General features: G+C 40.9%; 10 protein-coding genes across 10 annotated transcripts; 7 read left to right on the top strand and 3 right to left on the bottom strand.

Moving 5' to 3' along the window:
• Positions 1-4,969: 4,969 nt before the first annotated feature.
• Positions 4,970-5,932, top strand: LOC117057723 (olfactory receptor 14A16-like). Its single transcript, XM_033168565.1, has one exon. The coding sequence runs from the start codon at positions 4,970-4,972 to the stop codon at positions 5,930-5,932; it is 963 nt and encodes a 320-aa protein (XP_033024456.1).
• A 3,083-nt stretch (positions 5,933-9,015) lies between these two features.
• Positions 9,016-10,882, top strand: LOC117057722 (olfactory receptor 14A16-like). Its single transcript, XM_033168563.1, has 2 exons — positions 9,016-9,055; positions 9,891-10,882. Exons 1-2 carry the CDS (start codon positions 9,016-9,018, stop codon positions 10,880-10,882), a joined length of 1,032 nt encoding a protein of 343 aa, XP_033024454.1.
• Positions 10,883-19,237: 8,355 nt separating this feature from the next.
• LOC117057721 (olfactory receptor 14A16-like) lies at positions 19,238-20,224 on the top strand. The gene has a single exon (XM_033168562.1). The coding sequence runs from the start codon at positions 19,238-19,240 to the stop codon at positions 20,222-20,224; it is 987 nt and encodes a 328-aa protein (XP_033024453.1).
• A 4,037-nt stretch (positions 20,225-24,261) lies between these two features.
• Positions 24,262-25,248, top strand: LOC117057720 (olfactory receptor 14A16-like). The gene has a single exon (XM_033168561.1). The coding sequence runs from the start codon at positions 24,262-24,264 to the stop codon at positions 25,246-25,248; it is 987 nt and encodes a 328-aa protein (XP_033024452.1).
• A 6,338-nt stretch (positions 25,249-31,586) lies between these two features.
• On the top strand, positions 31,587-32,573 carry LOC117057719 (olfactory receptor 14A16-like). The gene has a single exon (XM_033168560.1). The coding sequence runs from the start codon at positions 31,587-31,589 to the stop codon at positions 32,571-32,573; it is 987 nt and encodes a 328-aa protein (XP_033024451.1).
• A 14,583-nt stretch (positions 32,574-47,156) lies between these two features.
• Positions 47,157-48,167, top strand: LOC117057718 (olfactory receptor 14A16-like). The gene has a single exon (XM_033168559.1). The coding sequence runs from the start codon at positions 47,157-47,159 to the stop codon at positions 48,165-48,167; it is 1,011 nt and encodes a 336-aa protein (XP_033024450.1).
• Positions 48,168-54,122: 5,955 nt separating this feature from the next.
• Positions 54,123-55,109, top strand: LOC117057717 (olfactory receptor 14A16-like). Its single transcript, XM_033168558.1, has one exon. The coding sequence runs from the start codon at positions 54,123-54,125 to the stop codon at positions 55,107-55,109; it is 987 nt and encodes a 328-aa protein (XP_033024449.1).
• Positions 55,110-58,570: 3,461 nt separating this feature from the next.
• LOC117057716 (olfactory receptor 14A16-like) lies at positions 58,571-59,524 on the bottom strand. The gene has a single exon (XM_033168556.1). It carries the CDS (start codon positions 59,522-59,524, stop codon positions 58,571-58,573), a length of 954 nt encoding a protein of 317 aa, XP_033024447.1.
• Positions 59,525-63,640: 4,116 nt separating this feature from the next.
• On the bottom strand, positions 63,641-64,594 carry LOC117057715 (olfactory receptor 14A16-like). The gene has a single exon (XM_033168555.1). The coding sequence runs from the start codon at positions 64,592-64,594 to the stop codon at positions 63,641-63,643; it is 954 nt and encodes a 317-aa protein (XP_033024446.1).
• Positions 64,595-70,092: 5,498 nt separating this feature from the next.
• Positions 70,093-71,046, bottom strand: LOC117057714 (olfactory receptor 14A16-like). The gene has a single exon (XM_033168554.1). The coding sequence runs from the start codon at positions 71,044-71,046 to the stop codon at positions 70,093-70,095; it is 954 nt and encodes a 317-aa protein (XP_033024445.1).
• Between the last annotated feature and the right edge of the window lie 71 nt (positions 71,047-71,117).

The raw sequence follows: 71,117 nt of genomic DNA, 5'->3' as shown, positions 1-71,117 counted from the left end.
CATGTGGCCAGCATGACAAAGCTACTTCTGGCGAACCAGAGCAGCACACAGAAAGGCCGTTTACCTTCCCACTGGAGCAGTAACTATTTATCTACTTGCACTTGGTGCTTTCGAACTGCTAGGTTGGCAGGAGCTGGGACCTAGCAACGGGATTCAAAGCACTGACCTTCTGATCGGCAAGCCCTAGGCTCTGTGGTTTAAGCCACAGGACCAACCGCGTCCCATCTGATTGGGATTAGGATCCAGCTAAACATGGATAACCAATCTGATTCCTTGAAGGGAAATTAAATCTTAGAAGAGGTTGCAAGATAGTTGCTAGGGCAATGAAAAAAATGCCCGTTATAAGTGGAAATAATTTATCCTGCGAAGAGGTTTGAAGAAAAGTGCTGACTGGGGTTTTAAAGGTCAGTGTTGTAGAGTGTCTGCCTGAAACTACCTATTGTGCCTTACATGAATAAGCATGTTTAAAATGAAGTGTTGTGCCTTTGAAGGGCAACAATAAAGCTGTAACCCACATTGAGTGTAAGTAAACAGATGTCTCCTGTGTTATTACTGTGGAGAGTTGTATCTTTTAAACACTGAGAAAATTGGTCATGCTATCCAGTTCCCATCTTCAGAGAGAGAGAGACTGACACAGTGATCACTGACACAAAATATCAGAATCTAAAAAAAAGAAAAAAAAGAAAACAAAAACTTTGTCCTTTTAGGAACAAAATATAAGACTGAAGTTTCACACTGAAGAAGCAATTCCACACCGAGAATGGAGGGTAAGCTGCCAAGATCCGATAGAGGCCATCCCATTTATAATAGTATGTGAATACAGAACCTTTGCTAGGAGTTAGAACTTGTCATGCTCTGGGATGGCACATAATAAGCCAAACAAAAGACTCCTAATGAACAGGAAAGAGCATCCTGATCAGGTTTGCAGATGACACCAAATTGGGAGGGGTGGCTAATACCCCTGAGTACAGGATCACAATTCAAAATGACCTTAACAGATTAGACAACTGGGCCAAAGCAAACAAGATGAATTTTAACAGGGATAAATGTCAAGTACTACACTTGGGCAAAAAATTGAAAGGCACAAATACAGGATGGGTGACACCTGGCTTGAGAGCAGTACATGTGAAAAGGATCTAGGAGTCTTGGTAGACCATAAACTTGACATGAGTCAACAGTGTGATGCAGCAGCTAAAAAAGCCAATGCAATTCTGGGCTGCATCAATAGGAGTATAGCATCTAGATCAAGGGAAGTAATAGTACCACTGTATTCCGCTCTGGTCAGACCTCACATGGAATACTGTGTCCAGTTCTGGGCACCACAGTTCAAGAAGGATACTGACAAGCTGGAACGTGTCCAGAGGAGGGAAACCAAAATGGTCAAAGGCCTGGGAACGATGCCTTATGAGGAACGGCTTAGGGAGCTGGGTATGTTTAGCCTGGAAAAGAGAAGGTTAAGGGGTGATATGATAGCCATGTTCAAATATATCAAAGGATGTCATATAGAGGAGGGTGAAAGGTTGTTTTCTGCTGCTCCAGAGAAGCGGACACAGGGCAATGGATTCAAACTACAAGAAAGAAGATTCCACCTAAACATTAGGAAGAACTTCCTGACAGTAAGAGCTGTCCGACAGTGGAATTTGCTACCAAGGAGTGTGGTGGAGTCTCCTTCTTTGGAGGTCTTTAAGCGGAGGCTTGACAGCCATCTGTCAGGAATGCTTTGATGGTGTTTCCTGCTTTGAAGGGGGTTGGACTGGATGGCCCTTGTGGTCTCTTCCAACTCTATGATTCTATGATTCTAAGGTGAACAATGTATTTAAATGGAAAATACCATTAGACATAAGGAGCTCGTGTTTATGCACATGTAATGTGCCTTTAGGGTACTATTGCTTCTGCAGATTGCCATTTTGTATTGAATCTGCCTCCAAGGTGCACCACAAGACATGCTGGTGCCTTGTGGCAGTCAGTTGGTAGTTCACTACTCCTCAACTTGTGTGATTTATCAGCAGAGGATGTGGGGCCATAGGAGAGTCTTCACAAATTTCCTGCTCCCAGCAGAACAGCTTCTTCCAGCGTCCCCAGTTAATGGAAAAACTCCTCTCCCACACAGTTCAAAGTACCAAAGTGTTTATTGTCTCAATACACAAGAGAAACCTAAACATGTGGAATCTATGGTATTTCCTTAGAGTTTACACCTGGTTGAAATTTAGTGGTGGCTCTTGCATTGGCCGGAGCTTTTAGCACAGTGGAGATAAGCAGTGAGACTGACTGTGAGGTGGTATTTGTCAACTGATAGTTTTAAAATTGCCAGTCTCTACAAGTGCATGGACTGAACTGAGATAGGGCAAAATAATGCCCTTAAGATACTGGCCATCTCTACAGGTGGGTCAACACACAGAATGTCAAGTCCATATACTCATCTTACAGCTGAACTCATGGTAACTGATGGGGTCATATTTAAAGGAGACATTCGAGACCCCAATAGCTTCAGACTTGTGTAGTGGTGTGCATTCATTGACTAGGCTAGTCCCCTAAATATTCCCCTGGTGCGTCCTTCCCAAAGCCTAGGAAGGTTCTGCCTGGCTTAGGGACAGAGGTACGAGGCTCCAATAGGTCCAAGATCCATCCCACCATCTTCCCAAAGCCCATCCGGCTTTTGGAATGAGGTAGGAGGGCTCCAGCAGCTTGTCAGAGCCCTACCTGCTCCTTCACATTGCCACGTAAGCTTCTGCCCGGCTTAGGGATGGAGGCGTGATGCTCACATTCCCGACATCACAACGGTATCATATGGACACATAGGGCTCTTAACAAAAAAAGTAACTCCCAAATCATATCAAATACAGACCACAGATTGTCAAGTATTCAAACGCAACAGAAAGCATGTACTTCAGATATCATAAAGGGAGGAAAGAATGGCAGAAGTAGGAGGAGTGCAGTGTGTGTGTGTGGGGGGGGTACTGAGCTAGTCATATCTCACACAAGTATTTAAAATATTATATACTAAGTTGTTTTGAAACAGGATGGTTTATTTACACACCTTGATTATTTGTGTTAGACCCATAGGGCAAAGTCATAAAAAAATAAATAAATATGGGACTCCTGAGTCCAAGAATCCAGGAAAACAATTGCTAATTTGTTTGGGGCTCTTGAGATCAAACTCCCAGGAACAAACATATAATAATAGCAATAATTTTCCACCCAATAGTAAAAGCATCATTCTGCAAGAGTATACAAACATTTTCACTGTCTCAGAAGAAAAGGGGGGAGAGGTTTAGAAAGAAAATCTTCCATGAGTGGCTAGAAGAATACAGAACATTTTAAAGTGATGAAGAAATTGCATCTGGAAATCTATTTTCCATAAAGGAAAAGAGTAAGATGTTTATTTTTTTTATAACTTTAGTGATACCTGGATAGCTTTTGGAGAGCAAAATGCAGACAGCACTAATATATTCTGTTGTTTAGAATGGGAAATTGTGCTTGTTTAAGGTTTCTCCTGAAACCTAATATTGACTGCACATAGAAAAACCAGTGACCTGGTTTCCATGACAAGCTAATCCAAATTTTAGCTCAGTGAGAATGCATAAATGCGCAACCCCATGGAGAGAGGATTACAATTGCTTTGCTACTCCATGCTCCTTTGTACATCCATCGGAAGCTACACCAGGTTTTGATTTAGCACATAATCCAAACCAGGAGTAGTGGTTGGCTTCTCTCCTAACCAACCATGAGCTGCAACCAAGAACAAACCTTCACTGCAGCTCCTAGTCAGTGAGCAGAGAGCTTTAACACTTGGCTTGGCTTGGCTTGGCTTGGCTTAACATAGTGTGGCAGCAAAAAGAACTGGGAAGCAGCAAAGCAGCTGTAAGCTTCTCTACAATAGCTTACACATTTGTACATACATTTGTGCACAGTGTACATTAACGTTAGAGACGTACAACAAAGTTAAAAACATTTGAAACCTTTGTGATCTCAACTAGGAAGGTGTTTTAAAGCATACAGCCCAGAATATGTGCCTCCTGTGAAGTATGTGCTCTGTGTCTGAGCCATGTGGAACCACTACCAGTGACTTAGTCAAAGACCTCACTGATCTTATTGAATTTATTCTGATCATTTCCTGCATATTCTAAATTACTGCATATTCTAAATTACCTTAACTTATTCTTTTATTCATCTACTTTAATTATATACTCTTATGAAACTGCAGGTTATTATAGTAATCCTGCCAATGTCCTTATCTGTTTACAATTTGTTTGTAAATATTCAATAAACTATTTCCATTGTTTTATAAAAAGTTTGCTATCTTGATCTCTTATTTTCTGGTATATTTTGCCATTTCTGCATAGTCCACAACATTTTGTATCCAAAAATAGAAAATTCTTTCCAGTAGCACCTTAGAGACCAACTGAGTTTGTTCTTGGTATGAGCTTTCGTGTGCATGCACACTTCTTGAGATACGGTATCTGAAGAAGTGTGTATGCAGACGAAAGCTCATACCAAGAACAAACTCAGTTGGTCTCTAAGGTGCTACTGGAAAGAATTTTCTATTTTTGTTTTGACTATGGCAGACCAACACGGCTACCCACCTGTAACTTTTTGTATCCATTCTTTCACTGAGACTTCTTCTTTCCATTTTTGGGCAAATAATATTCTTGCTGCTGTAGTCACATGTATGAATAAAATTCTATACTGTATGGGTAGTTCTAGTTCTATAATTTCCAGAAGAAAAAAGAATACTTAGCAGTAACTTATTTTAAGATAATGGTGCGTTATCCATATGGAGTTGAAAGCTAAGTTCTCCTTGAGATAAAGATATATTATAACACTCTTTTGCTCACTTCTTTCTTTCAAATCTATATCCCACATAACCACATCCAAAGCAGTATTTAATAACAAATATTTCTTATCAGAAGATGACTTAAACATATGCTTACCTTCCTGTTTTCTTCCAGAAGCAGAAATCATTTTAGTAATGAATGCAAAGATAGGCAATGAATCCTCTGTCTCTGAATTTCTACTCCTGGAGTTTTCAGCTGTACGGGAATTACAGATTCTACACTTCTCTCTGTTCCTGGTATTGTACATGGCAATTCTATTTGGGAATCTTCTCATCATCTCTTCCATAGTTTTTGACCACCACCTTCACACTCCCATGTACTTCTTTTTGATGAACTTGGCTATCCAGGACATAGGGGCTGTTTCAGTCACCATCCCAAAATCCATGGCGAATTCTTTCATGAATATCAGACACATATCTTATGCTGGATGCGTTGCTCAAGTTCTTTCATTCTTTTTCTTTTTATCATCTGATGTCGCCCTTCTTACAGTCATGGCATACGATCGCTATGTTGCCATTTGCAATCCATTACAATATGAAATGGTGATGAACAGGGCAGCATGCAAACAAATGGTTGCTGGCGTGTGGTTCTCTGGCCTTCTCAATGCAGCCATGCACACTAGTGCAACTTTTGCAACCCCTTTCTGCTCAAACATTGTCAATCAGTTCTTCTGTGAAGTCCCACAGTTACTTACACTTGCCTGTTCCAACTCATACCAAACAGAAATTGGAGCTCTAGTGGTGAGTTTAACGATTGCGTCTGGATGTTTTGTCTTCATCGTTGTCACTTATGTACACATCTTTACTGTGGTTCTGAAAGTTCCTTCTGTTCAGGGAAGGAAAAAGGCCTTCTCCACTTGCATACCTCACCTTGTTGTCTTCTCCATATTTTGTTTCACATCATTTTTTGCTTACCTTAGGCTTCCCCCCAAAACTCCATCTAATGGGGACTTTGCAATAACTGTGATGTATACCATTGTCCCACCCATGTTCAATCCAATAATTTACAGCATGAGAAATAAGGAGATTAAAAATGCTGTATCAAAGCTCTTGCGTTTGAAGCATGCTTCTATGATATCTTTTCCAGACTTATCCTGAAAAGTTTACATTTTTCTCTGTAGGTCTAAGCATACGGAACTGTGTAGATACCAATGACCAGTTACAGCTTCTGGATACATTTAGATATGCAGACTCAAATTCTGCCATGTGTCACAAGGACATCTTGTGCTCCTCCACCTTAGATGTACCATTAATAATTTTGCAGCTCTGATCACAAGGCCTGTTAAACATACATTTAGAGGGGGACTGTCATTTAGTGCGTATCTAACCCTTTCTCTTGTGCCACTGCTTACATCAGGCAATCAGCTTTTTTGTGCATTGCCATTTCTTTTTATTTAAAGCTAAAGAGTGGGTTTTCCTGGTGAAAGGAGCAAGGAAAGGAGAAGAAAACCACTCACATCCTTGGTTTCTAACTATGGGAAAAGCAAAAGTGTGGACGAGTCCTTGTTTAGGGACTTTAGATGAGATGAACCTGTTCTGATTGGATTTAGCGATTAGCTTTAGAGGGCAAGCCAATTTGCTTCCCTGAAGCTTAGGAAAAAAAACCCTTCAAGGGGCTGTGAGATTGTTGCTAGGCGGTGAAACAAATGTCCTTTTTTAGGTGAAAATAGTCTATCCTGAGACTAGTTTTAAACAAGTGTTGACTCTGGTTTAAAAGTTCTTTGTAAAGAGTTTTCACCTGAAACTATTGTGACCCAAATAAGTAACGTTTCTAAAATGAATTGTGCTTTAAGAGAGTGAATATTAAGCTGGAATCCTCATTGAATGTAAATATATAATATTCTATCTTTGTTCCAGAAGTGCCTCCTCATTACTTTGAACCTTTGGTGGGAGATAATTGGACACAGGGCATCCTTCACATAAGTAGAATAACTGGCTGTTCTACTTAATAAAATTTAAAACAGATGTCTCCAGTGTTGTTACTAGGGAGCGTTGCATCTTTTAAAAACCCAGGAAATTGGTTATGTTACACAACTCCCATCTTTAGTGAGGGAATGTGACACAGCGGAGACTGACACAATTTCTCAAAATCTTAAAAAGCAAAACAAATTCACAACCTTTTGAAAAATATAAGACTGGAATTTCACACAGGGGAAGTAATTCCGCACAGGGAATTAGGGGTCAGCTTCATAGAACTGATAAGAGTTCATCCCATTTGTTAAAGTGTATGTGATTACAGAACCATTGCTTGGAGAAAAAACTTGTGATGCCCTGGAATTCATTAAAAGATGACATGCAACATGCCAAACAAAAGACCTTCACATTGAGCAGGTGTACCCTTATGTCTTTTGAGGAATGGGCAAAGTGAACGATGTATATAAAATCTAAATAATATAGCCAAAAAGACCAGTTTCACATGTTCCTTGTTACTTTCCTTTGGTCCTCAGAAAACCTTGAAGTTCTCAAATGTAGGCAATTTTTATGAATAAATGAAAGGAAGTTCATGTTCTGTAGAAAAAGTATCCTAACATCGTCTAAAGATTTGAACACAATATTCTGATTATGAATTGCACATAGTTGCCTCCAGAGAAGGCATAGGAACTGCTTTGATATAGGTTTTTTGTTAATTTATTTATTAGATTGTCAGTCACTATATTTTGCCCAGGGCAACCCAAGTCAACACTGATACACATTAAATCCCAAATATATATGGAAACTCTGGAGACAAGTGGTATGTGCTACAAGGCCTCTCATCCACCCCCAAAAGCAATCGTGCACAAATAGAAAAAGAGGTCCTGTCCCTTGTATTTGAATGTCAAAAAAATCCACACATTTATATATGGGAGACCAGTGTTAGCTGAAGCAGATCACAAATCCCTTTTTCTGCATTACAAATGGTGGCTTCAAGGATACCCTTCCAACTCCACTCCCCCCCCCCAGTTATTTCCTTAGGGTTGTTATTATTATTATTATTATTATTATTATTATTATTATTATTATTATTATTATTTTACTATTTTATGGGTTTAAATACCACCCTCCATCACAAGCTCTCATGGCAGTTCACAAAATAAACACAAGGTTGAAATTTAGAGCATGGACCAAAACACAGGAAGGGGGGAAATGGAACTTGGAACACTGAGCCAGTCATACCTCACACAACTCTCTGCATGCTCTGAAACTGGGGGTGGAGAGCAGGTGGGGGTGTGACTGGTGCATGTCCCAGGGGCGTGGCACGTCGCCCACAGGGGCGTGGCACATGTCCCGGGTGCCTGGCACCCTGCATGATGGGGGGGTGCGCGACACATGTCAGGGGGGCGGCCGTTATGGTACTCCCCTCCCCAATGATGCAGGGGGTGGTTTGCCCCCCCGCCCCCTTTCCTCCACCAGTGACTTTCTTTATCATGAAAATAAATAAAAACGTTATTTAAAAAATAATGAATGAATGAAACGAGTCTGAGAAAGTCCATTTGAAACAAGAAGATTCCAGACAGACCTATGTAGCATTATTATTATTTTAAACATTATATAGTGTGCTGTTTAGAAATGGGAAGGTTTTTTTGTTTTTGTTTTTGTTTTTTTGCATACCTTAATTAGACTACTGGGAAATACTACTTTTATCTCCTGAGTCCAAGCTTCCAGAGACACAATGGCTAATTTGTGTTGGGCTCTTGAAACCAAACTCTGAGGAGTGCATATAAACACACACACACATTATAATTTTCCACTCCAGGTTAAAAGCTTCATTCTGGAAGAGTATACAGATATGTACACTGTTACAGAAGAAAAGGAAGGGGCGATTTCTTAAAATACAGATGAAAATGAAGTGATGAAGAAATTGCCTCTGGAAATCTACTTTCCTCTAAAGAAAAGAGTAAGATATTTATAACCTTTGTGATACCTGGATAGTTTTCGGAGGACTAAACGCAGACAATACTTCTACAGTGTATTGTGTAGAATGGGGAAACCTCACATATAATACCCAATGAGCTGCTTTCCATGACATGCAAAACCAAATTTGATCTTAGGAAGACTGCACAAATGTTGAACCACATGGAGAGAAGAGTACAGTAGCTTTACTCCTCCATGATCCTTTTTACAGTCATCTCAAGCTTCAAAAAGTTTTGTTTTAGCATGTCCTCCAAAACAGGACTAGTGGTTACGCTCTCTCCTCACCAATCATGAACTTCAATCAAGAACAAACCTTTATTGCAGCTCCAAGTGAGTGAGGAGAGAACTGAAACACCTTGTCTTGGCTTAGCATAATGTAGCAGCAAAAAGATCTGTGGAGGAGCAAAGAAGCTGTAAGCCTATACATTTTACATGCACAACAATGTGGTTTGTGCACAGCATGCATTAACGTTAAAAAACATATAACAAAGATAACAACAGTTGAAACCTGTGTGATCTTAGGAAGGAGTTAAAAACCATTAGGCCCAGAATACAGCAAAGTGTGTGAGTCACGTGGAACTATTCAGTGACTCCTGCAAAAGACTCACTGAGTGAACAGGGATATTAGGAATAAAGCTTTTAACACATCAATGACCCATATTGTTATGGACATTGAAATTTAATAGAAGAAACTTGATTTTGAATTTGCATCATATAGGCAGCAAGTTTTACCCCTATATTTAAGAGTTACTTCAGTTTTGATACTGAATTACAATATCAAAATCTGTTTTGTAAATATGGGGGGATTCTCTCAAAGTGCATCTGCCCTCTGCATATTTCCACGTACTGAGCAAGTACTGTAGGGCAAGGATGGCAGTAAGACTCCCGTGTTCCTCCTCTAGCAGTGGCAACATTCGACTTAAAGAGCTTGTGAACAGCACCATCTACTAGTTTTGAAACAGTGGTAGTTTATTTTAAAATAGTGATATATTATCTACATGGAGTTGAAAGCTAAGTTCTCATTTGCATAAAGATTTATTGTTTCTCCTTTTTCGTTCAATTCTTTATTTGACCTTCAACATCCAACAAAACCTCTTCCAAAGTAGTAAATATTTGTTAGCACAAGAGGACTTAAACCAATGTATATCTTCTTGTTTTCTTCCAGTGACAGGAAGAATTTTAGTAATGAATGAGAGAATAAGTAATGAATCCTCTGTCTCTGAATTTCTGCTCCTGGAGTTCTCAGACATACGAGAACTGCAGATTCTACACTTCTCCCTGTTCCTGGTATTGTACCTGGCAACTCTATTTGGGAATCTTCTCATCATATCTGCAGTAACTTTCGACCACCACCTTCACACTCCCATGTACTTCTTTGTGATGAACTTGGCCATCCAGGACCTAGGGGCTGTTTCAGTCACCATCCCAAAATCCATTGTGAATTCTCTCATGAATACTAGACACATTTCTTACACTGGATGCGTTGCTCAAGTTCTTTTATTTGTTTTCTTCTTATCATCTGATATTTCCCTTCTTACAGTCATGGCATATGATCGCTATGTTGCCATTTGCAATCCATTACAATATGAAATGGTGATGAACAGGGCAGCCTGCAAACAAATGGTTGCTGGTGTGTGGGTCGCTGGCCTTCTGTATGCAGTCATGCACACAAGTGCAACTTTTGCAACCCCTTTCTGCTCAAACATTGTCAACCAGTTTTTCTGTGAGATCCCACAGTTACTTACACTTGCCTGCTCAAACTTCTACCTAATGGAAATTGGAGCTATAGTGGTGAGTATAATACTTGTGTCTGGATGTTTTGTCTTCATTGCTGTCACTTATGTGCACATCTTTACTGCAGTTCTGAAAATCCCTTCTGTTCAGGGAAGGAAAAAGGCCTTCTCCACTTGTATACCCCACCTTGTTGTCTTCTCCGTATTTTGTTTCACAGTATGTTTTGCTTACCTCAGGCCTCCCTCTAAAACTGCATCTGGCCTGGACTTTGCATTAACTGTGATGTATGCTCTTGTTCCACCCATGTTCAATCCAATAATCTATAGCATGAGAAATAAGGAGATTAAAAATGCTTTATCGAGGCTTTTGGGTTTGTGGCAATCTTCTCTGGATGTATCTTCCAGGCTTGTTCTAAAAAGGTAGAATTAAATTGAGTTTCTGGAATAGAGCATCATTTCAAGTTAAATCTTCCTGATGAATTCAGATATGCAGATTCAACATCTGCCCTGTGTCACAGGGTCATCTTGCATTCCTTCGCTTGTCAGATCACATGGCATGTTAATAATCCATTTACGTATGTATGTTGAAGTTTATACCCAATTGTTCTCTTGCATGGTTCTCAAAGTGGCCTACAATAGGCTGAACACATCTCAGCAGCCCTTAATCCTGTGGTTTATGGATAGTAACAGGTCATGTTTCCTGTCTGCTCTGTCACTCTGCAGCATGCAAAGAGCAACTTTAACAGACTATTCAGGTTTTCAAGGGAGTGATAGCACCTTGATGAAAAGGTGGGGGGGGGGAGGCGAATTCACATATTTATTGGAATGTCACATGCACACATATCTGAATTACCGGTAACATCTCAGCAAAAAGTATGTGCATCTTGGAGGCAGTCAGAAGCACAAACACTGCTCTGCAATTGGGAAGTTTAAGAATGCAGGACAAATACTGGTAATACAACCTCTTTGCAAAAATAAGTTGCCATGTAAAGGTAGCTCAGGAGAAAATACAAAACAGAGACACCTCTGTAGCGGACAATGCAGATTTTTTTACATCACTACTGAAATAAGAACAGAACAGGCACCAGAGGTATTCCCTTTCCCTTAGAAACAAATGGAAGTGTGATGGAATAACAGCATAGATAAATGTGATTGCAATGGACAGATCTTGAGTCAGCAGCAGTCAGAGTTTGTTAGAACACCAACCAATCTGGAAGAACTGCTCAGTCAAAAATACAGAACTTTACAGACAAACAGAGTGGCATTGTATGTCAGCTAGATAGGAACTGTTTTTTATTTTTCATTTTAGACAGCAACCTGAAGAGAAAAGGACATATTCTGACTGTGATTAGGAACTACTGTAGCTAAACATGGATAACCAATTTGATTCCTTGAAGGGGAATCTAAAATCTTAGATGGGGTTGTAAGATAGTTGCTAGTTCATTATAAGTGGAAATAATATATCCTGCAAAGAGGTTGGAAGAAAAGTGCTGACTGGGGTTTTAAAGCTCAGTGTAAAGAGTGTCTGCCTGAAACTACATATTGTGGCTTACATGAATAAGCATGTATAAAATGAAGTGTTGTGTATTTGAAACGTAACCATAAAGCTGGAACCCACATTTAGTGTAAGGAAACAGATGTCTTCAGTGTTGTTAATAAGGAGAGTTGTATCTTTTAAACACTGAGAAAATTGTCATGCTATCTAGTTTCTATCTTCAATGAGAGAGTATGACACAGTGGTCACTGACACAAAGTATCAGAATCTTAAAAAACAAAACAAAAGTCTAGTCCTTTCAGAAACAAAATATAAGACCAGAGTTTCATACTGGAGAAGTAATTCCACACCAAGAATTGAGCGTCAGCTGCAAAGATCCGATAGAGGCCATCAAATTTATGATAGTATGTGAATACAGAACCTTTGCTAGGAGTAAAAACTTGTCATGCTCTGTCAGTTATTGAAAGATGGCACACAATAAGCCAAACAAAAGACTTCATATTGAACAGAGTTATCCTTATTTCTTTTAAAGAAAAGGCAAGCTGAACATTGTATTTAAATGGAAAATACCATTAGACATAAAGAGCTCATGTTTATGCACATGTAATGCACCTTTAGGGTACTATTACTTCTGCAGATTGCCATTTCGTATTAAATCTGCCTCCAAGGTGCACCACAAGACATGCTGGTGCCTCGTGGCAGTCAGTGAGTAGTTTACTACTCCTCATGTAGTGTAATGTATCAGCAAAGGATGTGAAGCCACAGCTGTCTTCACAAATTTTATACTCCCAGCAGAACAGATTCTTCCAGAGTCCAAAGTTAATGGAAAAACTCCTCTCCCACACAGTTCAAAGTACCAAAGTGTTTATTGTCTGCAAACACAAGAGAAACCTAAACACTACTTTATGTACAGTTCTTCTGGACTTTGAAGTAAAGATACATATATATAGAGATCTGCTAACACTTTTGCCATGCTAGCTAACACTGCTTTGTAAAACCTACAACCTCTTCCTCTTCCTCTCACATATTCAGACCCTGACATGCAAGCAGGACAGCAACTGTACATGCACAGCAAAAACATAATGAAAGCAAAGCCCTAGAGATTATTATCCCTTTGTCTAGGTGTAGACATATTTCCTGAACCAATGGCTCAGTAAGTCATGTTAAAAGGGAGATATTAAAAGCACAACTTCAGGCAATACCAGTGAGACGGAAACATGGAAGGTGCCTAAAGAAGCCAGGGTGGCTATCTAAAGAACTTTTAATTGAGTTAAGATTTAAAAGGGATATGTACAAAAAATGGAAAAAGGGGGAAACCACCAGAGAGGAATTCAAACAAATAGCCAGTACGTGTAGAGACAAAGTCAGAAAAGCTCAAGCACAAAATGAACTCAGGCTTGCTAGAGAGGTTAAAAGCAACAAAAAGGGCTTTTATGGGTACGTCCGTAGCAAAAGGAATAACAAGGAAACAGTGGGGTCACTTAGAGGAGAAGATGGTGAAATGCGAACAGGGGACAGAGAAAGGGCAGAACTCCTCAATGCCTTCTTTGCCTCGGTCTTCTCCAAGAAAGAAAACAATGTCCGACCTGAAGAATATGCAGCAGATGATTTAGCAGGGGAAACACAGCTCAGAATAAGTAAGGAGGCAGTAAAGGAATACTTGGCTAATTTAGATGTATTCAAGTCTCCAGGACCAGATGAACTACATCCAAGAGTATTAAAAGAACTGGCAGAGGTGATTTCAGAACCACTGGCAGTAATCTTTGAGAATTCCTGGAGAACAGGCGAAGTGCCAGCAGACTGGAGGAGGGCAAATGTTGTCCCTATTTTCAAATAGGGGAAAAGAGAGGACCCAAACAATTACCACCCAGTCAGCCTGACATCAATACCAGGAAAGATTCTAGAGCAGATCATTAAGCAAACGGTCTGTGAGCACCTAGAAAGGAACGCTGTGATAACTAAAAGTCAGCATGGGTTTCTGAAAAATAAGTCATGTCAGACTAACCTGATCTCATTTTTTGACAGAATTACAAGCCTGGTATATGAAGGGAATGCTGTGGATATAGCCTATCTTGATTTCAGCAAGGCCTTTGACAAGGTGCCGCATGATGTTCTTGTAAAGAAGCTGGTAAAATGTGGGCTAGACAATGCTACCATTCAGTGGATTTGTAACTGGCTGACTGACCGAACCCAAGGGGTGCTCATCAATGGCTCCTCTTCATCCTGGAGAGATGTGACTAGCGGGGTGCCACAGGGTTCTGTCTTGGGCCCAGTCTTATTCAACATCTTCATCAATGACTTGGATGATGGGCTTGAGGGCATCCTGATCAAGTTTGCAGATGACACCAAATTGGGAGGGGTGGCTAATACCCCAGAGGACAGGATCACACTTCAAAATGACCTTAACAGATTAGACAACTGGGCCAGAGCAAACAAGATGAATTTTAACAGGGAGAAACGCAAAGTACTACACTTGGGCAAAAAAAAAAATGAAAGACACAAATACAGGATGGGTGTCACCTGGCTTGAGAGCAGTACATGTGAAAAGGATCTAGGAGTCTTGGTAGACCACAAACTTGACATGAGTCAACAGTGTGATGCAGCAGCTGAAAAAGCCAATGCAATTCTGGGCTGCATCAATAGGAGTATAGCATCTAGATCAAGGGAAGTAATAGTACCACTATATTCTGCTCTGGTCAGACCTCACCTGGAATACTGTGTCCAGTTCTGGGCACCACAGTTCAAGAAGGATACTGACAAGCTGGAACGTGTCCAGAAGAGGGCAACCAAAATGGTCAAAGGCCTGGAAACGATGCCTTATGAGGAACGGCTTAGGGAGCTGGGTATGTTTAGCCTGGAAAAGAGAAGGTTAAGGGGTGATATGATAGCCATGTTCAAATATATAAAAGGATGTCATATAGAGGAGGGTGAAAGGTTGTTTTCTGCTGCTCCAGAGAAGCGGACACGGGGCAATGGATTCAAACTACAAGAGGGAAGATTCCACCTAAACGTTAGGAAGAACTTCCTGACAGTGAGAGCTGTTTGGCAGTGGAATTTGCTACCAAGGAGTGTGGTGGAGTCTCCTTCTTTGGAAGTCTTTAAGCAGAGGCTTGACAGCCATCTGTCAGGAATGCTTTGATGGTGTTTCCTGCTTGGCAGGGGGTTGGACTGGATGGCCCTTGTGGTCTCTTCCAACTCTAGGATTCTATGATTCTATGATCATACACTTGACCTCATTGGTTTTGCTATGGTAACAAAGTGCACCTGGCACCCTTATCTCAGAACATCCAGACATGGGGGATGTACGCCTTAAGTAATGAACCCAAGCATTCTGTAATTAACCTATTGTTCATATTACACCAACAAGACAATGCATCACATTTTTAAAGGAATTGATGGCACTAAGATACAGTATATATGAAATCCTTACTTGGGGTAGTACTATCACAGAATGTATTGAATGACTACAGCAAGTTTTAGAAAATGTTCAAATACAAAAAGAGGTGCTGAATGCACAACAATTCACACCTTTCTATATGTGAGACCAATATTAGCAGAACAGATCACAAACCCTTAGTCACCATTGCAAGCAAGGGCCTCAAGAATACTCCAGGTATCCCTCCCCCCCCCCCCCGGTAAAATCTATTGTATTTTGTTAGAGTTTACATCTGGTTGAAATTTAGTGGTGGCTAATGCATTGGCCAGAGCTTTTAGCACAGTGGAGATAAGCAGTGAGACTGACTGTGAGGTGGTATTTGTCAAATGATAGTTTAAAAATGGCCAGTCTCTACAAATGCGTGGACTGAACTCAGATAGGGCAAAATAATATTCTTCTGATGGTTATATGGGCCATCTCTACAGGCGGGTCAGCCCACAGAATGTCAAGTCCACACACACATCCTACAGTTAAACTCATGGTAACTGATGGCATAGTATTTAAAGGAGACATTCTAGTCCCAAATAGCTTCAGACTAGTGCAGTGGTGTGCAGTCATTGGACTAAGGGGACTAGGCTAGTCCCCTAAATGTTCCCTTGGTGCCTCCTTCCCAAAGCCCAGGAAGCTTCTGTCCAGCTTAGGGATTGAGATGCTATGCTCACATGCCCGACATCAGGATGTCAGAACATGACATGCCCCCCCCCCGCACATGTGGTTTAAAAGCTAGTGCCTCTGGCCCAACTGGTCGCCTATAGAAATTTGACCACGAGCCACTGGACTAGCAAACTGGAAGAAAGCAAAATAATTGTAAAGCATTTGCTAGAAAAAGCCTTAGGCTCAAAACAGATCTCTATTCTGCATTACAAAATGACTGGGCCACATAACTAGAAAAACGAAGGTCCCATGCTAAGACCTTGTTTAATAGAAAACTCAGGACTAGACAACATTGTTCAGAAAACCTTAACTCTGACTTTACACAAGGTGTTCAGTCTCAGATACAAAAGAGATGGAGACAAAAATGTATGATGGCACAGGGTTATGAGCACAGATCCCACTACAACCAAAGGTGAGGGTCAAAAGGCATGGTGGTATCATATGGACACATAGGGCTCTTAACAAAAAGGTAACTCCCAGATAATATCAAATACAGACCTCAGATTGTCAAGAATTAAAATGTATCTACTTCATATATAATAAAATGGAGGAAATAATGGCAGAAGTGGGAGGAACACAGCAGGGGTGAGGGATACTGAGCTGGTCATATATCATACAAGAATTTTAAATATTATATAGTAAGTTGTTTTGAAATAGGATGGTTTATTTACATATCTTCATTATTTGTGTTAGACCCAGGGGGCAATAAAAATAAAAATAAAAAACCACCATGGTTGTTTTGTGTGGGACTCCTGAGTCCAAGCATCCAGGAAAACAATTGCTAATTTGTTTGGGGCTCCTGAGACCTAACTCACAAGAACATAAATAATAGTAATAATTTCCCAGCCCATGGTAAAATAATCATTCTGCAAGTGTATACATACATTCTCACTGTCTCAGAAGAAAAGGACGGAGAGATTTAAAAAGAAAAGGTCCCATTAGTGGCTGGAAGAATACAGAACATCTTAAAGTGATGAAGAAATTGCATCTGGAAATCTATTTTTTATAAAGGAAAAGAGTAAGATGTTTATATTTTTATAACTTTAGTGATACCTGGGTAGTTTTCAGAGAGTTAAATGCAGACAATACTACTATCATCTATTGTAGAATGTGAAATCCTGCCTGTTATGTGGTCTCTCCTGAAATGTATATAGGCTGCACATAGAATACCCAATGATGTGGTTTCCATTGCAAGCTAAGCCAAATCTTAACTTAGTGAGACTGCACAAATGTTTTACCTCCTGTACAGAAGATTAAAGTAGCTTTGCTCCTACATGCACCTTCTTACTATCATCTTAACCTACACCAGGTTTTGACTTAGCACATCATCCAAACCAGGACTAGTGAACAGGCTCTCCTCACCAACCATGAGCTACAACCAAGAACAAACCTTCATTGCGGCTCTTAGTGAGTGAGGTGACAGCTTTTGCACTTTGTTTGGTGTAGCATTCTGTGGCAGCAAAAAGATCTGGGAAGAAGTAAAGAAGCTGTAAGCTTCTCTCTAAGAGCCTATACATTTGCACATTTATAAGACTGTGGTCTGTGCACAGTGTTGATTAAAGTTAAAAACATACAACAAATATTAAAACCGTTGAAACCTCTGTGATCCCAACAAGGAAGGAATTGCAAAGCATTGGGCCCAGAGCACTGCTGAATGCATTTCTACTGGTGAGTATGAGCTATTTGTCTGAGCCAGGTGGAACCACTACCAGTAAATCAGTAAAAGACCTCACTGATCAAACAGGGATGTTGGGAATCAAGTTGTTAAGAACCCATGTTGTGATGGGCATTGCACTGGAAATGAACACCAAAAATAATAATGTGAATTTTGAGTCTCCATTATATGGGCACCTAATGATCCTCCTATATTTAAGTATTACTGTAATTCTTTTATTCATCTACTTTAATTATATATTCTTATGAAACTTCAGGTTAAGACAATAATACTGTTTACAATCTGTTCATACATATTCAGTAATCCATTTCCAATCTTTTATAAAAAAAGTTTGTTATCTTGAATTCTTATTTTCCTGGTATGTTTTGCCTGGTATGTTTTGCCACTGTATAGTTCATAACTTTTTGTATCCATTCTTCTTTCATTGGTGCTTCTTCTTTCCATCTTTTGGGGAAATAACATTCTTGCCACTGTAGTCACATACATGAATAAATTTGTATACTGTTTGGCTACTTCTAACGCTGTAATTTCCAGAAGAAAAGGTACTACTTAGAAGTAGTTTATTTTTATCTATACAGAGTTGAAAGCTAAGTTCTCCTTGAGATGAAGATATATTATTACACTCTTTTGCTCACTTCTATCTTTTAAATCTATATCCCACAAAAACCACATCCAAAGCAGCAGTTAATAACAAATATTTCTTATCAGAAGATGACTTAAACCTATGCTTATCTTCCTGTTTTCTTCTAGAAGCAGAAATCATTTTAGTAATGAAGGCAAAGATAGGCAATGAATCCTCTGTCTCTGAATTTCTACTCCTGGAGTTGTCAGCTATTTGGGAACTACAGATTCTACACTTCTCTCTGTTTTTGGTATTGTACATGGCAATTGTATTTGGGAATCTTCTCATCATCTTTTCCATAGTTTTTGACCACCACCTTCACACTCCTATGTACTTCTTTCTGATGAACTTGGCCATACAGGACCTAGGGGATGTTTCTGTCACCATCCCCAAATAAATATTTTTATAACATTAGTTATACCTGGATAGCTTTCGGAGAGCAAAATGCAGACAATGCTACTATAGTATATTGTGCAGAATGGGAAATCGTACTTGTTTTAGGTGTTTCCTGAAACATGACATAGATTGCACATAGAAAAACCAGTGACCTGGTTTCCATGACAAGCTAAGCCAAATTTCTTGCTGCTGTAATCACATACATGAATAAATTTCTATATTGTTTGGGTAGTTCTGCCCCTATAATTACCAGAAGAAAAGGGACTACCTAGCATTACTTTATCTTATGATAATGGTGCATTATCAATATGGAGTTGAAAGCTAAGTTCTCCTTTAGATGAATATTTATTATTACACAATTTTGCTCACTTCTTTAAATCTATATCCCACAAAAACTACATCCAAAGCACTATTGGATAACAAGTGTTTTTTTATCAGAAGAGGACTTAAACCTATGCTTATATTCCTGTTTTCTTCTAGAAGCAGAAATCATTTTTAGTAATGAATGCAAAGATTGGCAATGAATCCTCTGTCTCTGAATTTCTGCTCCTGGAGTTTTCAGCTGTACGGGAACTGCAGATTCTACACTTCTCTCTGTTCCTGGTATTGTACATGGCAATTGTATTTGGGAATCTTCTCATCATCTCCGCAGTAGCTTTTGACCATCACCTTCACACTCCCATGTACTTCTTTCTGATGAACTTGGCCATACAGGACATAGGGGCTGTTTCTGTCATCATCCCCAAATCCATGGCCAATTCATTGATGAATATCAGACACATAGCTTATGCTGGATGCATTTCTCAAGTGCTTACATTTGTTTTCTTCATATCATCTGATATTGCCCTGCTTACAGTCATGGCATATGATCGCTATGTTGCCATTTGCAATCCATTACAATATGAAATGGTGATGAACAGGGCAGCATGCAAACAAATGGTTGCTGGCGTGTGGTTCTCTGGCCTTCTCAGTGCAGCCATGCACACAAGTGCAACTTTTGCAACCCCTTTCTGCTCAAACATTGTCAATCAGTTTTTCTGTGAGGTCCCACAGTTACTTACACTTGCCTGTTCTAACTTATACCAAACAGAAATTGGAGCTATAGTGGTGAGTATAACTCTTGTGTCTGGATGTTTTTCCTTCATCGTCGTCACTTATGTACACATCTTTACTGTGGTTTTGAGATTTCCTTCTGTTCAGGGAAGGAAAAAGGCCTTCTCCACTTGCATACCTCACCTTGTTGTCTTCTCTGTATTTTCTTTCACATCATGTTTTGCTTACCTTAGGCCTCCCTCAAAAACTCCATCGAAGGAGGACTTTGCAATAACTGTGATGTATACCATTGTACCACCCATGTTCAATCCAGTAATTTACAGCATGAGAAATAAGGAGATTAAAAATGCTGTATCAAAGCTCTTGGGTGTGAAACACTCTTCCATGAATATCTTTTCCAGACTTATCCTGAAAAGGTTACATTTCTCTCTGTAGGTATAAACACGGGGGACTGTGGAGATATCATGACCAGTTACAGCTTCTAGATAAAGTTTGATACGCAGACTCAAAATCTGTCAGGTGTCACAAGGACATCTTGTGTTCCTCCAGCTTAGATGTACCACTAACAATTTTGCATCTCTGATCACACGGCCTGTTAATCATACATTTAGAGAGGGACTGTCTGTCATTTAGTGGATGTCTAACCGTTTCTCTTGTCCCACTGCTTTCATCAGGCAATCAGCTTTTCTGTGGATTGTCATTTCTTTCTATTTACACCTAAAGACTGTGTTTTCCTAGGGAGAGGAGCAGGGAAAGAGGATAACCTCTCAAATCCTTGGTTTCTAGCCATGGGAGAAGCAAAAGTCTGGATGAGTCCTTGTTTCGGAACCTGTGGTGAGAAGGACCTGTTCTGATTAGATTTAGGGATTAGCTTTAGAAGGCAAGCCAATTTGCTTCCCTGAAGCTAAGGGGGAAAAAACTCTAGAAGGGACTGTGAGATTCTTGCTAGGCAGTGACACAAATATCCATTTTAGGTGGCAATAGTCTATCCCGGGAGTAGTTTTTAAAAAGAGAGTTTACTGGGATTTAAAAGTTTTTTGTAAATTGTTTTTGCCTGAAGCTATCATTTCCCACACAAGTAACATTTCTAAAATGAAGTGTTGTGCCTTAAGAGAGTGACTATTAAGCGAAAATCCTCAATGAATGTAAATATATAAAAGTCTATCTTTGTTCCAAGGTTACATTGAACCTTCGGTGCGTGGTTAGGCATTGGTGGGGGAGGGGGATTTTGGGGAGGGGAGGTCTGGCCATCGCCTGCCCCTCCAATTCAAGGGTATTCTGTTAAAGGAATTTGGGTGCCTGGGGTTCTTGTCCGAAACCCTGATAGGGTAGGGCCATATCAGGACCCGGGGGCACCGGGGGTGAGTCCAGTCAATATGCATTGATGGAGCTCCCTCTGCTGGTTGTTTACCCTTCCAGGGCAGACAGGAGCCTGAATAGTTAATACCAATGCCTTAGCCAATTACCAGTCACACTTCTGGGACTTTTTTCAATAAAGTTGTGGCCAAAATATGCCCATCAACATTCAAATATAATTCTGAGTCACTTTGTCTTTATTTCAATGGGGGAGGTGTTTTGGGGCCCGAAGCACAATGTATAGAACAAGTTCCAATAAGTGCTAGAAGTGTAAAGAGAAAGAAGGTATGTTTTATCACATATGGTGGAATTGTAAAGTAATCAAAAACTACTGGGAAATGATTTATAATTTAATGAAAAAGATGTTTAAGACAACTTTTTTTAAAAAACAACAACAACCAGAAGCTTTTCTACTAGGTATTACAGGACAGCACATGCCAAAAGAGCGGAAGAAGCTATTCATGTATGCTACAACAGCAGCTAGGATTTTACTAGCCCCCAAATGGAAAGATGACAAGATATCAAAGAAAGAAGAATGGCAAGCAAAACTTATGGAATATAATGAAATGGCAAAACTTACGGGAAGACTTGGAGACAATGATAATAGAGACTTTTAAAAAGTTTGGGAACCGTTTATGATGCAAAGAAATATTGTAAAAAAATGGATTCACTAGCAGGGTTTGAGTGAATACCGTACTTACAATTAAGAAAACAAGTGCAAAAGCTAAGGAGCAATAATTTGGAAAACAAAAAAGTGTAAGATATAATTTGAATAGATATGGTATAAAAATGACGAGAATAACAAAGTAAGCAGAAGTAGCAAATACTTAAAGAACCAGAAGGGGAAGTTGAGGGAAGTCAGGGGGTGGGCGGTAGGGGGAGATTTGGATTCATTTTTTGTTCTTGTTTATGATGATCGTGTTGAATATAGAATTGTAAAACCTAATAAAATTTATTTTAAAAAAATAAAAAATTGCCAGTCTCTACAAGTGCATGGACTGAACTGAGATAGGGCAAAATAATGCTCTTCAGATATGGGCCATCTCTACAGGTGAGTCAGCACACAGAATTCCATGTCCATACACTCAACCTACAGTTGAACCTATGGTAACTGATGGGGTAAGCATTTTAGGAGACATTCTAACCCAAATAGCTTCAGACTATTGCAGTGGTGAGCAGTCATTGGACTAAGGGTACTAGGCTAGTCCCCTAAATGTTCCCCTGGTGCCACCTTCCCAAAGCCCAGGAAGCTTCTGCCCAGCTTAGGGATTGAGGTGCTATGCTCACATGCCTGACATCAGGACATCACAACGTCACACACATGACATCGACCCCTCCCACCATGGCCCTAGCTGTTCCCCTTATGAGAAATTTCACTGCATGCCATTGGACTAGCAGGCTGGAAGAAAGCAAAATTAATATTGTTAGGAATTTGCTTTAAAAAGCCTTAGGCTCAAAACATATCTTTATTTCACATTACAAAATGACTGGGCCACTTCACTAGATAAATGAAGACCCCCTGCTGAGCTCTTGTTTAATAGAAAACTCAGGACCAGACTACAATGTGCAGAACACCTTAACTCTGACTTTACGCAAGGTGTTCAGTCTCAGATAGAAAAGAGACTGAGACAAAAATGTGTGATGGCACAGGGATAGTAGTAGTAGTAGTAATAATAATAATAATAATAATAATAATAATAATAATAATAATATATTATTTATGCCCCACCTCTCTGGGCGGCTTCCAACTGAATATTAAAAACAATACAGCATCAAACATTAAAAACATCCCTAAACAGGGCCACCTTCAGTTGTCTTTTAAAAGTGAAATAGTTGCTTATTGCCTTGACATCTGCTGTGAGGGCGTTCCACAGGGCAGGCGCCACTACCTAGAAGGCCCTCTGCCTGGTTCCCTGTAACCTAACTTCTTGCAGCAATGGAACTGCCAAAAGGCCCTCAGCACTGGACCTCAGTGTCCGGGCTGGATGATGGGGATGAAGACCCTCCTTCAGGTATACGGGACCGAGGCCGTTTTGGGCTTTGAAGGTCAGCACTAACACTTTGAATTGTGTTTGGAAATGTACTGGGAGCCAATGAAGATTTTTCAGGACCGGTGTTACTGTATATGGTCTTGGCGGCCACTACTAGTCACCCGTCTTGGTGCCACATTCTGGATTAACTGCAGTTTCCGAGTCACCTTCAAAGGTAGCACCACGTAGAGTGCATTACATATCTTCATTATTTGTGTTTGACGCATGGGGAAAATCTTAAAAAAACACCATGGTTGTTTCGTGTGGGACTCCTGAGTCGAAGCATCCAGGAAAACAATTGCTAATTTGTTTGGGGATCTTGAGACCAAACTCCCAAGAACATAAATATAATAATAGTAATAATTTGCCAACCCCATGGTAAAATCATCATTCTGCAAGTATATAAAAACATTTTCACTGTCTCAGAAGAAAAGGAGGGAGAGTTTTTTTAAAAAAAAGGAAAAGGAAAAGGAAAAAAGATCCATGAGTGGTTAGAAGAGTACAGAACATCTTAAAGTGATGAAGAAATTGCATTTGGATATCTATTTTTTTATTAAAGGAAAAGAGTAAGATATTTATATTTTTATAACATTAGTTATACCTGGATAGCTTTCGGAGAGCAAAATGCAGAAAATACTACTATAGTATATTGTGTAGAATGGGAAATCGTGCTTGTTTTAGGTTTTTCCTGAAACCTGACATGGACTGCACAAAGAAAAACCAGTAACCTGGTTTCCATGACAAGCTAAGCCAAATTTCTTGCTGCTGTAATCACATACATGAATAAATTTCTATATTGTTTGGGTAGTTCTGCCCCTATAATTACCAGAAGAAAAAGGAATACTTAGTAGTAGCTTACCTTATGATAATGGTGCATTATCAATATGGATTTTACAGATAAGTTCTCCTTTAGATGAATATTTATTATTAAACTATTTTGTTCACTTTATCATTTAAATCTATATCCCACAAAAACTACATCCAAGGCAGTATTGGATAACAAGTATTTATTTATTTTTATCAGAAGAGGACTTAAACCTATGCTTATATTCCTGTTTTCTTCTAGAAGCAGAAAACATTTTAGTAATGAATGCAAAGATAGGCAATGAATCCTCTGTATCTGAATTTCTACTCCTGGAGTTTTCAACTGTACGGGAACTGCAGATTCTACACTTCTCTCTGTTCCTGGTATTGTACCTGGCAATTGTATTTGGGAATCTTCTCATCATCTCCGCAGTAGCTTTTGACCATCACCTTCACACTCCCATGTACTTCTTTCTGATGAACTTGGCCATACAGGACATAGGGGCTGTTTCTGTCATCATCCCCAAATCCATGGCCAATTCATTCATGAATATCAGACACATAGCTTATGCTGGATGCATTTCTCAAGTGCTTTCATTTGTTTTCTTCTTATCATCTGATATTGCCCTGCTTACAGTCATGGCATATGATCGCTATGTTGCCATTTGCAATCCATTACAATATGAAATGGTGATGAACAGGGCAGCATGCAAACAAATGGTTTCTGGTGTGTGGGTCTCTGGCCTTCTCAATGCAGCCATGCACACTGGTACAACTTTTGCAACCCCTTTCTGCTCAAACATTGTCAATCAGTTTTTCTGTGAGATCCCGCAGTTACTTACACTTGCCTGTTCTAACTTATACCAAACAGAAATTGGAGCTATAGTGGTGAGTATAACGCTTGCATCTGGGTGTTTTCTCTTCATCGTCGTCACTTATGTACACATCTTTACTGTGGTTCTGAGAGTTCCTTCTGTTCAGGGAAGGAAAAAGGCCTTCTCCACTTGCATACCTCACCTTGTTGTCTTCTCTGTATTTTGTTTCACATCATGTTTTGCTTACCTTAGGCCTCCCTCAAAAACTCCATCGAATGGGGACTTTGCAATAACTGTGATGTATACCATTGTACCACCCATGTTCAATCCAATAATTTACAGCATGAGAAACAAGGAGATTAATAATGCTTTATCAAAGCTCTTGGGTGTGAAACACTCTTCTATGAATATCTTTTCCAGACTTATCCTGAAAAGGTTACATTTCTCTCTGTAGGTATAAACACGGGGGACTGTGGAGATATCATGACCAGTTACAGCTTCTAGATAAAGTTTGATAAGCAGACTCAAAATCTGTCAGGTATCACAAGGACATCTTGTGTTCCTCCAGCTTAGATGTACCATTAACAATTTTGCATCTCTTATCACACGGCCTGTTAATCATACATTTAAAGAGGGACTGTCTGTCATTTAGCGCTTTCTCTTGTGCTACTGCTTTCATCAGGCAATCAGCTTTTCTGTGGATTGTCCTTTCTTTCTATTTAAAGCTAAAGATTGGGTTTTCCTAGGGAAAAAGAAAACCACTCAAATCCTTGGTTTCTAGCCATGTTAGAAGCAAAAGTCTGGATGAGTCCTTGTTTCGGAACCTGTGGTGAGAAGGACCTGTTCTGATTAGATTTAGGGATTAGCTTTAGAAAGCAAGCCAATTTGCTTCCCTGAAGCTAAGGAAAAAAACTCTAGAAGGGACTGTGAGATTCTTGCTAGGCAGTGACACAAATATCAATTTTAGGTGGAAATAGTCTATCCCGAGAGTAGTTTTTGAAAAGAGAGTTTACTGGGATTTAAAAGTTTTTTGTAAATAGTTTTTGCCTGAAGCTATCATTTCCCACACAAGTAACATTTCTAAAATGAAGTGTTGTGCCTTAAGAGAGTGACTATTAAGCGAAAATCCTCAATGAATGTAAATATATAAAAGTCTATCTTTGTTCCAGAAGTGCCTCCTCATTACTTCAAACCTTCGGTGGGAGGGAAGTGGACACAGGGCATCCTTCGCATAAGAAGAACACCTGGCTGTTTTTTGTTTTTTGTTTTTTTACTGACAAAGAGTTAAAACAGATGTCTCCAGTGTTGTTACTAGGGAAAGGTGTATCTTTTAAAAACCCAGGTACTTGGTCATGTTACCCAACCCTCATCTTTCATGATGGAGTCTGAAACAGTGGCCACTGACACAATTTCTCAAAATCTTTTTTTTTTATATATATAAAAAAAAACCAGCCTACGTCCTTTAGAAAATATAAGACTGGAGTTTCACACAGGGGGAGTAATTGCACACAGGGAAATGGGGGTCAGCTTCCCAGAACTGATAGCGTTCACCCTATTTGTGATAGTGTATGGGATGTATATAAAATCTAAATAATTTAGCCAAAATGCCCAGTGACACTTGTTCCTTGCAAATTTCCTTTGGATCTTACAAAAAGTCTGGAAGTACTCAAATGTATGAAATAAATAAATAAATGAATAAATAAATAAAAATAACTTCATGCTCTGTAGACATGGTATGCTATCATAGTCTAAAGATTTGAACACAATATTCTGATTATGAACTGCCCATAGTTGCCTCCAGAGAAGGCATAGAACTATTTCTATGAAGGGATATTTTGTTTAAAAAAATAGTTAAAATTTTAATTTATTTATTAGATTATCAGTCATTATATTTTGCCCAGGGCAATCCAAGTCAACTTTAATAGACATTAAATCCCAGATAGAAATGGAAACTCTGGAGACAAGAGACTAACCCCAAAAGCAACCATGCACAAATAGAAAAAGAAGTGCTCTCCCTTGTATTTGACTGTAAAAAAAAATCCACAAATTTATATATGGGAGACCAATGTTAGCAGAAGCAGATGAGAAACCCCTTGTCTGCATTGCAAATGGCAGTTTCAAGGATACCCTTCCAACTATTTTCCCCCCAGGTGGAACACTATGGTATTTCCTTAGAGTTATTATTATTATTATTTTACTATTTATTATAGTTAAATATAATTCATTCATCATTGCATTCATCACAAGCTCTCATGCAGTTCACAAGATAAACACCTGGGTGAAATTTATTGGTGGCTCTTGCATTGACAAGAACATTTAGCATAGTTGTGAGAAATTGTTGAGAGGCTGTCTGAGAGATGGCATATGTCAAGTCAATTGACTATTGAAAAACTTACCAGTGTATGGGCTAAATTAAGGGTAAAGATTATACCCTTCGGGTAGTCATACAGGCAACCTCTTCAGGCATGTTAGCACACAGAATGCCAAGTTCATACAATCATTATACAGCAGAGCTCATGGTAATTAATGAAGTTGTACTAAAGGAGACACTCTTGCAGTACCCAAAACACTGAAGGCACAAATGCTTATGAAATACAGAGCATAGGGAAATTCAAGAAAGGAGCCAGAGAAATTTTACGCTGGCCTCAAGTGAATGAGGGTATAGATAAAAAGGTTAGAGGCTACCCTATAAGTCAGATATATCATGCAGGATGACATTAACAATCTATGGATATTGAACAAGCAACAGTAGGATTTGGGTCCAAGCTGGGAATAGATTTGTTTACATGCTGTGGATGTGACTACTTGATAGTCAGAGATTCTTACTCAAATTTGCTATGATATACATTTACTGATTCACACTTCTGTGCATGAAATGGTTAATCTGAGCCCTGAGATCAAGTTGGAGTTAGCAGACTCCCAGCTGCTATTGCCCCTTCCCTCTTCTTTCTCTATGTGCTGTTTCCTGGAATAGGCTAAAGCTGCAGCATAGCTCTCAGCTGTAAAAGAAACCAAGAGACCTAAATCTCTCCAAAAAGAGATTTTACATCTTTGCTAACCAAAACATTGCATGTTCCTTTTTGCAAGGAAATGAAGCTCTTTTCTTTTCAAGTCATTTGGAACACTTATACTTCTATAATTTTTGTACTGCCAATGGATAGAGACTTGCTTGTTGTAAGGTTTCAAACTTTGTGAGTAAATATCTTCACATATTTGTCAAGCTAAGTGTCTATGATTTATTTTAGCTGAAGTATTTTCACAGGGAATGAAACCAAGTTTTAATGTGCTTGGAGAAATAAGCATTGTGCTAACTCAACCAAAAGTATCTTGGTTACACTTGAGGAGAACAATTGAGAGTTGAATGAATGAATGAATGAATGAATATACTTTATTCGGTCACAGACCAGCATAAAACAGGATATTTGCATTTATAAAAACAATATAGAAAATATATGTTTAAATGGGTACTCATTACATGATGAGGGCATACTCAACATATCCAGCCCAACTTAAACCATATCCTTAAAATCATTAAAATCATTAAAATCATTGATTAAGCGTAGATATAACTAATAAAATTTAGACTCGGTTATCGGTTCTATGAGATAGGCTACTAAAGTATTGATCCAACAGTATTTTAGGTCTCTATTTTAGGTCTCAATTGAGAGTTGGCTTTTCACAGGTACTTAAGAAGTATAGTATGATTCCCCCCCCCCAATGTTACTTGTAGTCTCAGAAGGTTCTAGTCTAGCGGGCTGGCAGAAAGTGCAGTGAAAATTATAATGTATTTGCTGGGGGGAAAGGTCTTGGACTCAAAACAGATCCTTATTTGGCATTACAAAATTACAAAGCCATATCGTTAGAACAGAGAAGCTCCCCTGATAAGCTCTTGTTTCATAGAAAACTCAGGACCAGGCTACCATGTGTGTTAACACCTTAACTCTGATTTAACACAAGGTGTCCAGTCCCAGATACATCAGCTACTGAGGCAAAAGTGACACAGGGTTATGAGCGTAGATTCCTCTGCAACCAAAAGTGAAGGTTGAATGCATGATGGTGTCTCATGGACACATAGGGATGTTGTTAATGAAGAACTAGCTCTCAAACCGTGTAAAATACAGACCTCAGATGAACAATGCAATAAACAGCATCATCTCCAGATATCCTAAATGGATGGTGGGTAGAGAGAAATTATGTGGGGAACAGTGAGCTAATTATACCTCACACAACTATCAGAAATGAGTCTGAGAAGGTCCAGCTGAAACCAGAAGGTTCCAGAAAGATTTATATGGCATCAACACCATCATTTTTAAGAGTACCACATAGTATGTTCTTTAGAAACAGCAATGTAAACAAAGATAAGTGTCCGCAGTTTATTCTAGTTTAAGTATTTTCATGAACAATGTTTGCTTAAAGGTGGAAGTTTACATACTTTGATGGATTTGTGTTGGACTCCTGGGACCAAGGGTTAGCAAACACCGCTGCTGCTTTTTGTGGGACCCCTGAGTCCAAGCAACAAAGGAACACAATTAATTTGTTTGAGGCTCTTGAGACCAAACTCCCAGGAACGTAACTATAATAATAGTAATAAAATTCCACCCCATGGTAAAAGCTTCATTCTGCAAGAGTATAGAAAGATTTGAACTTTCACAGAAGAAAATGAGTAGGTGATTATTATTATTTTGAAAAAAGTTCCATGAGTGGCTACAAGAATACAGAACATGTTAAAGTGATGAAGAAATTGCATCTGGAAAACTATTTTCTATAAAGGAAAAGAGTAAGATGCTTATTTTTTTATAACTTTAGTGATACCTGGGTAGTTTTCAGAGGGTTAAATGCAGACAATACTACTATCTTGTATTGTGTAGAAAGCGAAATCCTGCTTGTTATGTTGTGTCTTCTGAAACCTATATAGTCTGCACATAGAAAACCCAATGACCTGGTTTCCATAACAAGCTAAGCCAAATCTTAACTCAGTGAGACTGCACAAGTGTTCAACCTCCTGGAAAGAAGATTACAGTAGCTTTGCTCCTCCATGCACCTTTTTACTGTCATCTTGAGCTATACCAGGATTTGACTGAGCACATCATCCAAACCAGGACTAGTGGTTAGTCTCTCTCCTCACCAGCAATGATCTACAACCAAGAAAAAAAATCTTCACTGCAGCTCCTATTGAGTGAGGAGAGAGCTTTAGCACTTTGCTTGTTTTGGCTTGGCTTATCATAGTGTGGCAGTAAAAAGATCTGGGGAGCAGCAAAGCAGCTGTACGCTTCTCTCCAAGAGGCTATACATTTGTTCATTCATAAGTCAGTGGTCTGTGCACAGTCTACATTAAGGTTAAAAGCATACAACAAAGACTAAAACAGTTTAAACCTATGGGATCTCAACTAGGAAGGAGTTAGAAAGCATTGGGCTCAGAATACTGAATACATGCCTCCTGGAAAGTATGAACTATGTTTCTGAGTCATGTGGAACAACTACCAGTGACTCAGTCAAAGACCTCAGTGATCAAACAAAGATATTAAGAATCAAGCTGTTAAGGTATCCTGAACACAAGTTGTGATAGGCATTGCACTGGAAATTAACACACACAAAATTGAATTTGAATCTGCATTATATGGGCCTAATATGGGCACCTGATCATCCTCCTATATTTAACTGTTACTGGAATTCAGTATCACAATTGAAGTAACTATCAAAATACATTTTGTAAATATGTAGATGATAGTGAGAGGCATCTGCCCTCTGCATACAGGGCTGCCATATGTCTGGACATTACCTGAATTTCAAAGGCGGAACTGTTGTCTGAAGAGAATTTCCGAAAGGCAGCACTTTGTCTTGGATCTTAGACAAGTCAATTGAAAAACTGTGGGTTTTTGGCTGAACAATTTTGGAAGTGTCCAGGTTTTTACTTTTTGAAATATGGCAACCCTAAGAAATTATGGCAAGTATTGTGGTAGGACTCTGGTGTTACACCTCTAGCAGTTGAATCATTTATTTTCAAGAGATTGAGGGCAGCACCATCTTCCAGTTTTGAAACAAGAGTATTTAATTTTGAAATAATGGTGTATTATCTATAAAGAATTGAAAACTAAGTCCTCCTTTGGTAAAGATTTATTATTACTTTTTTTTGTTCACGTCCTCTTGCCTTCTATATCTCACAAAAGCTTTTCCAAAGTATTAAATATTTCTTATCAGAAGACAATTTTTTTATTTTTTTTTAAAAAAATAATATTTATTAAGAATTTTCCTATTAAATCCAAATTACCATACAGGATTTAAAAATTTCCAAACTCCCCTTTCTCTCACTAAGGGGAGCATACAAAACAAACCCCCCCTCTCACTGGGATGATCAACAATTCTTTTCCAGTTTAACCACTTATTTTACACATATCATTTTAATCTTTGCGGACTTCCCCGGTCCCCCCCCCCCGTTGAATCTGGTTTCCACGACAAGCTAAGCCAGATTTCTTGCCACTGTAGTCGCATACATGAATAAATTTCTATATTGTTTGGGTACTTCTACCCCTATAATTACCAGAAGAAAAAGGACTACATAGCAGTAGTTTATTTGAAGATATTGGTGCCTTATCTATGTGGAATTGAAATCTAAGTTCTCCTTCAGATGAAAATTTATTATTACACTACTTTGTTCACTTCTTCCTTTTAAATCTGCATCTCACAAAAAACACAACCAAAGCAGTATTGGATAACAAATATAAGTTATCAGAAGAGGACTTAAACCTATGCTTGTCTTCCTGTTTTCCTCTAGAAGCAGAAATCATTTAAGTAATGAATGGAAAGATAGGTAATGAATCCTGTGTCTCTGAATTTCTACTCCTGGAGTTTTCCGCTATTCGGGAACTGCAGATTCTGCACTTCACTCTGTTCCTGATATTGTACATGGCAATTGTATTTGGGAATCTTCTCATCATCTCTGCCGTAGCTTTGGACTACCGCCTTCACACTCCCATGTACTTCTTTCTGATGAACTTGGCCATACAGGACCTAGGGGCTGTTTCAGTCACCATCCCCAAATCCATGGCCAATTCTCTCATGAATAACAGACACATATCTTATGCTGGATGTGTTGCTCAAGTTCTTTCATTTTTCTTTTTTGTATCATCTGATACTGCCCTTCTTACAGTCATGGCATACGATCGCTATGTTGCCATTTGCAATCCATTACAATATGAAATGGTGATGAACAGGGCAGCCTGCAAACAAATGGTTGCTGGTGTGTGGGTTGCTGGAATTCTTAATGCAGTCATGCACACTAGTGCAACATTTGCAACCCCTTTCTGCTCCAATATTGTCAATCAGTTTTTCTGTGAGATCCCACAGCTACTTACACTTTCCTGCTCTAATCTATACCAAACAGAAATTGGAGCTATAGTGGTAAGTACAACATTTGTGTTTGGATGTTTTGTCTTCATTGTTGTCACTTATGTACACATCTTTACTGTGGTTCTCAAAGTTCCTTCTGTTCAGGGAAGGAAAAAGGCCTTCTCCACTTGCATACCTCACCTGGTTGTCTTCTTCTTATATTGTTTCACAGGATGTTTTGCTTACCTTAGGCCTCAATCTAAAACTCCATCTGACCTGGACTTTGCAATAACTGTGATGTATACCATTGTACCACCCTTGTTCAATCCAATAATTTACAGCATGAGGAATAAGGAGATTAAAAATGCTGTATCAAAACTCTTGGGTGTGAAACACGCTTCTATGAATATTTTTTCCATGCTTTTCCTGAAAAGGTTACATTTCTCTCTGTAGGTCAAAGCATGGGGAACGGTGGAGATATCATGACCAGTTAAAACTTCTAGATACATTTTGATAGTAAAGGTAAAGGTATCCCTGACTGTTAGGACCAGTCGCGAATGACTCAATTTGAAAGCTAAAGTGGGTTTTCCTGAGGAAATGAGCAGGAAAAGGAGAAAACAACCACTCACATGCTTAGTTTCTGACTATGGAAGAAATAAAAGTGTGGATGAGCCTTTGTTTAGGAACTTCAGAAGAGAAGGACCTGTTCTGATTGTATTTAGGGATTAGCTTTAGAGGGCCAGCCAATTTGCTTCCCTGAGGCTAAGGGAAAAAACTCTAGAAAAGGCTGTGAGATTCTTGCTAGGCAGTGACACAAATATCCATTTTAGGTGGAAATAGTCTATCCTGAAACTTGTTTTAACTAAGTGCTAACTGGGGCTTAAAGGTTCTCTGTAAAGAGTTTTTGCCTGAAACTATTGTGCCCCACATAAGTAACATTTCTAAAAAAAAGCATTGTACCATAAGGTAGTGACTACTACACTGGAATCCTAATTGTATACTGTATATAAAATTCTATCTTTGTTCCAGAAATGTCTCCTCATTACTTTGACTCTTTGGTGACAGATAAGTGGACAAAGAGCATACTTCCCATAAGTAAAACACCTGGCTGGCATTTTTTTGTTTTTTGTTTACCAAGAAAGAGTTAAAAGAGCTGTCTCCAGTGTTGTTACTAGGGAGAGTTGTATCTTTTAAAAACCCAGGCAGTTGGTCATGTTTCCCACCTCCCATCTTTTGTAAGGGAATCTGACACAGTGGCCACTGACACAATTTCTCAAAATCTTAAAAAACAAAAAACAAACACCACATCATTTTAGATAATATAACACTGGAGTTTCACACAGGGAAAGTAATTCCACACAGGGAGTTGGGGGGTCAGTTTCCCAGAACTGATAGTATTCATCCTATTTGTGATAGTGAATGGGAATACAGCACTATTGCTTAGAGAGAAAAAACTTAGTCATGTTCTGGAATTCATTAAAAGATGACACAGAATATGCCAAGCAAAAGTCTTTCACATTTAACAGAGGTACCCTTATGTCTTTTGAGGAATGGGCAAAGTGAATGATGGATATACAATCTAAATAATATAGCCAAAAAGACAAGTGACAAATGTTCATTGAAAAGTTCCTTTGGACCTGACAAGGCTGGAAGTGCTCAATTGTATGGAATCTTTGTGAATAAATGAAAAGAAATTCATGTTCTGTAGACATGGTATGCTAACCTAGTCTAAAGATTTGAACACAATATTCTGATTATGAATTGCACATAGTTGCCTCCAGAGAAGGCATAGAACTGCTTTAATGAAGGGATATTTTTTTAAAAAATAAAATGTTAAATTGTTAATTTATTTATTAGATTATCAGTCACTGTATTTTGCCCAAAGCAACAGAAGTCTACTTTAATAGACCTTAAATTCCACATAGATATGGAAACTCTGGAGACAAGTGGTATGTGCTACAAGGCCTCTCGCCAACCCCAAAAGCAACCATGCACAAATAGAAAAAGAGGTGCTGGCCCTTGTATTAGAAAATTATAAAATATTTGCTGAAAAAAGGCTTTGGACTCAAAACAGATCCTTGTTTGGCATTACAAAGTTACAGGGCCACATCCATAGAGCAGGGAAGCTCCCCTGATGACCTCTTGTTTCACAGAAAACTCAGGACCAGGCTACCATGTGTGTTAACATCTTAACTATGATTTAACACAAGGTGTCCAGTCCCAGATACATAAGATACTGAGACAAAAGTGATATTATGGAACAGGTTTATGAATGCAGGTTCCTCTGCAACCAGAGGTGAGGGTTGAATGCATGATGGTATCTCAGGGACACATAGGGATGTTATTAATGAAGGACTATTTCTCAGGCCATATAAAATAGAGACCTCAGATGAACATATATTAAAATGCAATAAACAGCATCTGTTCTGCCAAGGGGCAGGGTTCTCCTTTTTTTGAATCTGGATCCAATAAAACACACAGATGGAAGAAGAACACACAAAAAAAGTATGCTTTAATTTTCTAGATACAATCAGACAAACGTAGCGTACCTGACCAACGCCCAAACACAAATCTCCTCCTCTTCTGCCGCCCGGGGCTTCAAGAGAGCAGCGGGAGAGATCCCTCACACCAGAAACCCCACAGCACCCAAGACCTAGTCTGTGGCGAAGCCCCGATCTGTCCCCTCCATTCCCTTGCTCATATAGCCGACTTAAGTTTGATTGTTTTCACCTGGCCATCAGGCACCATTCCCGAATGGTCAGGGAATCAGGCACCTGAGTGTGGCTTGGCCAAGGTCATTGGCAGCTGAAGGTGTTCTCGACTAATTGCATCCTCCTCACAAGCAACCTTACTTTGCTAATTAGAGGAGGAAAAGGGAATAGGACATGTAACCTGACTCCTCGTGATTACAAAGATCTTCCGCGAGTTTCCACTACACTCCACCCCTTAACATATCCTATTTCCTTTTCATCCTCGGTGTCATTTGATTGAGTATAGCCCACATAGGTTGCACCTTTGCATACAGCTGCTTAATTTTAACAAACAAAAAACAAGTGAAGATCATGGAAATACATATAATCACCAAAACAATGATAACCGGATGCAAGGCCAGGTTCAAAATATTGGTCATGGTGGGACTCCATCCGGAGAATATGTCCCACCAATGATGCACAGTGAGATCCCCAACATCTCGCATCACTCGCACTAACTCTGCTCCCTCATGTTTAATTTTTAACATCATTCCTTTAATCAAATTTACAAAGAAAAAACTATACTCATGACTATCTATATGATCCCCCCTCAATCTGCCCTCTCTGGAATCTTTCCACCTAGTGATATCCTGCCAACTCCCCTGCGTTATCCATCGTTGGCCATTAAAATATTGGAAAGTGACATTCCATGTGATGGACCATGACAGCGTAAAATTATCATACGTCCATGGGATGGAGAAGTACAGTCGTTTGCCAGACATCATCCATGTCCCCTGTCCAGTCACATTCATACATCTGCCATGGATGCCGGGGAGCCATCGCCTTTGAGACAGAGCTGGTTGTTCACACAGCAGCAGCGTAGTCGTGTTCAACTCAGGAGGATTCGATTGATCATAGATGTGCGCACAGAGGCAGACTATTACCCACCACCACCAATTCATGGTGTCCTAGAAGCATATAATAAGAAAATTATTATGGCGTATTACAAAGAAATAGGAGAGTCATTATTCTCGCCGCTTCAGCTTGGCTGCATCTAAACATATGGGTGCAGTAGCATTTGCCAAAAGCACCCAGTAGGTAGCCCCAGGTCCCTTACTAACAATCTCTCCAGGTCTGTTTGGCTGATCGGGGTATACCACCCATACCTTCTGTCCAGAGGTGAGAGTGGTATCTGTAGATCCAAACTCTCCTCTCCTCCTGACAGTAGATGGAGGTGGACCTGGTGCTTCCTGAATATCGGGTACACTGATACGCTCGCAAATGAGTTGCGCTATTCGTTGTCCTGTTAGCAGAGATGCATCTTGAGTGCTGACATTATGGAGGAGCACCTTTACTTCTCCTTGGTAGTCGGCGTCCACCACCCCTCCTAAAACCTGCAAGCCTTTTAAGGCTAGGCTGGATCGAGGTGCGATGCGCCCATAGGTTCCATGGGGAACGGTGACCCCAATCCCCAAGGGTACTAGTACCTGCCCTCCGGCTGGTACCACCACATCCTTAGGGGTTATGAGGTCAGCCCCAGCACTATCGGGCGTCGCTCGGAGGGGTGGCTGGCCATAAGGTTGGAGTTTCCAGACCTTTAGGTACTCCACTGGTGCTGGCGCTGGCAAACTTATCATTCGTTGCAATGGTGTTTGGCCAGCGCATAGTGGACGGCTATTTAGTTCAAATTCCGCCTGATCTAGAACTTTACCCCACCCCTTCAGGGTATGGGTGGGGGTCAACTGTTTAAGCTTTTGCTTTAGTAACCCATTTAGCCGTTCTACCAACCCAGAAGCCTGTGGGTGGTGAGGAATATGATATATCCACTGGATATTCCATTCATTTGCCCAATCTTTTACCTCTCCCCCTGCAAAATGACTCCCATTGTCACTCTGTACCTGAAGGGGCGCTCCATACCTCCGTATTAACATCTCCAACCCCTTTATGGTGTTCTGCTGGTTCGCTCGTGCGCAGGGGTAAGTCAAAAGATACCCTGAAAAGGTGTCTACCATGGTTAATGCATACTGCCAACGTCCACATTTGGGTAAGGGTCCTATATAATCAATCTGCCATATTTGCCCAGGACCACTTCCCCGATGTAATTTTCCCATGGGTGTCTTAGACAGAGGCATCTGTCTCACCTGGGAGCACACTTGACAATTAGCAACCACTGTGGCAGCGGCACTCACTGAACATGGAATGCCTCTCTTGATGGCCCATTCTTTGGTGGCTTTGGCCCCCAGATGCCCTGCCTTGACATGCGCCCAGCGTGCTAATACCAATAACTCTTCGTCTTCGTCTTCTGGAGTAGCTGTCCGTACTCTTGCTAACCGATCAGCAGCCTGATTGTACAGGGCAACAGGTGTCCCTGTTGTATGTCCATCTACATGTCCAATGTGCATTTGTACTTTTGAGAGCATTTGATCCAGTTTTATCCAGAGGTCCTGCCCCCACAATGGTCGGTTGTGGATGCAAAAGCCATCCTGTTTCCACTTTGGAAACCATACAGTCAGCCCTTTAAACACAGCCCAAGAATCAGTATAGATATATACAACATCCCCTCCTTGCTCAATTGCATGTTCCATGACCATTAATACAGCCATTAACTCAGCATATTGGCTGGACTTCCCTTTTCCTCCTCTGGTCAGAGTAATTTGTTTTCGAGGATTTAAAGCGGCGGCACGCCAGACTCGCTCATTTCCCTGGTAACGGGCGGAGCCATCGGTGAACCAGACTTCGTCATGAGTAACCTGCTCATACGGGGGAGCTTCCTGTGCTGGGGGATCTTTAAGTTCTAAGCTAGGAATTTCTTGGATTTCTTCCCCTGTAGGAGTCACAGCCAACACTTGCTCCTGCAGTGCGCTCACCCCATGAGAACCAGGTCTAGCTCTTTCTGCAATATACCACTTCCACTTTATAAGGGAAGATTGTTGAGCTCTCCCTACCCTGGGACTGGTAGAATCATCATTCACCCAAGCCATGATAGGAATGGCTGGTCGTAATACAACAGGGTCGGATCCAGTTAGCCTAGCAGTTTCAACCAAGGCCCAATAGCATGCTAAAAGCTGCTTTTCAAAAGGGGTGTACTGAACCGTGGGCAATTTACGAGACCAAAATCCTAGGGGGACGCGCTTCCCCTGCAGGCTTTTCTGCCACAAGCTCCAGACTGCAACTTCCTTATTTGCAGAGACTTGTAACTCAAATGGTTGCCCTTTAAGGTAAGGACCTAAAGGCATAGCAGCTGCCACGGCCGCTTTGGCATCAGACAGAGCTTTCTCCTGCAGCTCCCTCCATTCAAACTGAGCCTTCTTTCGTGTCACGTTATACACGGGTCTTAGTATCTGGGCTAGATGTGGTATATGCTGTCTCCAGTACCCCATCAGTCCTACCAGCCGCTGGGCTTCGGTTTTGGACGTAGGAGCCTGGAGGGTAGCGATTACATTCAGAACTTTTTCAGGGATATGCCTCACTGGTCCAGCCCACACCACCCCTAGGAATTGTACCTGCTGAGCAGGGCCCTGAATTTTCTTGGGGTTGATCTCCCACCCTCGGGACCGCATATGGTCAATCACTGTTATTAACCCTTGCTGCACATCTTCTTCCGTGGGTCCCGACATAAAGACATCATCAATGTAGTGGGCTAAAAACAGGGCTAGGCTCAGTGTAATCTGCTGCAGGTCCCTAGCCACTAGCCCATGACATAAGGTGGGACTATGCAGATACCCTTGCGGTAAGACTTGGAAAGTATACTGTCTTCCCTCCCATGTAAAAGCAAACTGATCTTGCGATTCTGCATCAATTGGGATAGAGAAGAAGGCATTTGCTAAGTCAATTACCGCATGCCACACCCCAGCGTTCTTCTCAATATGTTCTAACAAAGTTACCATATCAGGTACAGCTACGGCCAGGGGCGGGGCATGTTTGTTCAGTTGACGATAATCTACCGTCATCCTCCATGTACCGTCAGGCTTTTTCACTGGCCACACGGGGGCGTTAAAGGGAGATGCAGCCGGCCTTAATATCCCCACCTCAAGGAGCCCTTGGATTGTACGAGATATTTCTTCATGGCCACCTGGAAGCCGATATTGTTTAACATTTACAGGCTTGGCAGGTGGTGGTATCTTGAGTGGGGTCCACTTGGCCCTACCTACTGTGATTGCTCTGACCCCAAAAACGTATCTTCCTAGCGGGGTATAAAACTCCCGACCTTGCAACAGGTCTATCCCAATGATGTACTCTGGTACATGGGATATGTAGACTCTTGCCCAAAAGGGGAGCGAATCCCCCAAAGCCACACGCAGTCTTACTCGGGTGGTGAGTTCTTCCCCATCCCCATACGCGTTAATATATACAATCTCTCCCTTATGTTTTGCTGGATTACCATATATCAGAGTGACCTCAGCTCCAGTATCCATGAGAGCTAACACTCGCTGCACATTTGCTTTGGACCAATGAATGGTTAAGGGAATGTGTGGGCGCGGGTCCCCAGGGATAGCCGTCTTTATTGGCCTCACCGCTGGAGCCCTGCCACACCCCTATCCAGTAGGTTGGGGTATTTCCCACCTATGTTCTGACAAAGAGGGGTACAGTGACTCCGGGGGTGGGGCAGTCGGCGTAACCGTGCCCCGGACCCGGGGGCCAGTCCCCTCCTTTTTAATTTTCCCTGCACATTTTTGCTTCCACAAGTTGTACATTTCTGCAGTGGGAATGCCATCTATATCTTCCTTGCGAACCCCTGCTTCCAATAATTCCAAAAACATCTGCTTCCTCGTCACCTTAGGGGTGGAGGATGTTTTATCTGTCCTGGTGAAGGACTTCTTATCAGTCCCTGACTTTCCCTTCTCCTGTGCTATTCGGGCGCGGGGTTTAGCGACATTTTCTCTCTCTGCCTCCCCTAATTGTCCTATCAAGAGAGCAACTTCACCAACAGGTCTCCCTTGGGCGGGGCCCAGCAGCGCTAACAATGGGCCACGCATATGTGAAGGTGCGCCCTTTAACAGCCGCGCCCTCATGCCGGCAGTGAGACGCTGACTCTCTGGTCCCTGGAACCCTTGCTGATAGATCCCAGCCTGCAAAGCCATGCCACGCAGCTGTTCTATGGCTTCCTCAATGGTTTGCCAGGGGCCTGGCTGTTCTTCCCAATCCATTGGGGCGGGGTATCTGGCGTATACAGCCTCTACACACCACTGAAATAGGGAACCTGTTGCACCCAAATTAGGCATGCGCAAAAACTGATTAACCAATGTATCACGAGATAGGGTCCCCAATTTTACCAACTCCTCCCCCGTCAAGTAAAGACTGGTAGTTCCCTGGTCCCACAACCTAACCAGCCATTGGCTCAACCCCTCCCCGGGTTTTTGCCTGTTTGTCTTTGCCATTTCCGCCAACTCCTGCTGAGTGTAATCCCGTACTATCCGGGTGGCCTGGGCCGCTTGTGGGTTACCTGGCGGTCCCTTACTCTTGTTGGTCACTAGAGGACGTGCCTCAGCAACCCATTCCTCTTCATTCCCCTCATCTTCTCCCTCTGTCCATTCTGACTCCTCATCACTAGAATCCCAAATGTCCCCACTCCATGTCTTGGGGTCCCATTCCCGGGAAGCAATGAGGGCTCTAACCTTCCGAGGGTTAGGGATACACTTCTTTCTTACCCGCTTTGGGTGTTTCATTTTAGCGAAGCGAATAGCCATAGTGGCAGCCCGCTCCTTAGCCAGTTCTTCCCTCCCCCGAGCGCTTTCTAGCACCTCCTTAAGAATTGCCTGCTGGTCCTTTAAAGCAGCGATGTCCTCTAATTGCTGCTGTACCTTCCTCTGAGAGGCTTCTAATTGCTCCCAAACACTCCGGAGCGCAGTGAGTAGGACCCATCCAAGCCCCCCCACTGTCTTCTGCCCCGCACCTTTCTCTATCCCCATTAGCTGCAAACACTTAGACACAGCCATAGGGGTAGCACCTCCAAACCCAGCCATCTCAGCATCCCATGACACTGGTGGGGTCAACTGGTTCAAAATTTGAGCCACTGGTGCCCAAGCACTAGTGCTGGGCCAACCAGGGATATGGCTCTGGCCATCCTCCTGCCTAGGGCTTTTCTTCTTCCACCAGGGCATTGTCTTCGAATCCTGCTCACAGCGCCAAATGTTCTGCCAAGGGGCAGGGTTCTCCTTTTTTTGAATCTGGATCCAATAAAACACACAGATGGAAGAAGAACACACAAAAAAAGTATGCTTTAATCTTCTAGATACAATCAGACAAACGTAGCGTACCTGACCAACGCCCAAACACAAATCTCCTCCTCTTCTGCCGCCCGGGGCTTCAAGAGAGCAGCGGGAGAGATCCCTCACACCAGAAACCCCACAGCACCCAAGACCTAGTCTGTGGCGAAGCCCCGATCTGTCCCCTCCATTCCCTTGCTTATATAGCCGACTTAAGTTTGATTGTTTTCACCTGGCCATCAGGCACCATTCCCGAATGGTCAGGGAATCAGGCACCTGAGTGTGGCTTGGCCAAGGTCATTGGCAGCTGAAGGTGTTCTCGACTAATTGCATCCTCCTCACAAGCAACCTTACTTTGCTAATTAGAGGAGGAAAAGGGAATAGGACATGTAACCTGACTCCTCGTGATTACAAAGATCTTCCGCGAGTTTCCACTACAGCATCTCCTCCAGATATCCTAAATGGGAGAACACAGTGGGTAAGGGGAAATTACATGGGGAACACTGAGCTAGTTATACCTCACACAACTATTAGAAATGAGTCTGAGAAGGTCCAGTTGAAACAGGAAGGTTTCAGAAAGACTTATATGGAATTGACAATATCATTTTTAATAGTATTACACAGTATGTTTTTTAGAAACAGGAATGTAAACAAATCTAAGTGTTGGGGGTTTATTCTAGCTTAAGTATTTTTATACGTTTACATACTTTGTATGATTCATTTTGGACTCCCGGGACAAAGGCTTAATGAACACTGCTGCTGATTTTTGTGGGACTCCTGAGTCCAAGGAACACAATTGCTGATTTGTTTGAGGCTCTTGAGACCAAACTCCCAGGAACGTAACTATAATAATACTAATAATTTTCCACCCCATGGTAAAATCTTCATTCTGTAAGAATATAGAAACATTTTAACTTTCACAGAAGACAATGAGCAGGTGATATCTTTTTGAAAAAAGTGTGGCTAGAAGAATACAGAACATCTTAAAGTAATGAAGAAATTGCATCTGGAAATCTATTTTCTATAAAGGAAATGAGTAAGATGTTTATATTTTTTTTATAAAACCTAGGTAGTTTTTGGAGGGTTAAAGGCAAACAATACTACTATTGTGTAGAATGTGAAATCCTGCTTGTTATGTGGTCTCTCCTAAAACCTATATAGACTGCACATAGAATACCCAATGACCTGGTTTCCATGACAAGCTAATTTCAAATCTTAATTTAGTGAGACTACACAAATTTGCAGCCTCCTAGATTACAGTAGGTTTGCTCCTCCATTGTTCTTTTTACTCTTAAAAAAGGTAAAGGTAAAGGTAAAGGTAAAGGACCCCTGACAGTTAAGTCCAGTCACAGATGACTCTGGGGTTGCGGCACTCATCTTGCTTTACAGGCCGAGGGAGCAGGCGTTTGTCCGCAGACAGTTTTTCCGGGTCATGTGGCCAGCATGACTAAGCTGCTTCTGGCACAATGGAACACCAAAACCACAGCAGTGCATGGAAACACTGTTTACCTTTCCGCCAGAATGGTACCTATTTATCTACTTGCACTTTTGGACATGCTTTCGAACTGCTAGGTTGGCAGGAGCTGGGACCAAGCAACAGAAGTTCGCCCCGTCGCAGGGATTCGAACTGGCGATCTTCTGATCAGCAAGCCCAAGAGGCTCAGTGGGTTAGATGACAGCGCCACCCGTGTCCTTTTACTGTTATCTTAAGCTATATCAGGATTTGATTTAGCACATCATCCAAAGCAGAACTAGTGGTTAGCCTCTCTCCTCACCAGCCATGAGCTACAACCAAGAATAAACCTTCACTGCAGTTTCTAGTGAGTGAGGAGAAGTAAAGCAGCTGTAAGCTTCTTTCCAAGAGCCTATACATTTGTACATACGTAAGACTGTGGTCTTTGCACAGTGTACATTAAGATTAGAAACATACAATAAAGATTAAAACAGTTGAAACTTCTGTGATCTCAACTAGGAAGGAGTTGCAAAACATTGAGCCCAGAATACATGCCTCCTGGGAAGTACCATCTACCTGTATGTGTCTGAGTCATGTGGAACCACTACCAGTGACTCTGTCAAAGACCTCAGTGATCAAACAGGGATATTAGGAATCAAGCTGTTAAGCACCCAAATTGTGACAGGCATAGGGAATTAATACAAAAAGCTTGAATAATCCTCCTAGAGTTAAGTGTTGCTGTAATTCAATATCAATACTGAAGCAACTATCAAGATCAGTTTTGATACTGAATCTTGCTCTCAAGGTACGTTTTGTAAATATGTACATGATAGCAAGAGGCATCTGCCCTCTGAGTATAGAGCTGCCATATGTCTGGACATTACTGGGATTTCTTTTTTTTTTTTTTTAGAAGAATTTATTAGCATTTTCATAATACAACACAAACCCAGACCCACACCTACAAATACAAAACAATTACAGGTACACATAATGCCAGGATTCTTCTTCTTGTTTATATACCTAGCAAAAAAAAAATTCTATTTCCGAATCTTGACGTTTGACTCCCCCTGCCTTTTCACCTTCGGTTTTAAATCCATATTTTACTTTCTTAACACCTTTTCTCTATAAATTTTTTTAACTTAAATTAAAGATATCACAATTATCTTCATCATCCTATTATATCATAAATCTTAACAGAATATTCTTATAAAAACTAAACTTATTTCTTCTGTCCATTATCATGCTGCTTTAACTTAAAATCCAATATCCCCTTACTTATTCAAAATAAACTTATTCTTAACAAGCTTCACTCTCCGGTTTCAGATACCGTAGCAAACCATTTGGGTTTTACATTTAGTGCTTCATCCCATCCCCCCTATCCATTGTCTTTCTCTGTCTTTCGCCGGAACCAATCCTCGAGATGTCTTCTTTTACCAAGTGTCCACAGATCCAGGCAGTATTCACAACAGACCTTGCATCGAGTTTCAGGGTACACATCACATCTTTTCTAGGCTCCTCCGTTTCTTTGTACCATACTTCTTCTTCTTGTAAATATCTTAATTCCATGTCCCTTGCCCCCGAGCTCCCACCTCGGGGTCTGGATATTGTAAATTTTCCCGTTCCGGGGCTGCCACCCCCAGAAAACGGTTCCTTTTGCCAGAGTCGCCCAGCCATTTCAGACCATCCTTGAAGTACCCCTTCTAACTCTTTGCCAAGATTTGCTTCCATTGTGTAAAACTTTTGAAAAGCCTCCTCTGTGGGAAGTAAGTTCTTTTTATTTATAATCCCACTCAAGACTTGCAATTTACGATTAAGCAGTTCCAGCCTCAAGACAGCAAGCATTTCTTCCTCCTTTAGACCAGAGTTCAAAACAAGTTCAAGCACGTAGTCCAGCATTTTGGAGGAGAGGGTGAGTGTCAAATTTCAGTTCCTGTCTCTTCCTTCCTTTGTTTCAATTGTTTCCCACGTCAGTCCAAATTTCCCATCGCCATTTTTTCTGAAGCCAGAGTGTAAAGATCAAAACTTTAAAAGGAGATATTTTCTGCCCACTTAATCCCCAAAGGGAAATCTCAGCAGTCTCAGTTTTCAAATTCCAAACACTTTGTATCCATTATTGTAGCAGCAGTCACTCAAACTGGTTATTTTCTTTCTTTCCCGAAGGGAGGAAGGCAGGCTCCCTTTCCTCTTCCCCCCGGATCGTTCCAAAGATATAAAAGTCAATCAAAGTCAGTCAAATACTCACGACCACCGGGTTCTTTTAATTCGCTAAAGACAGGTAGAACTTAGACGCTCATCGCAGGCTTTGCCGCCGCATTTACATCCCGGTTGGGGCATGTCCCCTATAGCCCGGCTCCGTCGTCCCTTCACCCCCACTCCCCCTTTACAGGGGGAGTGAGGGAAGGATTCGGAGCCACAACGGGCACAGCCGGGGAGCCCAGGGCGCGGGACGCTCTTCCCGCACCCCACCGGAGCCCCGCTTTGCGGTAGCGGGGCTCCAAACCCCCGGGATGGACTGGGCGCTTCGCAGCCGAAGCAGCCCACGACCACCCGCAATGGCGTCGCCGCCGGAAGTCCATTACTGGGATTTCAAAGGCGGAATTGACGGGGGGGGGGATTCCAAAGGCGGCACTTTGCCCTGGATCTTAAGTCAATCAAAAATCACATTTTGGTGGTACAGTGGTACCTTAGCTTACAGACGCTTCAGGTTACAGACTCTGCTAACCTAGAAATAGTACCTCAGGTTAACAACTTTGCTTCAGGATGAGAAAAGAAATCGCAGCGGCAGTGGGAGGCCCCATTAGCTAAACTGGTACCTCAGGTTAAGAACAGTTTCAGGTTAAGAATGGACCACCAGAACGAATTAAGTTCTTAACACAAGGTACCACTGCATTCTGGTTTTTACTTTTTGAAATATGGCAACCCTAAGAAATTATGACAAGGATTGTGGTAGGACTCCCATGTTACATCTCCAGTAGTGGCATCATTCATTTTCAAGAGACTGAGAGCAGCACCATCATCCAGTTTTAGAATAACAGTGTCTTATTTTAAAATAATGGAGTATTAGTTATAAGGAATTAAAAGCTAACTCCTCCTTTGATGAAGATTTGTCTAAGTACTTTATTACGGTCAACGACCAGCACACACACACACAAAAGACACATACAGAATCAATAATAAATGCAATTTAAAATTGGTCTGAGATTTGATCTAAAAGAGGTTGGCCATATTAAAATTAAAGTACATTAAAATTAATAATTATTGCTTTAAAAGAATAAATTTAGAAATTAATTTAAAAAATCAACAATCCAAATTATTATAATACTTAAATCAAAAGAAGGATCACGAGCCACCTAATTGTGCGGACCGAAGCTTAATAGCAACAGCACAGAACTTTGCCACCGCAGCTGTGACCCTAGGGTTGGCATCTGATAGGAGCCAATGGGCGTAGTGTTCTTCGGGACATCCAGGAGACTCACATAATAGCGGAGAGATAAGTTCGTTCCGTAAAGCCCTATAAAAGCAGCAACGGAGAAGTACATGGTCTGTAGTCTCTACTTCTCCGGAGCCGCATGGACAGAGTCTGTCGCCCAAAGGAACCCCCCTATACCTCCCATCCAATACGGCAGATGGCAGGACATGATTTCAGGCCAGTGTGAACGCCCTTCTGTGGGATGGGACCTCGAGCTGAGTAAAATACCTAGCTGGGAGTTGTAAGTATCTCCGCTCCTCTGGGGTTAAAAAAAGAGGGACTTTACTTAAGTCATTTTGCCTCTCGATAGCCATTAGCCTCTGCTTGACTAATGCCCTTGCTGTGTTGTAGCTATGTGAACACAGGTAAGCTGGGTGTAAACCTATGCTTGTCATCTTGTTTTCTATGGCTTTGCTCCAAGAGGAGCGATGTTTATCTTTTAATATCAATGGGGCAAGGCCCTGAGGATTAAGATGAACTTTCAGCCAAAGGTTACAGGCCTGTGTCCAGAGTCTCGCCTCAACGCAGACCATGCCTGTTTCTAGACGAAGAACAGCATTTGGCACACATGGAGGCACCTGGAGGGCTGCTCTGATAAATTTTGACTGGACCCTTTCAAGGAGGGTCAGATTTGGTGGAGGGGCACAAAGTTGAGCTCCATAAAGCAATTGAGCCAGCGCTTTAGCCTCAAAGAGTTTTAGAGCCGCAGGTACATAGTGTGCACCGTTGGATCCTAAAAAACCTAAGATTGCAGAGGTGGACTTCTGGGCTGCAGACACAACTTGTGTTAAGTGGGCTTTCCTCGACCCTCTATCGTGGAAGACTATGCCCAAGTATTTAAAACAATGGACTTGCTCGATTTTTCGTCCATTGATACTCCAAGGTCGTGTCTTAGGCCGCTTAGCAAATGTCATTACTTTCGTCTTCTGGTAGTTAATAGTAAGACAGGCCTCTTTACAATATTGAGCAAGGGACCGGAGCGCCCGTCTTAATCCAACTGGAGTCCTGGACAAGATCAGGGCATCGTCTGCATACAGGAGAATAGATGAAGATTTGTTATTACATTTTATGTCTACTTCCTTCTCTGACCTTCTATATCTCACAAAAGCTCTTCCAAAGTATTAAATATTTGTTATCAGAAGAGGATTTAAACCAATGTTTAAATGTTTATGGTATTAAAGCTCAGTAACAACAACCGATGTTGATCTTCCTGTTGTCATGTTTTTGTTTTTTCCAGAGGCAGCAAGCATTATAGTAATGAATGCAAGAATAGGTAATGAATCCTCTGTTTCTCAATTTCTACTCCAGGAGTTCTCAGCAATACGAGAAATGCAAATTCTACACTTCTTCCTCTTCTTGGTATTGTACCTGGCAACTGTATTTGGTAATCTTCTCATTATCTCTGCAGTAGCCTTGGACCATCACCTTCACACTCCCATGTACTTCTTTCTGATGAACTTGGCTATACAGGACCTAGTTGCTGTTTCAGTTACTATCCCCAAATCCATAGCCAATTCTCTCATGAACACCAGACACATTTCTTACACTGGATGTGTTGCTCAGGTCCTCTTATTTGTTTTCTTTTTATCATCTGATACCGCCCTTCTTACAGTCATGGCATATGATCGCTATGTTGCCATTTGCAATCCATTCCAATATGAAATGGTGATAAACAGGGCAGCATGTATACAAATGGTTGCTGGTGTGTGGGTCACTGGATTTCTTAATGCAGTCATGCACACTAGTGCAACTTTTGCAACACCTTTTTGTTCAAACATTGTCAATCAGTTCTTCTGTGAGATCCCGCATTTACTTACACTTGCCTGCTCAAATCTATACCTAACAGAAATTGGAGTTTTGGTGGTGAGTGTAATCATGGTGACTAGCTGCTTTGTCTTCATTGTTGTCACTTATGTACACATCTTCACTGTCGTCCTGAAAATTCCTTCTGTTCAGGGACGGAAAAAGGCCTTCTCCACTTGTATACCCCACCTTGTTGTCTTCTTCGTATTTTGTTTCACAGGATGTTTTGCTTACCTTAGGCCTCCATCTAAAACTCCATCTGATCTGGACTTTGCATTAACTTTGATGTATACTTTTGTTCCACCCATGTTCAATCCAATAATCTACAGTATGAGAAATACAGAGATTAAAAATGCATTATCAAAATTACTGGGTTTCAGGCAATCTTCTGTTAATATCTCTTTCTGGCTTATTCTGAAAAGGTGAAATCTCTCCAAGTATTGTTCTAGATCTGTGCTACTAAATGCTTAGGTTCAGTAAATAATAGGATTTACAACCTGAAAATGGCCAGTCCAAATTTGTATTAGGACTAGGAAGAAATGCAGTGGACTCACTGGTAAGCCTCCGTATTAAACACATGTAAAGCCGGTTAAGTGGGTACACTTCTTGGATTATGTAGTAGACTAATTTATGTGTGAGGTGACCACCTGGAGGACATTATTCCTTAGCGGTTCAATGCATCAAAGGACAAAGTGTGAATAAGTATGAAATGCTAAACTCTTTTGAGGTAATAAACTTTAGGAGAGACCTTCTCCTGTGTTACAAAATGAGACCAGAACTTAGGTGAACTGTAAGGAAGAAGCGGGAAAGGACAACATCTTGAATGTGCCTGACAAGATAGGCTGCAGAAGACAAGGATGCTGGTGATGCTGCCATAGATTAAGCTTGCATGTTATGGGGTGCTGCTGCTGTGTGCCACTCCACTGAAGGCTAAAGGTTGTATATATGTATAAAATAAACCATATATGATAAAGACATTAGAGACTCCATTGTGCCTCATTTTTTTTTGCAAAGGGACTCAGACCCTGGGTGACTGTCTAGAACCCCCTGAAGTATTGTTACCGCTCAGCCAGAGATTGGGGGTGGCACACAACCTTTGTAACAGTATAGTCATAGGGAACTATTGAGATGTTGTGGCCAGTTACTTCCAGATAAATTTATATGCAGAATATATAAAATATGCAGATTCAAAATCTACTCTGTGTTACATGGGCATCTTGCATTCCTCCAGCTTAGATGTACCATTCACAATTTTGTTTGTCTGATTGATGGTATGCCTAGGTGTGCCGTTAGATTTAGTGGATTTGTCAGGAAAGGCCACTAACCTCAACCACATGCTATTCATTTATTTGAATGATATCACACTTAGCTTTTAAACCTTTTAATGCATTAAATGCATTTGAATCAGTGGTTGAGAAGAACTTAGTGATTGTGTTGGCTTCTTCTTCTTCTTCTTCTTCTTCTTCTTCTTCTTCTTCTTCTTCTTCTTCTTCTTCTTTACTTACACAGAGCTATAATCAGAAGTAAAGGGCCAGAAAATTAACATTTATTTAGGAACTTCAATTAATCATTTGTGTTAGACTCCTGGGACCAAGTCTCAAGAAATGCTACTGTTGCTTTGTGTTGAACTCCTGAGTCCAAGCTTCCAAGAGCACAATTGTTTATGTTGGGGTTCTGAGACCATACTCCCAGGAATATAAATATTATAAGAATAATTTCCCACCACATAGTAAAAGCATCATTCTGCAAGAGTACACAAATATTTTCACCATCTCAGAAAGAAAAAGAGAGGGTGATGTTAAAAAGAAAGAAAAAAGAACAAGTTTTATGAATGGCTAGGAGAATACAAAAGACCCTGAAGTGGTGAAGAAATTGCATCTGGAAATTTACTTCCTGTTAAGAAAAAGAGTAAGTTTTTTTTACATATTTTTAATTTTAGTAATCACTTGGGTAGTTGTTTTAAAAGCTGAATGAAGAAAATACTATAGTGTATTGTGTAGAATAGGACATTCTGCTTGGTAGATGGTGCCTCATAAAGCTTATATAGACTGCACTTAGCTTACAAAATGGCCCGTGGTTTGTATGACACACTAAGCCAAACCTTAGCTTAGTGATGTTGTGAGGAAAATACCCACCCAGTGTTCCCTGAGTCCCTTTATTCAACAACACTGAGGAATGAGGCCACACAAACACCAGAATTGATCAATCAAACAGACCGTTGTTACAGGGAAATTGGACGGGAAAGGCTGACACACACACACACACACACACACACACACACACACACGAGCCTTGCCTCACCATAAGGCAAGGACAGAGCATCTTTGCTGCACATTACCAAAATTTGGGTTCAAAGATCCATTCACAAGGTGCCTATGGTCGAGAAAATGAATAACAGCAACATATCTGCAAAGGCATTGCATCTGCAAGGGAAGCTCAGCTCAGTTTGCAGAAGGAGCCCATGACTCCATGTTGAGCCCCACACCTCCAACAAAGGAAAACAGGGAAAGTCTCAATACCAAATGCAATAATTCACTGATAAAAATATCTATGTACTAGCTCAATGGGAAAACTTTACAAATTCATAAGAAATCAGTTGTTGTATCAATCTTCTCAGTTCCAATGGCATTTAGGACCCAGGGAAGTGAGGTATAAGGGGAAGGGCTACTGAGCCCACCATAATCCCCAGTCAATCAATCAGTTTATTTCAGCTTTAAACTCATAGCAAGACAAGACAAAAAAACAACAACACAGGAACAGCAATTACACTCACATAATTGAATTTAAAAGGAAATTGGTGACAATAAAATTAGTGGCAATAAAAGACTTAATAAATACACAAAATAATGGGCATGTTACCTCCAAGCAATTTCGATTTCAAATTCCCACCAACAATCCCTTATGTCTCTTGAATGTCAGAATGGAAGTTAATTTTTTTTGCCATTTGTAAGGTTACAGACTGATGATCAGTATCTTGCAATAGAAAAGCAAGAAGAATGTCAGTCGGGTGCCCAGACAATTTTTGTATTAATGGTAGCACTAAATTCTTCCGGCCAGCCTCATATAGAGGGCAATTAAACACTATATGGTAAAGTGATTCTATCGTTCTGTTATCACAGGAGCATAAACCATAATCCCCATTATGTACAGTCACGTCTTCAGGGCCTTTCCAAGGAGACATGACCGGTGATATCCTGCCCCAAGAATGTCAGACAGATAACCATCTCAATCACAATGCCTACCCACACCATAGTGGGATGAAACCTGGACAAGACAAAGGGGAGTATTTGTCTTTATTCAGGAACCAAGGAACTGTAAATACTTCTGTTTTACTGTGATGGGCTAAGTGTGAAAGACTATATTTGATTAACAGGGGAATGCCTGGATGCCTGAACCACACCTTTTCTGTGACACATCTATGACGTCTTTTTTTTTTTTTACCATGATTTTTATTGAGTTTTTCACACGAATACAATTTTTACATGTCATTTACATCTATGATGTCTTGATGATGCTTCTGGAAATGTGCTATGGGAAACTTTGGGAAACTTAAAAAAACTGATGTAACCGTTGTTCGGGGCTTCTGGCTGCTTTGTCTTTGTGGTGGTGGGAAGTCTTGCTGCTACAATAAAGATCAGGCCTGTTGGCTGCTGTTTTGCTTCTATCTCTTGGCTGAAGTCTCTTGCTTGTGATCCCTGACCTGAACCTATGGGAGTCAAGGTTAGGTGATTGTGGGGTACTCCAAGGACTCCCTGTTACACCATTCAATGGAATGAAAGGGTTATTAGTCTTGCAATCAGGAATGCAGATGTGGGGAATTTCTCAACAATCCACAACTCTCTTCTTCAAGGTCAGAGAGATAGATAAAAGACAACTAATCTAACCACAAGCCCTTTACTCCCCTTTCTACACATTGGAGCTTATCTATTTCCTGCTGGTTTGGCAGGCAGAGCACAAACGAATACTTTTTTATTGTGTCTTAGGCATGGGTTCCCTGCACCTCAAAACCGAGTCTCTGATTTTTTGCTTATAACAGTGAGAATGCACAAATCTGCAGCAATATTACTATAGTGTATTATGTGGAATGTGAAATCCTGCTTGCTTTGTGGTCTCTTTTGAAACCTATATAGACTGCATGTAGAATACCCAATGAATGACATGGTTTCCATGACAAGCTAAGCCAAATCTTATTTTAGTGAAACTTCACAAATGTGCAACCTCCTGGAAAGCAGATTATAGTTGATTTGCTCCTGCGTGGTTCTTTTTACTGCCATCTTAAGATACAGCCAGTTTTGTCATAGCACATCATTCAAACCAGGACAAGTGGTTAAGCTTTGTCCTCACTAACCATGAACTGTAACCAGGAGCAAACCTTGATTTCAGCTCCTAGTGAGGGAGAAGAAGGCTTAAGCACTTTTTCTTAGCTTAGTACACTGTGGCAGCAAAATGATCTGGGCAGGAGTAAAGGAGCTGTGAGCTTCTCTCCATGCACATCTGTACATTAATGGCACCATGCAGCAGCATTGCATGAGCAAGTGGACACCCCAGCCCTTGTTGCTGACCCTGCCAGTGCAACCCACCCCACACTGGAGTCAAACACATGGTCCTGCCTGCCTGCCTGCCTGCCTACATAGGAGGGGATGACAAAGCGTGTTTTCTTTCATGGAGAGCACATGTTGTGGTGGGGGCAACCAAGACACCCCTCTGTTGCTGGGTGGGTTACTTTGGATGGCCACGAATCTTATTGGACACCTCTTGGTCATTGGGGAGAATTTGATGTTACAATTTATGATTGACCAAGGGGCTATTTATTCCCTGCGCACAGCATCGAGCTGCCTCTTTTCGCTGCATGCATCGGATCACCCACCCACCCTCTCTATATTTAGGGCTGTTCACATTGACCTTGCTATGCCTGTCATGGGGTCATCTGTTTTGGGGCAGGCACCTGGTAGGAATTTGGGGCAGGCACCTGGTAGGAATTTTTCCATTTGGCTGATTGGCCAGTGCCATTTGGTTTTTTGCCTACTGCATAGCAAAATTGTAACAACTTGTAAGGTTGTGGTTAGGCATTGGTTAAATTTGGTTGGTGGAGGGGGTATGGTTGGCTGTGCCTGCCCCTCCAATGCTGCTGCTGCAAGGGTATTCCGTTAAAGGAATCCAGGGGCTCGCCATGCTCTTGTCCGAACCCCTGTCAAGGGGCTAGGGCCACACAAGAGCCCCTGGGAGCATTTGGGGAGATGTGAGGGCCTGGCACCCAGCTCTATTCTCCCCCCAAAATATTTTCCCTTATTGACTTTCACAGGCTTGCGGTTCCTACCTCTAGGTGGGAAGAGATAGTTGTGAACCAATGCCTAAGTAACGACTCACATTCTGTTATCAATAAAGTTGTGGCCAAAATATTATGTCAAAAACTTTAAACAAAATTTCTGTGTGAATTGTGTTTTATTTGAGGGTGGCTTGGGGACCTCAACATGCAACAATAAAACAATGAACAGGGTGGTGATACAATGACTACTGCAATTCATACTATCACAATATGCAGAGCGCAGATGCCTCTCACTAATATCTCCATATTTACAAAGCATATTTTGATCCTGTAATTCAGTATCAAAACTGAAGTAACTAACTCATAAACATAGTGGGGGTGACTATCCACCGGAATGATACAGGGTCCAATTCAACGTTTGTGTTTTCATTTCCAGTAACGACCTCAACTTGGACTGAGGACAGCCTGATTCCAAATATTCTGGTTTCATCAGTGAGGTCTTTGAAGGAATAGCTCTTAGGCATTCTACATGGCTTATATTCAGCAGGAGGCATGTATTAAGTATTCTGGGCCCAATTCTTGGAGCAGGTTTTAACTGTTTTTATCTTTATTGTATATTTTTAAACTCAATGTACACTGTGTACAGACAATGGTGTCAGGGGCATAGCGGGGGTGTTGGCAGAGGGGCCATGGCCCCAGGCATGATTTTTTGAGGGGGGGGGGTTGAAAAGGCATCTCTGTGCCCCTCTCCAAGAATTGGAGGAGGGGTACCTGGTTTTCAGCCGCTAAGTGCCGTTTTGACTGGCCAGGCTCCCCTAGAGGAGAGAGCTTAACAACTACTCCTGCTTTGAATGATGTGCTATGACAAAACTGGTTGTAACGAGCAGCACCATCTACTACAATAGTAGTTTATTTTTTAGAGAATGATGTATTATATATAGAGTTGAGAGTTAAATTCTTCTTTAGAAGAGTTACATTTTCACATTTTGTTCACTTCCTCCTTTTCTCCTCTCCTTCCTGCAAAAACCGCTTCCAAAATAGTCAATATTTGTTTTCAAAAGATTATATAATCTGATGTTTATCTCTTTTTTTCAGATTCAGCAAGCATTTTAGTCATGAATGCCAAAAAAGACAACAAATCTTCTGTCTCTGACTTTCTACTCCTTGAGTTCTCATCAATACGGGAACTGCAGATTCTACACTTCCTGCTGTTCCTGGTATTGTACCTGGCAATTGTATTAGGGAATCTTCTCATCATCTCTGCAGTCACCTTCGACCAGAAACTTCACACTCCCATGTATTTCTTTCTGATGAACTTGGCCATCCAGGACTTAGGTAGTGTTTCAGTCACTATTCCTAATTCCATGGCCAATTCTCTCATGAATAACAGACACATTTCTTCTGCGGGATGTGTTGCTCAAGTCCTCTCACTTCTATTCTTTCTATCATCTGATACTGCTCTTCTTACAGTCATGGCATATGATCGATATGTCGCCATTTGCAATCCATTACAATATGAAATGGTGATGAATAGGACAATCTGCACCCAAATGATTGCTGGTGTGTGGGTTTCTGGTCTTCTCTATGCAGTCATGCACACTAGTGCAACTTTTGCAACTCCATTCTGCTCAAATATTATCAACCAATTTTTCTGTGAGATCCCACAGTTACTTACAATTGCATGTTCTAATTTATACCTAATTGAAATTGGAGTTATGGTGGCAAGTACAATCCTGCTGGCTGGCTGCTTTGTCTTCATTGTCGTCACTTATGTGCATATCTTCACAGCAGTTCTGAAAATTCCTTCTATTCAGGGAAGGAAAAAGGCCTTCTCTACTTGCATTCCCCACCTTGTGGTCTTCTCCATATTTTGTTTCACAGGATGTTTTGCTTATTTCAGGTCTCCCTCTAAAACCCCATCATTTCTGGACATTGCCTTAACTGTGATGTATACCATTGTACCACCCATGTTCAATCCAATAATATACAGCATGAGAAATAAGGAGATTAAAAATGCTTTATCAAAGCTGTTGGGTTTTAAGTCCTCTTCTATGAATATCTCCTCCAGGCTTATTCTGAAAACAGGAAATATCTCACTGTGAGTAGAATCATAGAGAGCTCCTAAAATACATTGTTAAATTTAGACATGTAGATTCAAAACTCCCCCTGTGTTGCAATGTCTTCTTGAATTTCCCTAGCTCAGTTGTACCATTCACATTTTGCTTCTCTGATCATGTAGCCTGTTGAATTGATCTTACATTAATATATGAACAGTGCAGTTTATTCAATTGAACTCTGGGAAATAATTTCCAAGGCAGCCTATAACTGGCTGAACACCCACTCAAGCCAGCAGACCTTAATCCTCCCTCATCCTCTGTTGATGCAGAACATGGATATGTCAATTTGAACTGGGTATTCTTTCTGACAGGTAGCATAGAAGTAAGCTTCTTGAAGCTACTGTTTCTCTGGCTAGTTAATGGAGTTAGGCTTGTCATCCTCTTGCTGTGATGTCCTTTCACTGAGTTGGGACAGTGTTTTTCATTAAAGAGAAGAACAAATATTGTTTTGACATATTGAGGCCTTGGACTGTGGAATCAAATGGAGTCATATTATGTCTCTGCTACTAGTCAGAGCACTAAGGACCATTGGAAGTCTAAACCCCCTCCCTCTATGGATGTGCAGCATGGCAAGGGTTGGTTCAAACTGCTTCTGTACATCAACCTCTGATGCTTTCATTTCTCTTCTTTCCATAATCTCTTTTGTATCTTGTATAATTTTTAATTTTGTTTTGTTTTCATTGCCTTAAATAACTTATTTGGAATTAAATCGAAAATTCTTTCTAGTAGCACCTTAGAGACCAACTGAGTTTGTTCCTGGTATGAGCTTTCGTGTGCATGATTTTGTTTTCATTTGCCCAATTCATATCCCGTTCCCCAACCCTTTCATCAAGAGACATTGCTAGTCTGCAACTTCAGTGTTTTGTATTCAAATAGCATGACTTTTTCGGGCATTCTTTAGAAAGGAACACACCCACCAAATTTCTGATTAGACAGAGCACAAAGGTTTCACAACTTATATAGGTGACTTAAAAATGTGGAGACCATTTAAAGCATGCCATGCAGTGACTGTCCTGTGACCCTTACAGATTGTTCCAGAGTGCTTTGTTTATTTTTCATTTAAATTTAAATGTTTTAAATAGTTTAAATAATTACAAAGTAAATAAGATAAGAAAAATATCTAGTTTCCCCCCCCCCACCAGAAACAATGAAAAACCTGCTTGACAAAAAATGACTTTAAGAATGGAAATAATGTTCACTGGCCAAAATAATGTGAATCATAAGCCCTAATTAATCAGGCTGGGTGTGGAGATATGTATAACAAAACTGTATGTAATTTTGTTGCTTCACCTCTTAAGTTTGACTAATGCAAATAGACAGAAAAAATGCAAGTAAATAATTTTAAAAGACTGATTTATTTTTTTATTCAAACAGAAACAAGTGAGAAACAAAAATCAATTTGGTTTCATTTCAATCTCATTTTATTTATTTATTTGTTCATTCTTATTTGTTTTTATAACTGAAACAAATAAGGCTAATTCAACCTATTTTGATTTGTTCTCAAAAAAACAAAAACAAAAAAACAAATGGACACTACTAGTAACATTCTGATGTTTTTAACATAGTGATGAACATTTCTTAGGCACACTTGAGGGAAATCCTCTGGCAAGTTTTGCTGGCATGGGTAGCTTAGGATGCAGCAGATCTCTAGATCAGTTGACAGCTTCCTTGCTCAGCTTTGCTCAGCCCTTCCTACATCTTTAATCCCAGCTGAGCCAAATACACACATTTATTTTGCTTATTCTGGGTCAGCTGGGGATCAGTTAGCTGAGATGAAGCTGCCTGAGCTAAGACCCATGTAAATATCATAGAATCATAGAATCATAGAATCATCGGGTTGGAAGAGACCACAAGGGCCATCCAGTCCAACCCCCTGCCAAGCAGGAAACACCATCAAAGCATTCCTGACAGATGGCTGTCAAGCCTCTGCTTAAAGACCTCCAAAGAAGGAGACTCCACCACAGTCCCTGGCAGCAAATTCCACTGTTGAACAGCTCTTACTGTCAGGAAGTTCTTCCTAATGTTTAGGTGGAATCTTCTTTCTTGTAGTTTGAATCCATTGCCCCGTGTCTGCTTCTCTGGAGCAGCAGAAAACAACCTTTCACCCTCCTCTATATGACATCCTTTTATATATTTGAACATGGCTATCAGATCACCCCTTAACCTTCTCTTCTCCAGGCTAAACATACCCAGCTCCCTAAATATCAAAATGGGGTTGGATAGCAGGGCAGGACCAGAGATTGGAGAGAGGCTGGATCCTGTCTGTTCAGACAGTCCTATGACCTGGAAACCACATGACTCTGTTTTAAAGACTTGTTTTCCTTCTGCCAGGCTTAGGACTTATTCCCACATCCACTTGTCCTGTGCCTAAAAAGTACAGGTCTGAGAGGTTGGCAATCTGACTTGGTCAAGGTGCCTGTTTGTGATTCCTGCAGGGAACTGTCTCATGCACCCAAACACATCTAGGCTTTGGGGATGCATTGGAAAGAAAGGACTCTTACAAAAGTGTATAGTCAATCAACCAACTTCAAGGGAACAAGTCTATGAGAAATGATACTGGTTTATTTATAACATTCTGATTGGTATAGATAGATGAGGTCAAAATAAAACTTTTCTGTCACAAAAGTAGAAGTTGGCTGCATTGAATGAGTTTCATTTGACAGACAAGGGAACTGCTACTCTATTCAAGCATAAATAACATGAAGTAAAATTGAATTAATAACCACTCAGTATACCACAACTACTAATATCACGATCTAATCTGTTCTTCTGATTCAGTAATCATTGCAGCTTACAGACAAATCTTTGCTTAAGAACAAAGCAATACGTTTATTTATTTAACATGTTTATAATTTGCAATTCCTCTAAGGATCTGAAAGCAAATTCTTTTAAATCACAATGCACAAAATATGAAAACAAACAAAAGCAGCACATCAAAACAAAAGAAGAACTGTTTGACAGTGGAACAGTCTCCCTCAGGAGGTTGTGGACTCTCATTCCATGGACATTTTAAAGCAGAGGTTGGGTGGTCATCTGTCATAGATGCTTTAGCTGAGTTTCCTGCATTGCAAGAACTTGGACTAGATGACTCTAAGGGTCCCTTCTGATGCTACAATTCTATGATTCTACCATAGAGCATCAAATAGCAGCAGGGTCAACATGACGGCCCTTAGAAACAATCACAATGCATCTCACCCCTGCGCAAAGGCTTGAATGTTGAAGTGTGTTTTTACCTGCCTTTGAAAACACTGCAATGTCAGGGCATGACATGCCTCAGAGAGAAGTCATCCAGAAATACAAAGCTAAACAGGCAATGTAAAGCTACAATCCAATGCACACTTTCCTGGGACTAACTCACATCCAATGTTGTGATATCCACTTCTGAGTAAACAAACACAGGACTGGACAAAACTTATGCAAGCCATCTAGGCAATTGAAACTGTTTCCTAAAATGAAGAATGGTTTTTGTCTAAGAATTGGGGGAAAATATTGATAAGCAGCTTCCAGAATGCCATTTTGAGCTCTCTGTTTCTTATGCTATAGATGATCGGGTTCATTACTGGTGGCACCATGCAGTAGAACATAGAAACCAAGAGGTCAAATGCTGATGGGGACCTGGAGGTTGGTCTTAAATAAACAAATGTGCCACTTACCAAGAACAGGGAGATAACAATAAAATGAGGCAAGCAAGTTGAGAAGACTTTTTGCTTCCCCTGAGTGGAGGGGATCCTCAGAACAGCTCTAAAGATCTGAACATAAGAAAAAGCTATTAGAGCAAAGTAGATGAAGGCTAAACAAGATCCAAAAGTCAGAACCCAAACTTCTTTGAGATATGAGTCAAAGCAAGAGATTTTTAGCAGTTGTGGGATTTCACAGAAGAATTGATTGATGACATTAGAACAGAACTCCACAGTGAACGTTGTTCCAGTGTGCATTGCTGAATAGAAAAGTCCACCGATCCAAACACTGGTTGCCATCTGAATGCAGGCTTTCTTGTTCATGACAGTCTCATAATGCAGTGGATTGCAGATGGCAACATAGCGATCATATGCCATGATGCCAAGCAGAAGGTAGTGGGAGATCAGGAAGAAAACAAGAAAGAAAACTTGACAGACACACCCAGAGTAAGAGATAGCTTGGGTCTTCATCAAGGAATTTGCAATGGATTTGGGAACTGTAACCGATATGGAACCAAAATCTTGGAATGATAGGTTGGCCAGAAAGAAGTACATGGGTGTATGAAGCTGATGGCTGTAGATGATGACTGTGATGATGAGAAGGTTTTCTATGAAGGCCACCAAATACATTATGACAAAAATTACGTTGTGGAATATCTGCAATTCCTGAATTTCAGAGAATCCAAGCAGAAAGAATCCATTCACTCTTGAGTGGTTCAACATTGTGTTGTTCAGACTTCCATTTGGCAACTGAAAAGAAAGATGCCACACTACTTCTTTCCCATGTAACTGTAGCTGTTTTTTGAAATGGAGTGGTGCTCTTTAGACACCATTCTCTCTGTTCTGACAGTGGTGATGAAGATACAAACTGTAGTAATGAGCTTTATTGATATCTCATTTTTAATTACACCCAGAAGGTTCAGTTCTCGGGAGTCAAGTGTGGCCCTGTAGCACAAAGTCAGACACATCTTTTGAGATTTATGGTGGAGATATGTTTATATTGACTGTGATCCAATAGCTGTTATTGGACTTGGAAGCATTGCTCTGAGCCTGACTCTGTTAATGTAATGGAACAATGACACCCTCACCCTTACCCTCATGTGGGAGTTGATGAGGAGCAGAGGTCTTCAGTAGGGTTGTTTGTTTGTGGCCCTTGGAAGATTGATTTAAATATGGCTATTTCAACCCCCCCCCCATTCACAAAAATCAAAGCAACATGATTTAATATATAATAGTAAATATTTCTTTTATAGAAAGGAACCCACATTTTGTGAACAGTTCCTTGCATCACTACAAATACTGATTTACTTATTTACTTGTTTATTTATTTAAAAGCTCCTCAGAGTAGAAACACTCCTTTTTGCTTCTTTAGTTACCTGCTAAGAATTGTGAAGGAGATTAATCTTCAATGAAACAGCTCTGCTTGTGCTCAGTATGCAGATCTGGCATTTAGAAGGTTTACCAGGCTACTAGGGGCTATCCTGTGCCAGAATTACTAATATTGTGCTATGGCTGTATGTGTATGCAGTGGTGGACTTTAGGCTCTCAAATTTCAGTTGTGTCCTGTGCAACTCTAAAATTTGGTGCCTCTCACACCTCTCGTGCTCCATTCTACAACATTGCTGTGGCACCCCCTGTGGTGTGGCACCCAGTGCAAGTGAACCAGTCACGTTACCCTAAAACCACCTCTGTGCTATGGTTCCATGCTAATTCCTTTTTACTAATTGTCAGAAATCTCTCTCTAAGTTCAAATGGGAGGGTAATGAATGTATGGGAGACAGGAAAAGATTTTTTTGTGGATTTGGAGAAACCTTTTTTATTTTATTTTTTGCTTGTAATTATTCTGGGTAGGACAATGACCTGGTTTCCCATAACAGACCAGCCACCACTGATTTTTGCCCCAAACAAATATTCTTAAAATAATAATAAAAAGGAAACAGCAATAGAATGAGATGAGTCTTTAACTGATTTATTTATTTATAAAATTTATAAACCATTTACTACCAAAAAAGTTGTCCAAGTGGTGTCGAAGTACAATTATATATAAAACACGCAGATCAGATACAAATATGCTTAAAGGGATATGTAATCAGTACATATTAAAAGAACAAAATAAACCCCCAATGCATTTGATACAGTGTTTAAGATGAACATAGTGTCCATGTTTACTTTGCCATCCTCATTTACCTGCCTACAATGAGCCTAGAAATGATTACCATTACTAGCAGAAGTACAAAACATGAAGCTAACCTTTTCCCTTCATGTCTAAAATGGTGAAGCGCAATGGCATTTGAAAATGTATTATCTATTGGAAAAGTACCAAGTGTATATATATATATATATATATATATATATATATATATATATATATCTAGTCTCTCTCTCTCTCTCTCTCTCTCTCTCTCTCTCTCTCTCTCTCTCTCTCTTATAGTGATGACCTGGGTAGAATAAGAAATAAGAGGATCATAGACTAGTTGGAAGGGACCACAACAGTCATCCTCTCCAAGTCCCTGCCATGCAGGAATCTTTCACCCAACATGGGGCTTGAGCCCATGATCCTGTGATTAAGTGTCCCAAGTACTACTGACTGAGCTATGTGGCTCTCTGTCACAGCCTCTTCCTGCTCAGTAAACCCTGTTGCCGCTTCAGCTTCTGACCCATCCTCCTCCCAGTCTGCTCCTTCTTCTTCCTCTGACCATGCATCACCATCTCACCACCAATCCCCTGGCTCTGAGCCTTCGTTCCCCTGGGGATTCCTTTGTTGGTTCTCCAGCTGGTGCCTCCCACCACTGCTCTGCATCTAGCCAGTCCATGACAGCATACTTCACATTACATAATTAGAAAACCTGGCTGTCTGTAACTTCAGGGCTCAGATCCCAGTGGTCTTTCATACTCTGGCTGACACCAGAGGTCATATTGTACTTCTTTTTAGCAGCAGCAGCAGCAGCATTTTTGGTTTAGTATTTTGATTGACTTTATCTTTCTTTATGTCTGTCCATCCATGGCTCTACTTAAAGTAGGGCACACTAAGACTGCAGAATCTCTTTCATTAACGAGGAGAACACCGTTTGTATCAGCATACTGAGTGCTAAGACTGTGGAAAGAAATGGAAGTATATTATGCTCTCTACTGCCAGCCGGGGCATCAAGGACCATTCAGAGTCTACATCTCCTGCTAACTCAGTGGTATATTTTGCTCTCACCCCTTCTGTATCTAAAACACTGAGTTTGGATAATAATTTGTATCTTTATATAATGTAGAAGCATGGAAAGGTGTGAAAACAGGATCCTTGCGATTTTAACTTTGGTGAACTAAAACACAAGCCATAAGAAATGATTTGTTTGTGTGTGTTTCTTTTAAATCAGAGACTGATTAAGATAATCTGCTTTACAGTAGTTTCCAAATGTCCCTCTTTTATACATTCTATTGCTTCCAAATGTGCAATATTAAAGGCACAGTAATGCTTAGGTCTAAAGCACGGGTGGAGTTTTCAGCCAAGCACCATATTATAACACTGGAAACCTTCAGGGGCCATGTACCACACCAAGAGGGGGCAAGAGCAAAAGTGGGTGTAGCAATGACTGCGAATTTTACCTCTGCATAATAGCCTAGTTTCTAGACTCTTACACAACCCTCTGTAAGCTCCAGCTACAAAAAAGGGCATTATCAGAGCTCAATGATTCATTCCAGCCAGTGAAAACATTCAAAGAATGTGTGAGGCAGGGTTGGGGAGGGAGTTTGGCTGGTGAGGATGCGCAGCCAGTGGAGAATTTAAAGAGCCAAGTAAAGAAGCCTGAAGGGCTATGTTGGCCTCCACAACTGAGTATCTAAAGGATATCAGTATAAAATCTTCTCAACTTCATTAAGGAGTTTACTTAGAATGTGGCAAGCTTATTCTAGTCATGCTCTCCCATAAAACATTTAATCCCACTTTTCCTAGGATGAAGGCACAATAGAAACCATGTTTGATTATTGTGCACATGTTCTTCCCCAATGACCATTTGTTTATCCAGTCTCCACCTATGGCTCTACTTCCAGTTCTGCTAAATGTAAACTGCATTGAAAGAACAGTGCTGGGACGTATGGTCATTGGAAAGCAGGAGTAATGGCTACATCCTGCTTTCTATATGTATATGGTTTTGTGAGGGGGGAAATAGCATCTATATAATGATACTCACAAATTGTGGATTAAAAACAAGTGAATAAGTCAAAATTCACAGCACTTACAGTAAAGGTGTACAAGGTAACCTAAAATAATTGTATCTATCAATTTACATTTCCAAGGGATTATAATTAATTCAAATAATAATGAATATAAGCTTTTAAAGAGAAAAATGTAAATATGTTATTATTTGTCATTCAATACTAGCATTTGTGTTAAATCAGTTTTAGGTAGTCTTGATTTAAATGGAAATTGCAGTCGTATCCACAATAATCTGCCACTGTGTCTCATTGATTTCAATATTGATTGATTGATTGAATATTACATGCAACACACACACACACACACACACACACACACACACACTGGTACCTCGGTTTAAGAACAGCCCTGTTTACAAACAATTCTGTTTACAAACTCCACAAAACCAGAAGTAGTGTCCCAGTGTAGCTATAGAGGCAGAGGAGGCATTTCAACAACATCTGCAGAGCTACAGATAAGTCACTGCTGATATAAAGCCTTATATAGATGAATTCAACATGCAATATAAGGCTACAATCCAATGCACACTTTCCAGGGATTAATTCCCATCCAATCCAATGATACCTGCTTCTGAGTAAACAAATATACGACAGAACAAATCTTATCCAAACCATTTAGGCAACTGAATCTGTTTCCTAAAATGAAGAGTGGGTTTTGACTAAGAACTGGGGGGAAATATTGACAAGCAGCTTCCAGAATGCCATTTTGAGCTCCCTGTTTCTTATACTATAGATGACCGGGTTCATTACTGGTGGCACCATGCAGTAGAACATAGAAACCAAGAGGTCAAATGCTGATGGGGACCCAGATGTTGGCTTTAGGTAGACAAACATGCCACTTACCATAAACAGGGAGATAACAAAAAAATGAGGCAAGCAAGTTGAAAAGACCTTTTGCTTGCCTTGACTGGATGGGATTCTCAGAACAGCTCTGAATATCTGAACATAAGAAAAAACAATAAGAAAAAAGTAAGCAAAGCCAAAACAAGACCCCAGAATCAGAACCCGGACTTCGTTGATATATGAGTCAAAGCAAGAGATCTTTAGTAGTTGTGGGATTTCACAGAAGAATTGATTGATGACATTAGAACAGAACTCCACAGTGAATGTAGTTCCAGTGTGCACTGCTGAATAGAAAAGTCCACCGATCCAAACACTGGTTGCCATCTGAATGCAGGCTTTCTTGTTCATGACAGTCTCATAATGCAGTGGATTGCAGATGGCAACATAGCGATCGTATGCCATGACACCAAGAATGATGAAATGGGAGACCATGAAGAAAACAAGGAAGAATACTTGGCAAACACACCCAGAGTAAGAGATGGCTTGGTTTTTCATCAAGGAGTTTGCAATGGACTTGGGAACTGTAACAGATATTGAACCAAAGTCTTGTAATGACAGATTGGCTAGAAAAAAGTACATGGGTGTATGAAGCTGATGGCTATAGATGATGACTGTGATGATGAGAAGGTTTTCTATGAAGGCCACCAAATACATTGTGAGGAAAAAAATAATGTGGAATATCTGCAGCTCCTGAATTTCAGAGAATCCGAGCAGAAGGAATCCATTCACTCTTGACTGGTTCAACATTGTATTGTTCAGAGTTCTATTTGGTACCTGTGAAAAGAAAAATGCCACACGACTTCTTTTTTCACTTGATTGTATCTACAGTATTTGTGAAATGGAGTGGTGCTCTTTGGACAAAATATCTCTCCCTTTCTGGCAGTGATGATGGAGATAAAACTGTACTAATGAACTTGATTGATATCTCATTTTTAATTGTACCCAGAAGGTTCAGTACTCAGGAGTTAAGTGCAGCTTAGCAGCACTCAGATAGACACATTTTGGGAGTCATGTGCTCATAATCACTGTGATTAAGTGGCTGTTATTGAACTTAGAAGCATTGTTTTGAAGATGGCTCTGTTTATATGATTGAATGTTGACACCCCCACCCTTTGGATGGAGCTGAGGAGTAGGAAAGGTCTTTGGTAGGGTTTGTGGTTTGTGGGTGGTATTCCTAGTTGCGCGGGGGGGGGGGGGGAATGAACCAGGCCTACTTTTGGCCATCTTATTCCAGATGGGCTTCAGGTCTCGTTGGGGTCTAGTCCATTCACTATGTGGTAGTGACCAGTCAGTATCGGGATTCATCCACCTATTAAGGGAGGCCTACCTCCTTTGAATGAGGGACCCAGGTGGCGCTGTGGGTTAAACCACAGAGTCTAGGGCTTGCTGATCAGAAGGTTGGCGGTTCGAATCCCTGCCACGGGGTGAGCTCCCGTTGCTCGGTCCCAGCTCCTGCCCACCTAGCAGTTCGAAAGCACATCAAAGTGCAAGTAGATAAATAGGGACCGCTCCAGCGGGAAGGTAAACGGCGTTTCCGTGCGCTGCTCTGGTTCACCAGAAGCGGCTTTGTCATGCTGGCCACATGACCCGGAAGCTGTCTGCGGACAAACGCCGGCTCCCTCGGCCTATAGAGCGAGATGAGCGCCGCAACCCCAGAGTCGGACACGACTGGACCTGGTGGTCAGGGGTCCCTTTACCTTTACCTTTACCTCCTTTGAGGTTTTTTAGTGAGATCAAGAGTGGGCTCCTGGATTTTCTGGGATTGCCCTGACTTTCATTAGCAAGGGATCTTTCATTTGGAAAGATTCCCACTATTGCACCTTTTCAGTGTGGCTATGTGAATATTCTCTCTCTCTCTCTCTCTCTCTCTCTCTCTCTCTCTCACACACACACACACACAGAGAGAGAGAGAGAGAGAGAGAGAGAGAGATGCGGCTGCCTTTGCCAACCTGGTGCCCTCCAGATGGTTTGGCTTGCAACTCCAAACAACCCATCAGAATCTTAAGATCTCTAAATGTATTTTACAGACCAGTTTACACTGTGTGTGTGTAGCCCATTACTACCAAGTTCCAGATGCTAATCTATTAAATTGTCATGTATGTAGAGATTATTGTGGATGTGCCAAAGATGTTGATGTTATGGAAGCAGAGGAGCACTGTGTGCAATGAGTTGCCCTGTTTGCAAGTCCTGTTAATGAGTTCCCAGAATCTATAAGCAGCTAAATAGAACTCCTCCTCATCCTCCCTCTAGCAGAGCACACAGCTGCATTCACAATCTAACTCTCCAAATCAAGTCTCCAAACAGCCCAGAAAAGCAACCAGCCTTAACCCAAAAGCTGCAAAGTCTTCTTCCATTTAGCTCTCTAAGTATCGTTGGTTTAGTAATTCTCTTTATTTATTTATGTATATCTTTCCATGGCAAGGCATAAAGTAAGGCATGCAAAGACTGCAGGATGTGCTTTTAATCAAAGTAGAGAGCAAGCTTTGTATCAGCATATTTAGGACTGGGATGTTGGAACCAAATGGAAGCATATTATGGCTTCTTCTACCAGCCAGAACAAAAAGGCACACTGGGAATCTAAACCCTCTGCCTCTGAGAATGTGCATACTTTGTCTCTTCTTTTCTACACTTTCTACATCACAGTTCATCAACTCTTTTTAGGAATTAATCCTGTGATAATCTTTTCTCAGAGACCAAGACCTGCTTAGTTATTTATCACCTGGTGATTGTTCAGTGCCCTCATCTGGTTGCATGGTAGTGGGGCCCACAGTTTTATGCTCACCCCAGGCAGTAAAATGTCTTGGGCCAGCCCTGGGAACTACCTGAAACCAATCCTTGATAGTAGGGATGCAGGTGGCGCTGTGGTCTAAACCACTGAGTCTTTTGGGCTTGCCAAACATAAGGTCAGTAGTTTGAATCCTTGTGATGGGGTGACCTTCCAGTGCTTTGTCACAACTCCTGCCAACCTAACAGTTTGAAAGCATACCAGCATAAGTAGTTAAATAGATACCACTGTGGCAGGAAGGTGAAGGACATTTTTGTGTGCTCTGGAACTCATTACGGTGTTCTGTGTGCCAGAAGCATTCTAGTCATGGTGGCCACATGAAAAGCTGTCCCAGAAAAGCTGTCTACAGACAAATGCCAGCTCCCTTGACCTGAAAGTAGAGATGAGCACCATGAGCCCCATAGTCAAATTTGACTGGAATTAACTGTCCAGTGGTCCTTTATCTTTACCTGCCTTTACTATTGGTAGTTACAACTTCCAGATAAATTTAGATAGGCAGATTCAAATTCACCCTGTGTCACAAAGTTTTCTTGCATCCCACCAGCTCAGCTGCGCCATTCACACTTTTGCATGTCAGATCACATGACCTGCTGATCACATTAATTTACTTCAAAGTTCTGTCAGTTGAATGATTCCCAAGGTGGTGTCAGATGTCAGAGGATCCAACCCCCCACGGTAGGTTGCCAGGAATGGATAAGACAAGGAAAGTTCTTACCAATGCTTTTTATTCAATATTCACAGAGAGAGGCTTAGAAATGCAGTCTCTTGGAGTAATGTTCTTGGAGTAATGGAGTGAAACCCCACCCCCTCTGTCTCTCCCACTTCCTCCTGAGTCATTGCTATGGGTGCTGGAAAGGGCCTTTTGCCTTTGAGCTCTTTGCTCTCCTACTTTCAAGGCCTGCCGTGTTCTGGGAGGGGGGAGTCTGGAATGCTTTCTGAAGATACTGAGTCCATCAGTTGTCTCTCCCATGGTGCTTCTTCATCTTCTTCCTCCTCCTCTCCCATTATTTCCCAACTTTCCCCCTCATCTGCCTCTGAGCTGTAACCTCCCTCAACCCCCTGTTGTAATTCTGATCTGTCTCCTTCTTCTCTGGAAGGGTCAGGCTGGGGAGGCAGTCTCCACCATTCTTCCTCTGCCCAGTCCCTGACATCTGGCCTACAATAGGCTGAACCCAGTCACCAGACCTTTCTTTTGTTCTGATCAGTGGAAGTTAAATTTGTTCAGTTCAGCTGCATTTACATCACAGTGGGAGCAGAAAAAGAACCTATTTTCCAAGGATAGGTACTAGGGTGGGGGTGTTCAGTGAAAGGACCCTGAATTTAAAAGGCAATACTTCTTCTTTTTTACAACTTCTTTTGTTTTTGAACATACAAAAATACAATGACCATTAAACCTAGCATAGTAAACATTATCATAAACATTTCAAAAGAAAACATTATTAAAAGGAGTCAAATATAAACTGCACATTTCAAACAGCATAATTAGCAAGAAAACAAAATATTGTTATAACCTTTCTTCACAAGATTGCCGGAGTGCTCCTTTCAACAAGAAACTGAGCCTTTAATGGAAGACACTGCCAATAAAGATACAGCTGACACATTGTGTTTCAGCTTTTAAATTTCTGCTGGAAACTTTTCTATTCCATCAGGTTAATGCTGACAATGAAGGATATATCATTCCATAATACCTGATTTCTGATTTTAACATCTCTATGTGGTTTTTATTGTATGATTTTATGCATATTTTGTGAACCACTCTGTTGTTTTGAATGAATAGCAATATATAAATATGCAAATGAATAAACAGCTGAGATTTTTATTCTTATTCTCCCCTTGCTATCTAAAGTTCATCATATAGGGGGATGCCACATGAGGGTCTATCTACTTGTTATACCTGAGTCTTATACAGACAGAACAATCAAGCATTCTGTAAATATGGATGTGTTGTGCCACCTAGGCGAGCCCCAAACATTGCCCATACCAACTAACTTCCCTCCCTTATATCCACTTGTAGACATCAGCTGAAAGGGAGCTGCAGATATGAAGGCTTGCTCCCTACAATGTTCATATTTACATGTGGTTGACAGGAGGGGCAATCCAGAATATGTGATGTAAGTGGTGAGGATTTTCAGTGCAACTCCACTTCCCAACTATGTGCTGATAGACTGGGAGCAATACGGCAAATGGAAAAGGGGGGGGGAATCTGTCACATCCAGTACATGAGGATGCTTAGGTCTAAAGCAGGGATGGGGAAACATTTTCCAGCCAAGCTCCACATTACATCATTGTCAACTTTCAGGGGCCACATGCCACTGCTGGATGGGGCCAGAGACAACACTGGGTATAGCAGTGAATGTGAATTTTACCTCTGTAAAGTAGGCTAGTTTCTACACACTCTCACACCTCTCTGTATCCCCCATCCAGCCAAAAAAAAGGAGACATTATCAGAGCTCAAAGGAACATTCCAGCCAGGGAAAACACTCAAAGGTGTGAAACAGGGTTGGAGAAGGGATTTGGTTGGTAAGGATGTGTGGCCCATGGACAGTCTCAAGAGCCAGGAAGAGAGGCCCAAAGGGCTGCATTTGGCCCCCACAATTGAGCATCTAAAGGATCCCAGTAAAAAATCCTCCCATCCTCATTGGGGGCACATGCTCCCATTCCTTTATAAAGTATATAGATAAAACATTTAATCCCACTTTTCCTAGGATGAAGGAAAAATAGAAAGCACCCGTTCTTCTCCAGTGGCCCCTTTCTCTCCAGTGCACACATTCCTCCAGCTATGTGGCTCCACTCCCACTTGGGCTAAATATAGACTTAATGCCACGTGCACTGGAATCATAACAAAGGGGAAGTTGTGGCCACGTCAAAGCCATCTGCCACCTTACCTGTCATATATGCAGGTTTATAGCACCTAGACACAAATGATTGATTAAGAACAAGTGAAAATCTATGGTACCTGCAAGAAATAGGTATATAGGTAAGGTCAGTTGAATAAAACTATGTTTTTATAAGCTTATATCTCCAAGAAGTAAAAATTAATTCAAATATTAATAAATAGAAGCTTTTGTGGAGATTAAGGTAGAAGGTTTTCACTAGGGAATTCACTACGATCATCAGTGTTACATAGGTTTTAGGTCCTCCAGGTTTCAATAGGAAATTGCAGTGCTATACACAACAAATCTTCAACACGAATCTTGCAACACCCCAATTACTATCAGCTTCAGCATGTACGGCTAGCACATAGGGAGAATGGATGTTCTGGGAAGCTACAGATAGTCACCCCTGGACTAAAAATCTATATTCATGAAGTAAACATGCAATGTAAGCCTACAATCCAAGGTACACTTTTCTGGGACTAATTCCAATTCAATGCAGTAAATTCTGAGTAATTCTGAGTAAAAACAACAACATAGGACCAGACAAAACTTATGCGAGCCATCTAGGCAACTGAAACTGTTACCTAAACTGGAGAATGGTTTTTCTCTAAGAACTGGGGGGAAATATTGGCCAGAAACTTCCAGAATGCCATTTTGAGTTCCTTGTTTCTTATGCTATAAATGAGTGGGTTCATTACTGGTGGCACCATGCAGTAGAATGAAGAAACCAAGAGGTCAAATGCTGATGGGGAGCTGGAGGTTGGTCTGAAATAGACAAAGTTACCACTTACCAAAAACAGGGAGATAACAATAAGATGAGGCAAACAAGTTGAGAAGACTTTTTGCTTCCCATGACTGGATGGGATTTTCAGGACTGCTCTGAAGATCTGAACATAAGAAAAAGCAATAAGAGCAAAGTAGATGAAGGCTAAACAAGCTCCAAAAGTCAGAACCCAAATCACAGTGATATCCGAGTCAGAGCAAGAGATCTTTAGTAGCTGTGGGATTTCACAGAAAAACTGATTGAGGACATTAGAACAGAATTCAACTCTGAATGTTGTTCCAGTGTACATTGTTGCAAAGAAAAGTCCTCCAATCCATGCACTGGTTGCCATCTGAATGCAGGCTTTCTTGTTCATGACAGTCTCATAATGCAGTGGATTGCAGATGGCAACATAGCGATCATAAGCCATAACACCAAGGAGGAGATAATGAGACAACATGAAGAAAACAAGGAAGAATACTTGACAGGCACATCCAGAGTAAGAGATGGTTTGGGTCTTCATCAAGGAATTTGCAATGGACTTGGGAACTGTAACTGATATGGAGCCAATGTCTTGCAATGACAGGTTGGCCAGAAAGAAGTACATGGGTGTATGAAGCTGGTGGCTGTAGAAGATGACTGTGATGATCATAATATTTTCTGTGAGGGCCGCCAAATATATTATGACAAAAAGGTTGATGTGAAACATCTGCACCTCCCGAATATCAGGGAATCCATGTAGAAGGAATCCACTTACTCTTGACTGGTTCATCATTGTGTCTCAGACTTTGGTGCCTAGGAAAGGGAAGCTACCACACTACTTCTTTCTCTTTCAGTTGTGTTCGG

Source organism: Lacerta agilis, chromosome 14 (assembly GCF_009819535.1).
Source record: "Lacerta agilis isolate rLacAgi1 chromosome 14, rLacAgi1.pri, whole genome shotgun sequence".
Taxonomy (NCBI): domain Eukaryota; kingdom Metazoa; phylum Chordata; class Lepidosauria; order Squamata; family Lacertidae; genus Lacerta; species Lacerta agilis.
Note: the sequence above shows the minus strand (reverse complement) of the source record. Positions and strands in the feature narration are given on the sequence as shown.

Bases quoted from the DNA above. Each gene is read 5' to 3' on its own strand.
- LOC117057717 (XM_033168558.1), top strand. From the start codon at position 54,123: ATGAATGCCAAAAAAGACAACAAATCTTCTGTCTCTGACTTTCTACTC.
- LOC117057723 (XM_033168565.1), top strand. From the start codon at position 4,970: ATGAATGCAAAGATAGGCAATGAATCCTCTGTCTCTGAATTTCTACTC.
- LOC117057714 (XM_033168554.1), bottom strand. From the start codon at position 71,046: ATGATGAACCAGTCAAGAGTAAGTGGATTCCTTCTACATGGATTCCCT.
- LOC117057719 (XM_033168560.1), top strand. From the start codon at position 31,587: ATGAATGGAAAGATAGGTAATGAATCCTGTGTCTCTGAATTTCTACTC.
- LOC117057721 (XM_033168562.1), top strand. From the start codon at position 19,238: ATGAATGCAAAGATTGGCAATGAATCCTCTGTCTCTGAATTTCTGCTC.
- LOC117057716 (XM_033168556.1), bottom strand. From the start codon at position 59,524: ATGTTGAACCACTCAAGAGTGAATGGATTCTTTCTGCTTGGATTCTCT.
- LOC117057720 (XM_033168561.1), top strand. From the start codon at position 24,262: ATGAATGCAAAGATAGGCAATGAATCCTCTGTATCTGAATTTCTACTC.
- LOC117057715 (XM_033168555.1), bottom strand. From the start codon at position 64,594: ATGTTGAACCAGTCAAGAGTGAATGGATTCCTTCTGCTCGGATTCTCT.
- LOC117057722 (XM_033168563.1), top strand. From the start codon at position 9,016: ATGAACTTCAATCAAGAACAAACCTTTATTGCAGCTCCAA. The intron at 9,056-9,890 runs GTGAGTGAGGAG...GTTTTCTTCCAG, and splicing joins AACCTTTATTGCAGCTCCAA to TGACAGGAAGAATTTTAGTA.
- LOC117057718 (XM_033168559.1), top strand. From the start codon at position 47,157: ATGTTTTTGTTTTTTCCAGAGGCAGCAAGCATTATAGTAATGAATGCA.